This window comes from Anguilla anguilla, chromosome 18 (genome assembly GCF_013347855.1).
Source record: "Anguilla anguilla isolate fAngAng1 chromosome 18, fAngAng1.pri, whole genome shotgun sequence".
NCBI lineage: Eukaryota > Metazoa > Chordata > Actinopteri > Anguilliformes > Anguillidae > Anguilla > Anguilla anguilla.
In genome coordinates this window covers 6,021,194-6,092,907 of record NC_049218.1, presented here as the reverse complement: position 1 = coordinate 6,092,907, position 71,714 = coordinate 6,021,194, and the positions used below count along the sequence as shown (strand labels likewise).

General features: G+C 46.3%; 2 protein-coding genes across 12 annotated transcripts in view; both read left to right on the top strand.

Annotated features, from left to right (window-relative positions):
- Positions 1 to 20,570: 20,570 nt before the first annotated feature.
- Positions 20,571 to 55,817, top strand: opn4a (opsin 4a (melanopsin)). The gene is made up of 12 exons (XM_035399730.1): positions 20,571 to 21,070; positions 34,792 to 34,934; positions 38,319 to 38,452; positions 41,335 to 41,538; positions 44,603 to 44,774; positions 46,436 to 46,597; positions 47,266 to 47,373; positions 49,110 to 49,302; positions 50,533 to 50,697; positions 52,780 to 52,848; positions 54,564 to 54,769; positions 55,038 to 55,817. The coding sequence occupies exons 1-11, from the start codon at positions 20,924 to 20,926 to the stop codon at positions 54,765 to 54,767; spliced, it is 1,701 nt and encodes a 566-aa protein (XP_035255621.1). The 5' UTR covers positions 20,571 to 20,923; the 3' UTR covers positions 54,768 to 54,769; positions 55,038 to 55,817.
- A 9,927-nt stretch (positions 55,818 to 65,744) lies between these two features.
- ldb3a (LIM domain binding 3a) overlaps positions 65,745 to 71,714 on the top strand; it is a 63,040-nt gene continuing 57,070 nt past the window's right edge. For 2 of the 11 annotated variants that reach the window (XM_035399427.1, XM_035399429.1), the window contains exon 1: positions 71,562 to 71,683. The gene's annotated coding sequence lies outside the window, so the exon portion shown is untranslated. Of the gene's footprint in view, positions 65,803 to 71,418; positions 71,684 to 71,714 lie in introns of those variants that run through there. The other 9 variants (XM_035399420.1, XM_035399419.1, XM_035399424.1 and 6 more) reach the window with 9 other exon arrangements.

Sequence of the window (71,714 nt, the reverse complement as noted above, 5' to 3'; positions counted from 1 at the left end):
TGGTGGACCAAGTGCAAAATGCTACATAGCAACATAGCAGGATTTCACATTGGTTGAAGTCGTGATTTAGGCTAACCCAATGAAGCTGCCTTACCTACCTGTACCGGGCGAAGTTGCCATTGTTTCCCAAGGGCACGGGAGGTCATAGGTCGTGCTCATTGGTTGTTTTCCGAGGTAGAGTTTTATATTTGTCTTCACAAGCTCCCAGGGCTCATGTGACCTCCCAGAAAGTTTCCATGTCACGTCAGAAAATATTTTATTCCCAAATACTGTCCTTTTATAAACATTACGACCCAATCTTCTCCCAGGAGCCACTGTGGATTTGCTATACTGAATTTTGTAATTAAATTAAAATTTTTGTGTTGGAGACCCAGATTTAAGGTTAAATACTACCCATATATCTGTTAAATATATTTAAATATTTATTACTATATGGAATCTATGTTAAATGTGCATGTGCACCTCTTGCGGCAGGACTGAAGGAAAGAAGCCAGGTGGTTGGCATGGCATGCAATAATATACTGGAGGCATAAATATGGGATCTATCCCATAATGCAATGGAACTGCGCTTACACAATGAGGCTGCTTCAGCTGTGTAGAAACAATAGCCTCAAGGGGTAATGTTAGTCTTGTAGATCCAGGGCCCCCATGCAAAGCCCCATTGGTTACCCTGCACAAGTTCTAAAGTTCTCTCTTCATCTCCTACAGGTGGGGCTCTGGCCCTGAGCCAATGGCAGGAAGGCTCTGTGTGCTTCTCAGGGGGCTAATGCTGTTCTCATGCAGGATCAGGCTGGGAGGGACACGTCCGCGCAGCCCAAATCTTTCTGCAGCGTCCGCGTGTCTGCTCAGGTACGTAGAGACATAAGGGGCCGTAGGCATTGGAGCAATGGAATATTACAGTCGCATTGAGACAATTTGCCTTGCAGCTGAACAGCGTCACGTTCAAACAAACTGTGAGTTCACACGCAGGGGAGAGACAGATTATTATGGAATGGTGAAATAAATGCACGATCGCTTCCCAGGCACCTGAGATGGTGTCATGCTGAACCGTGCTTGTGGATCATGTGATGTGTGAAATGCCATTGCTTCCGTTATGAATCAGTCCAATATTTTGGGACTCGTAAATTGGTGTCTTTTCAGGAAACCTCTCTGTGCCTACATTCACCAGCCCAGTCAACCCTTGCCTAGTTGATGTGGTGTGTGTGTGTGCGTGCATAAGCTCATGTATGTATACGTGTGTCGGACTAGCTAAATCGTATTCTGTCTTTTCAGTCTGTTGCACACCTGAAAAAAAATCGGACTAAATATTTGAACGTGAAAGCCTTTCTGTCACACAGAAATACACACAGCCGGTAGTTTAAGTGGAATCACGTTGCACCAAATCAAAACAACACAACTCCTCTAAGGGAACACATGGTTTGCTCAAAGATTCAGTTCAGGCAGGAGTAAATCGGGAGAGCTTACAGTCAATTTGGGAGTGAATCATAATTCAAGCCAGACACAGTTTCTTTTACAAGCTTCTTTATTGGCTTTCATACAGAAAGAGTCCTTTCTGTGTTTAAATAAAAGCAATGCACGGCTGTGAGAACAATGCTCATTCTGGCATAAAAAATAGCTTTAATAGGTGTACATCATAATTATCACTGACCTAAGTTGGAAAAAAAGGATTATAAAATATAAAAGCAGCAACACGGATTTGGGTATACAGTATGTATTGAATTAAATTTAAATTTGATGCTTTTTCCTGGAAGGGGGATTATAATGGCAATGAAGACTAATAGAGTATGATAACAAATGGCATTCTAAAGAATGCCTGTCGATATTGTGCCCAAACCTCATTGTTGGCATTTTCCAACAGATGCAAATGACTGTAATGTGCAAGTTCTTGGCATCGGATGATGCGACAGTGCATTTTTTTTTTTTTGCATTTTGCTTGTCATGCTTTCCTCGCACAGGCTGATGTGATGCAAAGGGAAATGATGGGGGGGCGGGGGGCGGGGCGGTGGAACTATGGGAGGATGGGGGAATGAGGGGATGGGGGGGATGGGAGGATGGGGGGTTGAAAAACTGAATAAGCACGCAGCTCATGGAGACACTGCGATGCAATGCGGTTGGTAGTCCTTTGCTCACCGTGCAGAATAAGGCACAGAGGACCTTCGAAGCACAGCGCTCTCAGTTCAAACCTCCTCTGCGTGGAGCACAGACAAAGTGAGCTTTTTATATCTCTTGAAAGGGCTTCTCCACATCATCCGGCACGGTCGTGTTTATGCAGAGTCCCAGAGCCTTGTTCTTCCACACAGCCAGTGTTTAAAGAGTCACAGGTGTGCTCACTGGGTTGAGATTCATTCAGGTTTCTCCATTAGTTCTCTCAGTTTGCCTTATTGAATTTCCATCCGCATTTAATGATTGTCATTTAAAGTTTTACTAGGGGTCTCATTTGAATGATATACGCCGCACAATAACCATGATAAACAGCAAGCTAATTGTGTGTGTGTGCGTGCGTGTGTGTCTGTCTGTGTCTGTAGAAATGGCTGTGTGACTGTGCATGCACAAGTGAACATGTATCTTGTCTGTAAATATGTGCAGTGTGGTGTGCATATTTATGACGATGACACACTCCTCTGCTTTGTGGCTTCAGTGTCTCATTTTTCCCTAATGGCAACACACAAACACTAGTTTTTGCTTAAATGTGTTGCTCAGATGATCTAGTTGAATAAAAACCCCTGCAGCACCGCTGTGTACACAGGGAATCTCATTTCCTGCAGTCTGGTAACGGACAGGCCAAGCCCAAATGAACATTCATCCTCCGGTTAACGTTTGCACTGTGGGACAGGTGAATGCTGTAGGTGACAGGTGAACCACTGGCAATGGCTTGCTGTGTACTGGGTTTCCTAGGAACACCCAGGTATTGATTGGTGGACAGAGAAATCAAAGCCCCCCCCCCCATAACCCCCGGTCCGTGATTGCAATCTGCCTCCCGTCCCACCCGCAGATTTCACCCCTGATTGGACCACCCGCTGGTTCCGCTGCTGGTGCTCACATCTCCAGTGGCTCACCAGCCCCTCTGTGAGGTCATAGAGGTCATCTGTGAGGTCATAGAGGTCTCTGTGAGGTCACTCTGCTGCGGCGTTCCACGTGTTTCACCAGCACACCCTGCCGTGTGAGTATCACGCGCATCTAAAGCACACGCTCATCGCCATTCTTCCCCGCTCAGTAAAGTCTCTCAACGCTGACTTAACACGCATCTCGATTCCTTTTCAGCCAGGGAACAAAAAAAAACAAAAAACAAATTGCACAAACACTGGGAATGGATGTTGTTTGTTTGTATCAGCAGTTTTCTCTCCTCTGTGAGGCAGACACAACGCAGCGCTGTGTATGTAGGTGTACTAAAACCGCGGATTCAAGCATAATCGTATTCTCGGGGTGTCAGACGCTCTCTCCTTACCGTCCCGCGGGAGTCGCGCGCCTAGGAAATTTAAGAGATGCCGTAAATCTGCCGCGTTACTAATGACCTTGGATTACGGACCCCTGTGGTGTGTAAACCTGTCGCACAACGATAACGTACGGCGACAACAAACGTTCGGAATCGCGCGGGGCTGAAAACCTGCGAGACTGCTTGCGTTTTAGAAGGAGAATGAGCTCAGTGGTCTGGAATCGTGTACGTATTCTCTCCCGTTGCCCGGGGGACTGTGTTTTCTGTAGCGCCACGTGCATTGTGGGTACATGTCCTTGAGGGGACAGTTAAAGAGCGAATGTCAGTTGGGATTATGGCAGGGCGGGAAATGGCTGCTCGTACAGGCAAACGCATGGTAAGAATGCATTTATCTGGCGCAGATCGGTCCCTTGGTTAAAGTGAAGGTCCTCTGATTCTCAGTGTATGAATCCCCTCAGATACACCAAACCGTGGAGGTATCTGAGTGGTGAAGGCAGCCAGTGCTACTGGAGAGGGATTCATTAAATGATATTGACTCAGTTATCTAACTCCAGAATAATGTAACAGCTTTACATGGAGACTGCACATGATCTGCCAGTTGTGTGGCTCTATGCCAGTGGTCTCCAGCCCTGGTCCTGGAGAGCTGCAGGGTCTGCTGGTTTTCATGGCGACTCTGCACTTTGTGAATCAATTAGAGGAGTTGATTACCACAGTTAACTCAACTCACCTGGTGTCTTGGGTCTCAATTGGGTGCTGATTTTAAGGTGAAAACAAAAACCAGAAGACTGTGTAGCTCTCCAGGACCAGGGTTGGAGACCACTGCTCCATACGGAGCGCTAGCTATGTTTTTAGATGAGGACGTGCCTCTGGCTCGTGTAGCATAGCATAGCTACAATTGTGTACCTTGCTATGGCACTAGCGTATAGGCGAGTGAATACAAGGTGCAGATATCAAGAGTTTTATGTTAAAACCGCTCAGTGTGCAGCGATAAGCGTGAAAGAGCAATGCCAGGTTAACGTAAATGCAGTTTACTGTTCAGTATATTAATAATGGCAAACGCACAACGGCGCAAAATGTGTTTGTCGTTGAGTTGCTGCATGTGAATGAGGCGCATGAGAGGGTGTTGCCGAGTCTCCTCAAACCATTCCGCTTTTCCACATAATATAGCCAAGGATCAGTGGAAAGCCCCAAATAAAGACCCAGGTCATAATAGAACGGCACATCGACGATCCTGCTTGCACCGTCTCTGTAAGCCTGCCACACCAGGTCACGCTAGGGGCGACACACAGTAGACCAGGAGGTAAGAGCGGTTGTCCGGAAGTTTTTGTTGGTGCAATCTCAAATTGCTCATCGCCCTGTGGAGCTACGGGTAACTGTCAGCACTGGCACAGTCAGTAGGGAGAGGAAAAAAGTACCAGAAATATTCATTCAGAAAAATGTATTATTTGAATAATTTAATATTCATTTCTGTATGCCCTAATATTCACTGAACCGGCCCTGTGACAGTCAGTCGGCCAGTTCATGATGCACGCTTGCGAATGTGTGGAGGGGCGTGCTGCAGCTGGGGGACCGAACCTGGCCGTTTGAATCGCGAGTTTAAATATTCTCCCCTTGCTCCTTTCAGCGTCGCCAGATTTGACGTAAATGCCCAATTGTGTAATCCCTCCGTGTGAAAGCTTGTCCACTCGTCCCCTTTACCCCTCTCTGACAGGACACGGATTATGGACGCCTCACCCCCACCCCTTTTAAAAAAAAAAAAAAAAAAAATTGAAAACACAAACGAACACAGACAGTTTGGTTTTAAGTGCGGTGGTGCATCAGTGCCGGTGTGGTGACGTTGGCTACTGACCGCTCTCTGTCGTAATTGGGAGGGATGGCGAGAGAGAGCGCCTGCTGTGATTTAAGTATTTCGCCCACGGCCTCACGCTGCGACGCTAAAACAAAATGTCCGCCGTAATGTGGGGGAATTGAAATCACTTTCACGCATTTCTTTAATCTACGTTTGCTTCGTGTTGTTGTGACGTGAACTCTGTTCGTCTTTTTTCCCCTTTAATCTTTATTTCTCAGTAGGGCTCGTCGGAATAGGAGACAAGCCGCCGTTAATTTCAGTTCTCGCGCGCTGTGATTTATTTCGGTCGGATTTATTGCGAAGGGTGTGATTGCGCCCCTTCCCCAAACACAAACAGCTGCTGCGTTTATTGCGGTCATTATCTCAGGTTGACTAGCCGTATTCCGGGCGGGTCGGGGGGACGTCATTTTCTGTGCGGGAAATCCTCCGAGCCGAAGATAACCGCGCTGACACCGACGACCCCTCGGGCTCACGCTCTGTTCATGCAGAATGCGGGCGCGTAGTTTGATGACGCCCCCTCAAGTTCTCAATTATTTCTATCATTCGGAAGGTGACACCCTCTTAAGCTGGACAATTGTTGTATGGCCAATTTACCTTTTTCTGTCAGTTTTTGTTAAAACCTTAGATTTAGATTAGATTTCCCAAGTTACCCAGCCAGCACTGAGAAGAAAATGGTTTTTAAAAAAAAATACATGTTGTCGGGTTTGCCCTAATTTCTTACAGATCTGATTTCTTCTACATTCGCGCTGCGTCCGATCCTGTCGCCATAACGATGTGATCTGTACGTCACCCCCACTGTTCATGTCTGACATTTCAGTCAAAGCCTTGCTCTCTCCCTCTCCCTCGCTCCCTCCCTCTTCTTCCCTCTCTCCGTGTCCTTTTCTCCATTCAATTCAATTCAATTCAGTTCAAGTAGCTGACTGACAAAGAAACATTTTTTTTTTTTGTCGTCAAAGCAGAATTACCTTCACAATGTGAATGCTACCTGAATGCTTTACAAGTGCAATTCTCCAGAAGCGAATTCGAAAAAGAAAAAAACGGCAAAAAGGAAACAAACGAATGAAAAGAATGAATGGATTTCATGAATAGATGATGAAGGGTAAAACCGGGGGGGGGGGGGGGGGGAGGAGAGGGGGGGGCGTTAATGCTCAGCAGGTTCATGCCCGTCTCTCCTCTCTCGCTGTCCCGCTGGTTAAAACACACAGAGGACCGGCTGCATGCGAGTGCTGTACAGCCGCCTGTGCTGCAGAACCTTATGGAATTAAACTGAATGCATCGGCCCAAAATGGAGATCGCACTGCCGCGGAATACCAACCAGGAAGTGCTGCCCCGGAGGGTAGGCGTTCACGAAAAATCCGCTGAGAGTAATTACATGAGAAGTACAACCCGTTCCGTGCCCTCCATCTCTGGCCTCTTCACCGTACTGTTGACGTCTTCCTCCTCACACCCCCCCCCCCCCCCCCCCGCAGAGTAAGCACTTGCATTGAAGCTTTAGGATCTGAAAGTATTTACTTAAATATCTGTGTTTGGCGAGTGGTGCAGGCGGTGCGGTGGATAACGCTGTCGCCTCACAGCAAAAAAGAAATCCCGGGTTCGAATCATTTTTCAACGATTTGAGATCTTCGTTGAATTTTTTTTCTTTCAGTCCAGGACTAGACTTAATCCATGTGTGGGGAAACTGGCCGTATGTGGTTTAAGTCTGAGAGGTGGCTGTTTTCAGCAGCACATTTATCAGGAGGCTGCCAGTTCAAGTCCACGATGGGAAATTTTCTGTACCTTCGATCAGGGGTAATTGTTGTGGCCTGAATGAAGGTCCGTGAATGTCTGTGTGGTATTTCGTCGATTTGTTGCTCCAAACAAATAAATAAAGCGACGCCATCCTTTCTTCTTCCCAGAAGAAAGGATGACATCAAACATATGCCAAGGCAATATTGGTTCTCCTCTTGCCAATGTTTGCGTTCGCTGTGCACTAGCAACTTTGTTCATTTCAGCAACATGCAGAACAAACACAGTGGACCGGTACTTCCCTTTCTGACTGTACACATACTAAAAAAATATATAAAATATATAAAATGTGAAGAGGGCAGCATGAGATCTTCATTCCCTGCGACTTTATCAGAAGGAATTTTAACATTTAATATTTATACACAGATGTCCTTCTCATTTATTATGATGACTTTGGAAATCGGTACGACACTGGCAGGTTACACAGACGATCGATAGCAGAGAGCGTCAGCGTCTGATAACATCTTCCCCAGCACCACCTCAGCATCTTCTGCGGAACGGGGCCCAGTGACAGTGAAAAATGTGTCAACATGGAGGACGAGGAATTGGAACTACTCTCGGTGCACCCAATGCACTCTTCAGATCAGTGTCATCGGAATTTAGAGCAAAATAAGCAGGTTTGACCTTCCTAAAATAGACAAAGGGACACAAGGCGTACGTGCCAAGCGTGGGGAGAAGCTTATCACTCATGCGTTTGTGTTTTTTATTTTTAGAAAGATGGAGTTGTATGGATTATAAGCTAGCCTGTTGTCAATTTGATTAATTGATCATTCTTGACAGACGTGGTTGACCCAGTGACTTTTGCATGAGTGGTTCATTCTCTTGATGTATGTCTGGCTACAAATACGAAAAACCTATGCAAAAATGATTAAACTTATGGAGGACGGGTTACGTCAATTTTGTCCGCTTTTCAGATTAAAGTTTATTATAATAGAGTTGATGAAGCAAATAAAGCTTTGTCTGATGATTGATTTTGAGTGATTAGTTTCCACAGCTTTTCCGAGAATAGAACATAGCTGTTTGTTAATGACTAACCTCATATTTATTAATAACTCATCTAAATAGAAGCCATGACTAATGTTGCAACTTCAGCGCATGAAAAAAACAAACACTTGAGCCAGGTATCCATTCACACCACGCTGATGAAGGTCTGGGTCGAAACATGGCCGTCTGAGACAGCTGCTTTTGATCAATTATGCTTAATCAGGACTGCCCTACTAATGCTTGAGAGCAGGGTTTAGTCTCCCTTAGGTTCTTAGACGTACGCATACTCACCCTCGTCTGAGTTACACGCGCTGGTCAATCGAGCAATCTATGAGTGACAGGCATAGAGTTGGCATGGTCAGGGCAGACCACGGGTCACATGACTGCTCTGAAAACACGGCGGCAAATAAGAAAGGCTTGCATTGTTGGTTGACCTGTGTGCTGATTGAGCCCTAGGTATCACTCGTGAGGGAGTTCTTTATGGGAATGGGAAGATTGGGTGGTGGATGTGAATAGACTGCCCTGATTTTTTCATATGGTTCTGAAAAGAAAATGAGACGTTCTCCTGGGGACAACAGCACATGTGCTTCAGCGTTCATCCTCTGTAAAGCAATATGAGAAGAGAAATGTCTGCGGGAAGGGTCCGTCAGGAGTCTGTCAGTCAAAGGACGTACATGATCTCATATTGGTACTGAGTGATCCCATGTCATGTCTTTCTCAGTCAAAAGATCTGAACACAGATCTGATCTTTTAATGGACTTTATTACATTTTTTTTGAAGAGATGCTTGCGACGGTTGTTTCCGCTTATTTGAACTAAGCGTATTGATCTGCTGTCTAGTGGCGGAGCTCTGTGGCATTCCTCCTGCGGAATTCTAGATGCTGGCAGACCCGTGTCACTGCGAATGCACTCCATCCCGGCCGCACGTAGCGGTTGACCCACCCTATCAAGCGACATTGCGTTGACTTTTGCATTTATTTCTGTTCACTTCCTGTAATCAAGCATACATGGCCAATTGTTTAAGGAGTGAATAGTGGTCAAAAATTTCCCCCAGCCACTTGGGTGAGATGTTTGGTAAAATCTTGGAAAGCTCATGCTTGTTATATAGTATAAAGACCATCTCTTTTAGTTTCCAAAGTCCCTTTCCTGTCCCCCAACCTAGGCATTGATTAGGACACCCAGGCGTTTCCTTGCAGAGTCTGTTGTGAAACTGGTTATGACTGTGTGACAGTGTCGCACTTGGGCATGTCGCTGGGCTGTGCACACGGTACTGTGCACATTGTATTAGCACACGTGTGTTGTGCCACAACACCCATCTCCCTGCTGCAGGTAATTATGTAGAGCGGGACTCAATCACAACACAAGAGGAGGAGGCCTGTGGGCCCAGCTGTGCAGCTTTTCACCGAGCAGGTCGGGAGCACAGCACCCTGTGATTTCTCTCTCTCTCTCTCTGTGATTTTCATATTTGGCTTCGGTTTTCTTTTCCCGTTGCAATTTCACGGTATTGTTGCTGAATATCCGGAGTTTTTTTATTAATATCTGATCTGTGACTGATTCACAGGACGGGGTAAATCCAGACTTATACCTTATCGCCCAGCTTGGAGTTCAGCAGAATCTTATTACTTTAAAAAAAAAAAAAAAAAAAAAAAAAAAAAATTTAATAAAGGGTTTAGCATATGCCTGTCTGCCAGGTGTCTTTGGAAATAAATCCCATTGTTGCCAATAATGATTTACTCCCATAAGCCTTTGGCCTCATGCACACTTGCAGGGATCTGGCATTATATAATCGCGCTTTACTTTAGTGCTACACAAACTTCGCGTCCGATATGAACTGTTGCCAGGAGGTATTTTCCATAGCATGATATTTCCAGGAAAAAACTTTGTGTGTCAGCATTTTCAGGTGCATACTATTTAGATTTCTTTACAGAAGAGGGAACCTGTTAAAATATGATGTAAAATAATTTTGCACCCTTTCCCCATGTTAAGCAAAGCTAATTTTAAACAAACTGGCAAGGAATCAAATGGACAGGCTGCCATCAGAAAACATTTGGTAAGTTTGCCATGCAATTAAGCACTGTCCACATTAGCACTTTATAAACCATTAATCAACAATTGCAGTGCTTATTCCTTAAGGACATAAAGTAACAAGCACTGCGATTGTTTATGATTGTTATATAATTAATTATTATATAATTGTTTGCAGTTGTTTGCAGTGCTTAGTGACATAGCTTTGTGAACTTGGCTTTATTTTTAACATGCATAAAAATAAACCATGCCCATGAAAATATTTGGTGCCAGCTGTCAAAAGTAGATACTTATAACATACTTATAACATATTTATAACATCTTTTTTAACATCATAACGGATTACGAAGTCACACACACGCACACACACACAGACACAGACACAAACACACACACGCACAGACACACACGCACACACACAAACACACGCACACACAGACACACACACACACAGAGTAGTGTTAGTCAGTCTATAGCAGTAACAATATTCATTGGCCTTCAGAGTAAAGAGAACAGACACAGAGTGTTGCACATCTTAACTTATTATCTGTTGGACTCTATTTCTCTTGTATTGGCAACAGGATGACATGAGAAGTTTTTTCAGTATGAGGTTTGACCCCTGAGACATTCAACTAGCAGTGGGTTTTTTTTGTTGTTTTTTTTTTTTTTTTTTTTTGCTTGCACTACAAAAAAATATGCTTCAGTAAGAACTTTTTTCAATTGCCATAGACAATCTAAATGAAAAATATCCTGCCTTTTTTGAGATAGTTATTGCTATTGTTGAGTCTCTGGAATCTCCTGATGGGGAAGGCCAAGAGAGAATCCAAGTTCCCCCCAAAAAAATGCTTCAGTAAGAACTTTTTTCAATTGCCATAGACAATCTAAATGAAAAATATCCTGCCTTTTTGGAGATAGTTATTGCTAATGTTGAGTCTCTGGAATCTCCTGATGGGGAAGGCCAAGAGAGAATCGAAGTTCCCGCCCCCCCCCCCAATCCCCCCCCCCGCCCCCATTCCCTGTTCCGCGATCACTAACCACCCTTTTCTCAGTCCGCGACAACAATTCCCCCCCCCCCCCCCCCCACCTACCCCCTCGCCTACCTACCCCTGTCTGTTATTGAATTCCCTCTGCTTTCCTTTCATGACCAAAATGTCTGTCTGTGAGTGCAATCTATACCCCCACTTTGGGAGTGCCCCGTATAAACTTTTAGTATAGGGCCCCCAAAAATGTCAGGGGCAGCCCTGCATGCATTCATCTTGGCCTTTGATAATATTCTGCTCTTATCATAATGTACAGTTCACTCCCTGTGTGTGAAGATTACATATTTTACACTGAACACCACGGCTGGCTAAAACTGATCTGCTCCTCCCAGCATAACTGCATGCTTGCTACACTGCCTTAGCTTCCTGTGCGGTCATAACATAGATGAAGAGAAGCTCTGGTCTGGGCACTGGACCACAGAGTGCGAGGAGTGTGATATCTTACCAGCGAATGCAATGTCTGTGATGCTGGTGGCTGAGATATCATTGCTAATAATGTGCTGTGCTTTTTATATCCATGAATCTACTTGGTGAATCGGAGTTGTGTTCTTCAAGCAACCCCCCCCCCCCCCCCCCATGAAGCGGCATTCTTCATGTGTGGTTTGTAAGGATTTTCTGAACGCCATGGGGTCGTTGCTCGAATCGGACGCCGGTAATGAAAGACACCTGGCGTTCAGAGAAAACCGGGGATTATGAACAGTATCCTCCACTGTTTACGGAGGTCTGTCCTTATCCGTCTTGTGATGTTCTGTTTCTGGAGATTAAACGGGCTTCCACGCAGCCGGTGTCATTCTGTTCCTCCGAATTCTCTGGTACAGTAAATTAAACATAATAAAAAACATCCTTCTGTTGGTTCGTTTTCATAGTGTTGTGTTCTCATGATGCGTTTTTTCGCCCTGGAAGCTGGTATGGTATTATTTGTCGGTTATTTTCCGTAGAAATTATATTCGGTTATTTTCCTGTGGTAATACGCTGTAGTTAAAGAGACAAATGCTGTGAAATTGACCGTTTTTACAACTGCACTATGAAGTTACGTAAAGGGTTACGATTTATTTGTAGTGTAATATGAGGCAGCAGGTGAAGATTTGGGGTTTGACTTTGGGGAAAGGGGGAGTGGACATTAAAGGAAATTGATGCCGAGGGTCACAGTGATAAACTGTAATTAGTAAAACCGCTCATCTCCGTTTAACATGTGTTAGCCATTTAGCAATTTGTTATCATACAGTTGCTAAAGTTTTTTCTAGTACATACTGTGTTTGCACTGGTATGCGGTTGCATAATACAAAGTGTTACGGCTTTAATCCAGTATTTGCTGTGCTTGTCATCCTTTGGACCTTTGGACTATTTTGAGGTTGAAATTATTTTTGTTTCCAATTATGTTCTCATTCAGTCGTGAGTATTTTGGCTAGAACTTTGTTTGAATGACCTCACAAAAGTACCCTTCTCTGGTGTGTGTTCCCCTTCGTCAAATACAAGAAATTTTACTGTTCCCCAGATATATGCTTTCATTAAGGCAATTTTCACCTTTGGCTCGTTTAGCTGGATTTAGGAAACACGATATAGATGGTGAGAGGTTGATGTTGGAGGGGGAAAAAAAGGCATTTATGGACTAATAGCCATCTGGGTTATTACGCATAGACAAGAGTGTGAGCTGCAAAAATATTACCCCTATTGGACCGCCACTTTGCTCCGACTACTGGTATCATCAGTTGTGAACACTGTCAAAATATTAAAATAACGGATTAGTCCTTAGTTGTATGAACAGGAGAAGCCATTAGTATTGCTGGAAGTCAATATGGCAAACAGGCGTGTGAAAGCAGCTTTTACTGTTTTGAACCAAATCGAACTCTATCCCCCATTTTGAAAGTCTTTACCATCCACCTCATATCCTGTTCTATGAAGTCTATGATGTCATATCCTGTTCCCGCTCTACAAGGTACTCGGAAGGATGGAAATACGTGGATGGCGTTAATACACTTTGATCAGCTCAGAAGACAGTTATAATTAAAAAAAAAAAAAAACGTCATTTCCTTTAGGTAACATGTCAACTGCCACCCTCCCCCATTCCAGTAATATAGCAGTGTTACGGATTCTTGTACGGTTAGCCGTGCAGCAACAGATGTTTAGTCTGAGGGTACTGATAGAGATCTCCCAGGTCTAAAGCCACTCAGGTTGAGGCGATAAAATGGCGGTAAGCTCCCTCCAAAACCAGCCACCCCGACCACATCTGGTCCTTATCGGCCTGATTTGAAGGACGCCTGGATAATGCGTGGACAGCCTGTGGGGGTCTGACCCCGGCCGCCTTCCCATCTAAAGTCTCTCCATCTGTAGTACACAGCTTCTCTACTGTATGCCCTTTAATGAAAGCAAAACAGCTGGGCAGTGATCTGTGGATGAACTCCATCTGCGAGTGTAGGCTGTGTTTTCCAGTGCTTTTGCAGACATTAATGGAACCGTAGTGGATCATATTGACTGAAATCTTGCACTTTATTCAAAATGGATGACTATTCACCAATAATTAATTGGAAAAAACTCTGCCCTGAATATTGATATGTTTATGTTTTTTTCTCAGTTTTCTTGATTAGCTGGATGTTCTAACAGCACACAGAGTTAATTGATCTTGCAGGACACATTTATCACTTTCTTGGGTCCATCCAGCATTACAAAATGATAAGTAAGCAAGTAATATCCTTTACACAACACACTCTTACTCTACAGTACCTTTTGGCTTGACCTCTTTAGCAGACTGGTTTGTCTCTTGTCTCATTTTCTCACTGGATAACTTTGTTGGTGGTTCATCCAGGGGTCATCCAGAGGTGTGTGATTCAAGTGTGCTCATGACAGAACAGCAAACAATCACAGCAAAATGGTCAAGACACATAATAATAAATAAAAAACCACATAACACACAACCCCCACCCCATAGAACATTACATACATCCGTGGATGTAAGATTTTAACGGTCCAAGAGGAAAGTCCAGTGCAAAATAAGACGAATGTGGATAGATGAACAAGAAAAATTAGGTCAGAATACGCGCGGTGGAGATGGACCGGCACCATTGGGGGCAGCAAGGCCATCGGGCCCCATGGTGGGAAAGGCCGTCTGAGCCTCGGTCAAGCAGAAGTCCTGAGCTGAAGCACTGGTGGTCTCCCCGGGCTCTTTCTCACAGGTTTCTGGATTCTAGCAGCTATGATCAATTAGGGAAAAGAAAGTTGAGATGTCACCTAGAAAACACAGAGCAGCTCCGCCCATTCACTGAGCACGTTGGTAACAACCAATAGGGTAACGCTGATGGTGGTTGGTGGATAGTGCTTCCTGGATAACATCCACAGGAAGCCAGAAAGTATCCACCAATCGCTGTCGCCGTTGTTATATTAGTTGTTAGCAATGTGCTCCATGATTGGTGGAGCACCTGTGTGTTTTAAACCAGTTTTCCAGTCATTCAGCCCTAAAACTTTACCTTCTCCCCCACCCGAGGTCACCACCTGGCATGCACTGGAAAAGCCAAAAAATAAGTCAATCTTAAAAAGTATTTATCAATTTATCATCCAGATCCAGTGAAAACGATACCATGCCCCCCCCCCCCCGTCTTTCCTACAGTATCACTGCAAGACCATTGTGCTGGGGGGGGGGGGGGGGGTGCCATTGTGCTGGGGGGGGGGGGGGTGGCCACCTACCTACCTACCTCCCTCCCACCCCCCAGTTCAGACAGTTAGACCATTCTCTGTGTTACCCATTGACAGTATATAAATGGACGACAAGATGCTGCTATTTCCAATGGACGAGATGGAAGGCCAATCATATCACTTCCTGATCGGCCTCTGGTGCAATGGATCCTGGGAAAGCACAAGATTTCGCAGGTGCCAAGTCTCCGGCTTTGTGATGCAAAAGATGCACTCCTCGTAGTGTCTGTAGAATTTGTTAGATTACAGCATCAAGGTTAGAACACAAAATTATCACATTTCGCAAATCATCTGAGAACTTTTGACGTATGGAATTATTTCTAAAATTCTCAAAATAACTTGCTATAATATGTAGCATGGATGACAGTTTCCCACTTTCCATAATGCAAACCACGATCAGCATTTTAGGGTTTTGAGGGAGCTTCTTCAAACATTACAGCACTGTCCCTTTTTTGTGGTTGCGGGTCTATGACGTCATTATTTCTGCTGAGAAGCCCAAAAATGGTTACCTTCGCTGGCGTGGGCTTGGAGAGAAATCCTGGCCCTCTGGTGTTGCCATGCTGTCTTAACCCTTCCCTCCGCATGAGCAGTCACAGCCCCCCTAAGCCCCCCCCCCCCCCCCCCCGTCCCAGCTCAGAGACCCCATCTGTTTCCTTCCCCCCCATTCACCTGTCTGCACATCCTGTCTGTGCATCAGACTGTGGATCAGCATACGGAATAAACAGCAGGGCCACCTTTTAAAAAGACGGAAAAAGACCAAAGACCTTTTTCAAGAGGCAATCAATTCATATCGGTCAGTTCCGTAAATCGATTGATCAATACTGCCCAGGGGACAAGTGACTCTTAATTAAATGGTTTTTAAAGGACACGGTTAATGAAATTAAAATTTCAGATATTTGCGGAAATGATTTACCATTCAAACAAGAATGTCTGTTTGACATAGTGTTTCAGTTTTATTATGTAATTAATGCGCCTTTTTGAATTGGTCGTTCGGCTCACGAACATATCTGACCAGAAAAGTCCTAAAAGGTCGGTTTTGCATAAAATCTTTCATGCCTGCTCAGTCTTAAGTGGAATTCCTTTGAGAGGGTGAATACTGTTGACTAGAATAACAAATAACAGAACTATATATGCATATACATATAAATAATGCTCAGTACAGGACCATGATACACTACAGTTCCACTGCAGAATAATGACACAGCATTTCTTTCAATTTGTATGCAAATAGCAGTTCATTGTTGTGCAAAGTGCTACTTGATACAAATTCTTCCTCAGTTTTATTTGTTTTAAGACAAAGAATGTTGATTGTACTTCACCCCTGGAAACCATTTCTCGGCTTATAGACGTAGACTGTCCTGATTGTAATTGCCGACTGAATAGAAAACGAGACCTTGGGTGTTCTTTCATGTCTTCTTTCTTCGTTGACCCTGGGAAATTGTTTTCTGCTTTTTTTCCAGCAGGATACCTGAACAACTGCGCCTCCCGCAAAGGTGAAACCGTGGGTAAGTAGAGCAACAGCCTCACTGACTGCTTTATGCATGTGGCTTGAGTGAGGAGAAACGAGAAGTTTATGCAACTGTATGATGAGCTCTCCCCAGTCAAGAGAGAGAGAGAGAGAGAGCGTGCAGAGGGCTGAGATGGTGCAGAGGAGCGATGAGGAGGAGGAGGAGGAGGTGAGGTAGAATTCAGAGGCTTGAGTGAGGAGAAATGAGAAGTTTATGCAACTGTTTGATGAGCTCTCCCCTGTCGAGAGAGAGAGCGTGCAGAGGGCTGAGACCATGCAGAGGAGTGATGAGGATTAGGAGGAGGTGAGGTAGAATTCAGAGGCTAGAGTGAGGAGAAACGGGAAGGCTATGCGATTGTTTGTTAGGCTCCCCTCAGTCCACAGAGAGAGAGAGAGCATGCGGAGGGCTGAGGCGGTGCAGAGGGGCGAGGAGGAGGAGGAGGAGGAGGAGGAGGAGGTGGTGTGGAATTCAGACGGAGCCTCTGGAGAGCTGAGCGGCGAGAGTCTGTCAGCGAGGTCTGGACATCGCCGCTCGGGGATGACTCATGCCGATGCTTTGCTCTGATTGGGCGTGCAGGTGCCAGGAGTGTGTTCAACCCTCCCCCCTACCCCCACCCCCCATCTCTTCCCACTCCGCAAAAAAGTTAAAACAATCACAAGAAATGAAAAAAAAAATCTGTCGTCTCCCCATTGCAGGTCAGCTGGGAAAAATATAATATAATAGCTGTATACGCAGGGGGCGGGGGATTCTGGTCCTGGAGGGCAGGTGTGAGTGCAGGTTTTTATTTCCACCAATTACCCTGGATGAATGAGCTGATTGGGTTGTTTACGCCAGCGCTGGTTCACTCGTTGATTAGCTCACAGTAAAAAAAAAAAAAGCCTTTCGTATGGGGACGTATGGGGAGAGTCTTCGGCTCTCATTCCTGCACTTATCATAAAAATTTGAGCCGAAATGTCAGGTGGCGTAATTGTGGGATGCTAATTGAGCACTTAAGGCCAGAGGTTGGCGTGAAAACTCAGAAACGGACGCGCGGTCCTCGTCTGGCCCGCCTGCGGCCCATACCGAAACGGAGCCGCGGTGCACTAATGCGCTAACGCGCTAACGCAACCAGCGTGAGAGATGGGGAAGCTTGAAGGGCCGAAACAGCCCGTGAATCTGCCTTCCAGGCTGAATTTGGAAGGCTGTTCCACCATCGGGACGGGAGGAGGCGTGGGCAGAGGGGGCCCCCGGCAGGGATCTACAGTGCCCCCACGGTGAGAAGCCCGGGCCTCGGTGAGAGAGATGGGGCAAGCCGGGTTGGCGAGAGACGGCTTAACGGGCGAGGGAGGCGCAGTGGTGAGGGAGGCGCGGTGGCGAGGGAGGCGCAGTGGCGAGGGAGGCGCGGTGGTGAGGGAGGCGCGGTGGTGAGGGAGGCGCAGTGGCGTGGGTGGCGAGGGAGGCGCGGTGGTGAGGGAGGCGCAGTGGCGTGGGTGGTGAGGGAGGCGCGGTGGCGAGGGAGGCGCAGTGGTGAGGGAGGCGCGGTGGCGAGGGAGGCGCGGTGGTGAGGGAGGCGCGGTGGTGAGGGAGGCGCAGTGGCGTGGGTGGTGAGGGAGGCGCGGTGGCGAGGGAGGCGCGGTGGCGAGGGAGACGCAGTGGTGAGGGAGGCGCGGTGGTGAGGGAGGCGCGGTGGTGAGGGAGGCGCAGTGGCGTGGGTGGCGAGGGAGGCGCGGTGGTGAGGGAGGCGCAGTGGCGTGGGTGGTGAGGGAGGCGCAGTGGTGAGGGAGGCGCAGTGGCGAGGGAGGCGCGGTGGCGAGGGCGATGCAGTGGTGAGGGAGGCGCAGTGGCGAGGGAGGCGCGGTGGCGGGGGAGGCGCGGTGGCGAGGGAGGCGCGGTGGCGAGGGAGGCGCGGTGGCGAAGGAGGCGCGGTGGCGAGGGAGGCGCGGTGGCGAGGGAGGCGCGGTGGCGAGGGAGGCGCGGTGGCGGGGGAGGTGCGGTGGCGCGGTGGCGAGGGAGGCGCGGTGGCGGGGGAGGCGCGGTGGCGGGGGAGGTGCGGTGGCGGTGTAATCCCTTGTCTGAAGATTAATGAGGCGTTTCCAGCTTTGGTGGTACGCCCGGGTCGGCGAATTCAATGCAGCCAATCAGCAGAGCCAGTGAAGCAAAGCACTTACACCTCAGCATTAGAATAACTCGGTCCGTTATCGCTCGATGCTCATTACGAGGAACACCGCAGCCACGGGCTGAGGGAAAATAACATGTTTTGACCTGTTAAAGATCCTTTGGGTCACACCCTGAGGCAAACTCCCACCCACCAAAAATTGGTTTGGGGGCAGGAATAATTTGGTTGTGAATCAATTCCAGTACCTCCTATTTAAACTATGCCATGGATTAGTGGACATCTGTGCCTTTCCCCCCCAAAGGTAGCCAATGACCTGCTTCAGGATTGATCGTTTTGCAAAACAAGCTTCTGCAGGTCATTTTGGATCAGAGACCACAGTCTTTCACTTTAAACACAAAGGCTACTCTGTTTTGTTTTTTTTTTGTTTTGTTTTTTTACAGGCTTGACCAATTTCAGCCTATTCTGGTGCTGAGCTCTTAAATTTACATCAGTTTCTGAGAGTTTTTATCCCCCCATTACTTCACTTACTTCACTTTAAGCTTTGTGCTGTGATTTATATGATCACAAAGACCACGAACTAGTACTACTTGCAGTCTTCTTAATCCGTATAAATGAGGACAATCTGAATAATATTACAGAAAAAGACATAAAATGATCTGCCTATTCCTCAAAGGCTGTGGAGGCCATTGCCATTTTAAAACATCTATTGATTCTCCCCCCCCCCCCCCCCCCCCCAACATGTTTTTCAGAGCATCGACTTGTTCTTCATGTCTCTCACAGCAGAATATTTCCTCTCCGTGCGACTTTCTCATTCTCTCTCACGGGGCTGAGAACCTTCAATGTTTTCATGCTGTATTGAATATAATATTTTGAAAAGAGAAAAACCAGTACTTGGTGATGACTAGCCTCTCATTCTCTAGTGGGGGTTTGAACTCAGAGTTACACACAAATAATGAAAGGTTTGGAGGCTGCCATTTGGATTGTGAACCTTTGTAGCTACTGTAAGTCTGAATGTCGGTGTTTGCAGTGACCTGTAGACCGTAGCATTATCCCACAGAAATGCTAATAAGCTGGTTTGTCTCGGGAGATTGCTCAATACTATGCAACAGAACTGAATTAGTCGATGCCCTGTCGCAGTGTTTGTGTTTATTTTCATCAGAGCAGACGAGAGTACAACACTTACTGTTCCATTTTCAATTTTTAAAATTTTTTAATATGGTACATATTATAGTGAATACATTTTATTTACTGCAGGACTTATAGGAGAATGTGTCCAACTGTTTATGAATGAGAATGCTGGCTTTTTCTTTTTTTATTTCTCATTTTGTTATGCTCTCTTGTATTAGTGTTTTTCCACAGCTACAGTATGGGGAACGCAGGATAAGACTTAGCAACTGAGTCTGTCAGGAATCAACTCAAGACCGTGGGCTGGATCGATGTACTGCGAGCAATGCTTTAGTTTGGCTGGATAAGGGCGACAGTGTTGTTTAATGGTTTAAAAACTGACCTTGTAACGTAAAGGTTGCAGGTTCAATTCCCAGGTAGGACACTGCTGTTGTAGCCTTGAGCAAGGTATATCCAGCTGTTTAAATGGATGCTACGTATGAACTGCAAAAGCTGTGAAAGTCGCTCTGGGTAATAGTGCCTGCTAAGGTCCGTAATGTAAATGTAATTTATGATTCCTGTCCGCTGCAAACAGCATGCTTTAGTTTTCAGTTTTAACATTTCTTTAAGGCCGCAGTGTTGACTGTGTAAATTGTGGTTTCACAGCACAAAACTGATTTGAGGAAACTAACTTGATATGTGTAATGAAAAGTATTGAAATGTGCTTTTTGAATAAGCTCTGCAATTGAGCAGGTGGATTGAGTTTTTTTATTTTTTTGTGTGGCAAAGCCATTAAACAGCAATATGCATTAGAAGTAATGTTAATTTGTGTTTTAATAATATACTGTAAGAATGGTGTTCTTAACAGCTCATCTCATTTTTTGATTGTTTGCCCATGTTTGTGCGTGCTTGTGTTTGTTTGTTTGTTTATGTGTGTGTGTGTGTGTGCGTATTGTGTACATATGAATGCATTCACAAGATGAGATATGATTGGCTTAGAAGAGTTCAGTCAGCTAAGTCATCACAGATTTGCGCGCGCTCTCTCTCTCTCTCTCTCTCTCTCTCTCTCTCTCTCTCTCTCTCTCTCCGCACACACAGACGTGCACATACATATACACACATGCTCCCTTGGAGCAGACAACTTTCTGTCAGCGCGCAGTAGGGAAGCTTTCCCTCCTGTCTCTCTCTTCTCTCTCTTCTCTCTCTCTCCTCTCTCTCCTCTCTCTCTCCCTCACTCTCGCTCCACAGCAGGGGGGGGGGAAGTAACGCCTGGGGTCTCGTGGAACCGCAGACCCAGGACCGGTCTGGCATTTCTCTTTTCTCTTTTTTTTTTTCCCCCTCTTTTTTTTTTCTTCTTTTCCGTCCATCGCCCAGCCGTTTCGCGCGGTAGAGCCGCTCGCTGTGGAGGAGGAGGAGGATGAGCACGGCACAGCCAGTGAGGAAGGGCATCTCCTGTCCCTCCCAGGACCCCAACTGCACCCGCGTCGTGGAGTCCCTCTCCGCCTGGAACGACTCCATCCTGGGCGCCTACCGGCTGGTGGACCTGCCCCCGATCACCACCTCCGTGAGTGTCCCGGGGGGTGGGTGCGTGTTTGGGGTGGGGGAGTGGGGGTCAGGATGGCTGACTCTCCTGCTGCATTCATAATGCCGTTCCTTTATCATGACACGCACACAGCCATGTACTGTACGTGCCTCTGTGTGTGTGTGTGTGTGTGTGTGTGTGTACCTCGTCCAGGTCCCTGAGTCTGAACGCAGGTCTCTGAGTCTGTGCAGTTATAATGGACAACTCTTTCCACCAGCAAGTTTGAGTCTCCTGCTTGTGATTAGTCAGAGGCGGTCTGGTCTGTCCTGTGGTCTGTACTGCACTGTGGATTCACCTCTGGCTTTTTTTTTTTTTTTTTTAGCGGCTGTGTCAGTCATCACCAGAGTCAATGATTCGTTTCATAATTTGCCCAAGTAAAAATCGTGAAATCGTAAAAAAAAAGACTCAAAATGGCGAAATTGTAGTTTTGGGCTCTTCCCAATCTGTTTGCCCCCGTGGCTCGAGAGAGAGATATAGACGTCTTAGTGACACAGGCCTTTTTGTGATTTCTCTTTCAAATTGAGAGTGTTATTTTTTTTTTTCCTGACACATAGAAGATGCCAGCCTTCTTGTAAGATCGTGCTGTTTACTATGAGATTAATTGTTATTTTGAAACGAGGCATCGTTATTGAGTGTTACTTCATTGTACTCATTATTAATTGTTACTGAGTCGGCCTGTAGTTAACATGACATAACATAATGATGAGAGCAGGCCATTCAGCCCAACAATGCTCACCATTTTCCTGACTAAATTGCAGCTAGTGCTCTGATTGCCTGCAGACTAGATAGTCTCTAACATTGTATCAAGCCTGGTCTTGAAAATCCCCAGAGTTTCTGCCTCTACTACGTGACCTGTCAGGCTGTTCCACACATTGACTACTCTCTGCGTGGAAAGAAAAATTCTTCCCGACGTCCGTACAGAATCTGCTAACAGAACTCGACCTGAAGAAGAATCTCTTCAAAGTAGATCACTCTGTTAATCCCCCTTTTTGGATATAAAAGCATCAATCAAATCACATCACATTAAAATGAACTAAAACCAGGCCTGTCTACAGTCATGCCCGGCAAAGAAAGGGCTGTGAACGTCCAAAATGTTCATCATGAACATCCGTTGTGAGCTTCAGCACAGATGCTGCTGAAAGGGGTTTTTACTCAGTTCTGTGCATTTACATGCAAAGTATGGACGGAGGGAAAAAAAAAACAGGTATTACTTTGTGATTGTTGAGTGACAGGTGGTAATTACTTTTTCGAGGTCTGCCACCTCACTTTTATATTTTTTATTTTGCGCTTGAGACGCCGGCGGCTCGCGATAAGGAAGAGTCGTCCTCCTGCGGGGGAGTTTTGGGGGGCGCTGGAACAGTTCCGCCATTCTGTAAATTGTCCTCTGATTGAGTTTGCCTCGCACCCGATCTCGCTGTCAGTCACACTGTCACTGTCACTGGCGGGGACAAAAGTACCAGAGAAATAACCTTACGAGTCTTCAGGGAACGCTGATAATGTGAGAGAGCAGTAGTATGCCGGTGACTTTTGCCAGCGAAAGGTCCTGGTTAAATTGGCATTAGGTCTGTGGTGTCAAAGAATGTGATTGACCCAGGACCTTCTCTGGTAAAATGTATTGGGACGGAGTGTGGCACAGTGGGTAAGGAACTGCGCTCGTAACCGAAAGGTCGCAGGTTCGAATCCCGGGTAAGGACACTGCCGTTGTACCCTTGAGCAAGGTACTTAACCTGCGTTGCTTCAGTATATATCCAGCTGTATAAATGGATACAATGTAAAGTGCTATGTAAAAAGTTGTGTAAGTCGCTCTGGATAAGAGCGTCTGCTAAATGCCTATAATGTAATGTAATGTAATGTATTGTGAAATGAGAGCAGGAATGTTTATTGATGAAAGGGTTTTGAGAAGCATGTTTTTAGTAGTGTTTCTTCTGGAACATATGTGTTTGTACTTTTTTTTTTAAAGCAAATATTTCATATATTTTCACATTTTATCTTCAAAAATGTTTCCTGCAAGGTAAAGGTGAATTTTCGAATGGCAGAACCTGACAAGCAAAGATTGACATGCTGGGTAATTACATAGCACCTGCCAGAGTAAAGATGGAAAATTTGCCCATTGTGTTTGCTGAATACAGAACAGTGTACTCCTGATTGCTTATTGTATTAATGGAGACATTCCAGCAATACCTGAAATCTTAAAGATTAGTTCTACTAACATTGAAATTATTTATTGTATTGAGCGATAAACTAATAAGAGCCAATCAGGGATTGAAAGAAAACAAACAAAAAGTTGAAAGACTTTGCAGCATGGGTTCAACAAGGTGTGGGAAACATCCCTGTGGGATTTTGGTCTATGTGGACTTAATAGCATCACACAGTTCCTGAAGATTTTTTTTGGCCACATGGTCAGCAACAATACTTAGGTATGCTGTGGTATTCAGATTATTCTCAATTGGTATTAAGGGGCCTAATGTGTGCAAGAAAACATACCGTTGACACAAGGCAGGATGGATCCATGGACGCATGTGGTTTATGTGATATTCTGACCCTACTATCTGCATGTCGCAGCAGAAATTGACAGCGTCAGACCTGGCCTGAACATTTTTCCAAATTCAGTCATCCAGTTTTGGTGATCCAGGTGCCCACTGTAGCCTCATCTTCCTGTTCTTAGCTGACAGGAGTGGAACCCGGCCTCATCTTCCACTGCGTGTAGCCCATCCGCTTCAAGTTTAGACGCGTTGTGCATTCAGAGATGCCCTTCTGCAAACCACTGCTTGTTATTTGAGCATTTGTGGCCTTTCTGTTAGCACGAATGAGTCTGCTCATTCTCCTCTGACCTCTTTTTTTTTTTTTACTCTGACCTTTTTTAGTTTATTGCTCCATTCTCTGTGAACCTTAGAGACTGCAGTGCGTGAAAATCCCAGGATGGTTGTCGACCCTGATGCTGGAACCACCATGTTTAGATCATACATCTTGCCCATTCTTATGTTTGAGTCGAACAGTGACTAAACCACTGCACCGTGTCTGCAATGCTTTATGTATTGAGTTTTAGCCTCGATTCTAGTTTGGAGGAGCAGACTATTTGCATTGACAAGCTCCATCATGAGTCTGATTAATCAGAATGTATTTTTCCTCTTACCTTGTCCTTGATGTATTTTCAGTTAACAGAAGCATGATGATGAGACTGTTTCAATTCCATTTAAGTAGTTCCCATTAATGTTAAGGGTACAGCTGCTTCCGCCTGGCTATTTGTGATTGGCTCTGCTCTGTTCTGCTGCGTGTTAATTTTCTTAGAAAAATAATCCAATGTTTACAAATAGGCGGCAGTATTTATAGTGTAGCAACAAAAAAAAAATCCATGCATACAAATAGCCCCAGTACATTGCAATAAATTATGGTTGAGTGAGTGTGCTTCAACTGCTGTACAGAAGATCAATGAAGTGTCATCAGAAACCCATTAATCAGAAATCCTAATTCAAGACCCCTCCCCCATGACCAAAAGTGCAGAAGAGATCATGCACCAAAGTTAGTCATTCATTTTTAATTCATAAAAAAAGATAAACGAAATGTTCGTCCACTGTGAGCTCAGATATGCAATTCATGAAACAGCCTTCGCCAAGATATAAAAAAAGAAGAAAAAATAATCCGCTGTAATTCCTTCATTTAAAACAGAGCCTATTTCAACCAGCGACCGACAACCCAACCGTCTTACGGGCAGCAGAGATTGTGTGAGCTCCGGGGGATTGCAGTGGCACTGCTGGGACAGCAGGGGGCGACCTCTGCTGTTGAAGGTGCGATGTGAGAGAGCTGATCGGCTGTTTCCCTGTAGAATCCAGTCACCTCCTGCTCTCTGCTTCCCATGTCCCCGCACTCTGCTTTTATTAACATAACCAGGTCAAAACCTAGTATATGGCTGGACCGGCCAACCAATGGTGTAACTTCATAACTTGGCCGACCAATGGTGTAACTTCATCACTCAGTCACAGACATTCGCGTTTGTAGGGCTGGCCCCGCTGTTGCGGTCCAGCCAAAAAGGAGGCAGGCAGGTCACTGGCCCCTCTCCACTTTAAATCTGTGGAGTACTGGATTACTTGTATGGTGTTATGTCTTCCTGCTCCATTGCAGACACCTTTCCTGGAGGCAGATATTTTGGCAAAGAAATTAGATTTCTTATACTTATACTTCTTGGTAAATGGTACAATGACAGCGCCCCTTCCTGGCATTCAAACCCAACCTTTGGTAGAAAAGTCCACCCACCTGACCACTGTGCTGCAATGCTGCATCTACAGACCTCTGTTCTTCAGTGCTACAGATCTACAGACCACTGTGCCATAGTGCATACAGATCTACAGACCACTGCGCCCATAGTGCTACAAATCTACAGACATGTGGGAGTGCTTGTCTCTCTGTGTATGTCACGCTGTGATGATGTCATGATGTTTTCTGTCTGTCATGCACTGTTTATTTGATTTTTGCATTGCTGTTGTGTTACATTGTGAGAAACGTGAAGACCGTATGAATTACGTGGAACTAGGTGGACCAACTCACACCTGAGCTGAGCATAGGACGTCTCTACATTCACATTTAGTTCAGGGGCCGCCCGGAGAGCAGGCATCGATTGAACAGCGTCTGTCGAACCTTCCGTTAAAACAGCTGTCATTAATTTTTTCAGCTCGTCAGTGGCTTTGGAAGTGGCTTGCTCCATTTAAAATCTCATATGGAGAAGCTTGCTTGTTGACATGGGCTCAATGGTGTCATAATGGTCACTGGAGTGCTTTGTTCGTATTCCATTGATGTATGACCTCACTGTCTCCGGTGTCCATGGCAACGCAGATCGGTTATTACCTGTGTAAAGACGTCGTTCAGGTAATCTTGCCTGAAAGGAAAGGCCACAGGGTATTTCTCGAGGTTGCGATAATTTGAATTGCGGCTAATTGCGTGGAATTATTTATTAAGAGCACATATTCTCTCCTCTCTGTTCTGACATTCTAACAAGGGTTTGAAAAAAATTGTAATGTGGTTTTTAAAAGCGAGAAATCTGCACAGCACAAATTTCACTCTAAAATGGAATTTGCTTTTTTAAGCTCTGTCCTGAGGCGACAGCGAATGGGTAAAATGCGTTTATATGGAATACTTTTGGTTCAGTTTTATCGCTGTGTGAGTAGGGAACTGTGGGTAACTGGGTGATTGCGTGAGCAAAGTTCTCTTGATTCAATCAATATTTAATTTGACTTGCTCGTAAAATTGAAGTTTTTTTTAATACAAACGTGAGCTTTTGAATTGGTGATCTCTTTATGTGCCACGCGACACACTCTTTCATATTAACCAAAACAGATGTGAGAGAGTTGCAGCTGTGCTAAAATAATTGCAGTCAATAATTAAATAATTGCAGCTTCAGATCCCTCAGCCAAAATCCTCTGCATCTTGTTGACAACATGATACAGAACATATAGTACACCTCTGATATGCCTCCTCTCTACAACGGGCATGCGTTGTGTTTCATAGCATACACTCGTAGAAGAACAGTTTGTCCTTCATGGAGATGGAACTGTAAAACAATTAAAAGATCCAAAATCAAAAAAAAGGAAAAACCCACAATCATGCATGTAAGCAGATACGTGTTTGTTTTGGATTCAAATACTTTTCTGTGCTCTGTTGATCTTGCCTGGTGTAACTGAGCCTGCCAATATGACCAGAAGACGGGTTTTGCACTTTTTGAGAGTATTTCATTGGTTCCAATGCACCAGACAAGATCAGTAAAGACACTCTTTGGCCAACCAAGTCACCCAGCAGGGTTCTTCAATGGCAGTTTAACACTCTGTGGGACCTTCTGAAGGGAAGGGTTAAGAGTCGGTTAAGTTTAGTATGGGTCTCCAGTGGGGCCTGTACTAAACTTCATCTACATGCACATACGTAGTTCTGCTGTTTGTTATTCTAGCCAGCAACATTCACCCTCTTCAAAGAATTCCACTTGAGGCTAAATGTACAGGAAAGATTTAATGCAAACACTGACCTTGTAGGTTATGCCTTTTGCGGTCGATCGCCCGTCCTGAAACCAAATCGAACAGGAGTTTTCGCTTGCCGAAGACGAGACTGAATGCAAAAGAAACAGGAAACAGGAAACAGGAAACAGGGGCTGGAGATGGCTGCAGCGCAGGTTTGGCAGAGCAATCACCATTGATGATACCCAGCATATGGTGATGTCTGTGAGTCCCAGACTTCAGGCAGTCATGATATGCTTATTTCAGATCATATAAATTTTTCCGACACAGACCACTCCTGCACAGACCACTCCCCATGTGGATGTAAATACCCTCAAATTAAAGCTGAGAGTTTGCGCAATACATACATAAATACATACATTCATTCACACACTACATAAATATATGCATAAATGCATACATTCATTCACACACAGTACATAAATATATGCATAAATGCATACATTCATTCACACACAGTACATAAATATATGCATAAATGCATACATTCATTCACACACAGTACATAAATATATGCATAAATGCATACATTCATTCACACACAGTACATAAATATATGCATAAATGCATACATTCATTCACACACAGTGCATAAATATATGCATAAATGCATACATTCATTCACACACAGTGCATAAATATATGCATAAATGCATACATTCATTCACACACAGTACATAAATATATGCATAAATGCATACATTCATTCACACACAGTGCATAAGTACATGCATATATACATACATGCAGCAGATACATACATATAGTTATGTAAATGCATACATAAACCATGTCGGAGGGAAGATGAAGCCCATCTGTGCGAACGGGGAGCAGTTCATCATAAGCAATTCTCTCAAGGCATGTCAGGTAATGGGTGCGTTTCCAAAAAAAAAAAAAAAAAAAACGACCAGGGCAGCCACCCAGAGGAATGTAAACAAGACGGAGCGGCGTGTAAAAATCCAGCGACAAACCCGGGTCATGTGCTCTGAGGAAGGGGGCGGAGCTTGGCTCGGCGCCAGGAAGCCCCCCTACGGACACACAGCCATCTGTTACCTGCGGCAACGGCATATGGAAACACCCCCCCCCCCCCCCTAAGCTGCCAGCGTACCTGCAACCCTCGTTTAAATCATGGCAGGACCAAATGACCCTGCATGTCAAACTTGTAATCCAGAGCCATATTGTAGCAGTCTGTCTTCATCTTAACAGCTGCCCAACTGCTGGCAGGAGCAGGACGGTCAGGGTTTAGGTTGTTTATTTATTTATGTATTCATTTTTTTCTGGGGGAAGGGGGGGGGGGGGGGCTGCCTCCCCATGTGCTAATTTGCTGTGTCCCAGAGTCCTTGTCCCCCCGCCGGGGGGGGAACGGAGGCACCCGAAACGATGCGCGAATTTTCTTCGGGAGCTGAAATAGAAATTAATGAGCAGTGTAGGATGGGCATGTTTGTGTTACCGTGAGCGGAGTGGTAATCACTGTGCACTCTTTGGATTGTCAAGGACAATGCTCTTTCTCGTTTTGGTTTTTCTCTCCAATTACAATTCATCGAGACTCGCAATCCTGAATCTTGCTCGTCTTTGGAAATTGAAACGCGCAAATATTGCACGCCCCAAGAACCAAAAACAAACCAGAATATTTTGCATGCTCCCTTGACCCCTATTTGCTCTGGATATTAACGTAAAAAAAATCTGTGCCGAGGTTTACTTTAATTTCACATCTTTTGCGCCCCCAATCATCTGAGACTGTGAGCGAAATGACTGTTCCATCGGCGAGTCCTTCTGCAGACACGGTAATCAGCTGGGCTCAGGCTGAGGTTGGCCCGGAGATGAACTAAGAGCATGAGTATGGGTTTCTGTTTTTTTTTTGGTTTGAGGGGAGCCTTTGATATCTCGGTCCGCACGCTCTGGATGCCACCGCTGCCCGCCCCCCCCCAGTCTGATAGTGACAGAGCCGGAATTTTCTGAGGGGAGGGGGGCAACGCCACGGCTCTAGTCCAACTAGGCTGACCAGTCCTCCTCCCTTTTCCCGGACATTTCCTCTTTTGGGCGACCGAGAATATCCATCCAGATGGGACTTCTTAATTCCTAAAAAAAAAAATATGTCCGGTTAAGGTTTTGCTCTTCCTATAGACCGTAGAGTAAGCAAAGAAAATAGCCTCGTATTATGTTTATGTACATTAGCTGTAAAGTTGTTGGGAAGGGACATTTTACAGATGGCCCCTTTTGAAGCCTGCTGCAAAAAAATATCAGCGTGATCTGCAATAAAATCATCCCACACCTAGGCGTCCGAGCCTGCCCACTGTGGCAATATAATCACAGTGGCCACAGCTTTCAATTTATGCTAAGGCCAAAGAGAGTATTTGTAGGCTCATTGGCAGTCTGTTACACTCGGGAGATTGGTGGTATAGGATCTTCGAGTGCTCACCCCCACCCCCACCCCCCCACCCCCCACCCCCCCGTGATGAGCTCGCTGTGCGTCCGCAAGCCCGCTTCCCCATCCCGCCATTTCCGCGCGATCCCTCAGAAGCAGCCCCGGGGCCGGCTACGGTCGCGCTGGCCGTTTCGTTACTGAAAGAAAGAATGCAACCGACGCACACCAGGGAGCCAGATGGATTTCGCCAGGACGCCTGCGTGCTGTTAGCCTTTTTAAATCCCCTGAATTCAGAAGGAGTTAGAGCGGCTCGCTCATTCAATACCATCAGGCCATCACCAGCCTGTTCAAAGGAGTTTCTTATTGGTTTAAAAATACCGCACACACACACACTCTCACAGGCAGACACACGCACGCATACACACACATAGACAGTCACAGACACATGCACGCACACACACCCCTACACAGACAGACAAATCACACCGCCTGACGGCCCGGGACCGAAGAGCGCAGCGAGGCCGAACGCGTGCCGTCGCGTTCGAACAGAGAATGCCCTCGTCCGCATTCGAAGGTCCTTTTCCTGGTGTTGCGAACCTGTTCTCTCTCTGAACAAACCTAATTGCATGGGCTCCTGTGCCTCCCGTGGCCTTTTCATTCAAAAGTTTTTTTTTTTTTGGGTGGATTTTTAAACTGGTTTACAGTTAAACTGTCACAGGTGCAATGTTGCCTCTGCCAGTAGCTGTATTGGTTTCTCCCACCGCTCTCTCACTTTCCTGTGTATGCTGTGTGAGCTCGAGATCCTGATCAGCTGTCCTTGAAAGTATACGCCTGAATAAAAGCCCCTCTGTTGTTGCTGTAGGATAGAGCAGGCTTTTGTATAAATAAATAAAAACTTGGTAACACTTTCAATGCACGGTTCTTGATAAGAGCTATACAAATCCTTTATGAGCGGCAGAGCAAGCACTTTATAAACATGAATAAATGCTTTTGTCAGAGTCCATGGTGACATTACTATGGCATAATACGGTAAGCGGCAGACACCACATGCCTACGGCTCTTATGAAAGACTGTCTGTAGAAACTGTTACCAAAAGCCAGTCCCATTGCGAATTATCATTGATCCAAACGTAGCTTAACAGAAAACCCAGGCAATGCCGACCTTGGTCTACAATGAATCCTGTGGCAGATAAGATATTAAGCATGGCTTTGGCGGCTCAACAAAAATAAAAAAAAGCCTAGATGCATCTTTTCCCCTCAAGATGACAGAATATTGTATTAATCATAATGATAATCATAGTTTCTCTCCTATGATTGAAATGCACTTTACAGCGACAGGGAAGCTATCCCCATGGGATATTAATGTGCAGTGGCTTTCTTCCGAATGCCCGCCTGTTATTTCTCACCATCACTTCAGGGTGGAGAGGGAAGGGTATAATTACACAGCCAGACAGAGACAGACAATTCATGACTTCATCTGTGTCTTTTAGTTAGCTCTCCTACTTGTTGTGAACCCAGAACTTTAATTTCAAATTGAAGAGGATGCCAACCTCCCACAGGACAGTGTCCCCATCGTTGAACCCAGGCTCTGGCTTTAATTTGGCTGCCAAAAGCAGCTAACAAAAAGCTAATGCAATGCCACTGTCATTTAAATGTGGGGTAACGAAACAGAAGGAGGCCAAATCCTGGTTTTATAGGAAAGCTTTTTAATTAGCAGAAACAGGCAACTGTTTGAAAAGCTAATCCGACTGATTACATGTGCTGTGCGTTCGCATGGGAAATGAGTTCCGTAACGAGTCTTGCTTTACAGTGCTTTAAAGCACTTCTTTTCTAAACTGGAGAATTTTTGCTGTGCTTTGCAACAGTTCCATTAATATACACTTGCGTTCTGTGTCTGCTCATTGTGGCGCGTTATTTTTCAGTGCGGTGATGTCACGTCAAACAAAATCATGTTAATGCAAACACTTTACAGTTAAAAACACTACTGGCATCAAAAAGCATCCCAGGAGCTGTGCTGGCACAAATGTTGGTATGCAGAACGATAGCAAATACAGGAAACAGGATACCTAAAACGTAGATAAATCCAGGGTTGTAATACACAGGCAATTCCCCATGTTCCCATGTATCAGTACGGACGCACGCACAGCTGCAGCATTTAAATCCAGAGCCTATTAGGCCGCTGAAAGACGTTGCGCTAAGAATTTCAGGTGACACATTTTAGAAGGCAACGGCGCATGAAATGGGGCTTTGCGGAAGCTCCAAGCGTCCATGTTTGCGTGCTAACGTAGGCTATGTGTTTCTGGGGATTCGGCTTCTTTTGGCTACTGATAGATATATAAGCACCATTCCAGCTGCTTACCCTACACGCACGGTGCTTCTGACGAGTGCCAGCTCTCTCCTGTAGCTCTGGGTGTCAACGGCGTCCGCTTGGCGGCGCGCTCTCCCCCCAAAGAGTGAAAGACCGGTTCTCTACTGTGTGTTCCCTCCATAACCGGGGAAGCAACGGCGGGCTGTTTGCCCAATTCAGAAAAGGCCGAGTTCCCACTGAGATTTTCCTGGTGATGGTCTCAAGGCTGTTCCGTTTCCATGGTTACCTTGCGTACTGGGGTGTAGCACAAAATTCTGGGCCCTATACATAAGCATCAAGTCTCTGTGGGCCCACTTCCTCTCTTGATCCATGTCTCTCACGCATCATTCCAGGCTTATTTCAAGGGCCCTGCCTCCCCCCCCATTCGGGCCCTGGGTAGTCAGTCCCACCCTTCCCCCCTCCGCTTGCGTACATGTGAGACCGACCATGCGACAGCGGCCTGGAAGGTAGCCCCTCCACTCAATTTGCTGTGGCTCTCAGTTCCTCCCGAGGCCTTGCGATGGACCTGGAGTCGTACGGCGCGTTGGATAAGGCTTCCGTTCCTCTCTCTCCTCGCATCGCACTGCTCTTCTCTAGCTGGAGCCCGCTTTAATTCGCCTCTTACGCTTCTGTTCCCCCCCCCCCCCCGTACCTGCAGGTCAGAACATGTTCAGGCCGTGAGACACTTTTGGAGTCTCCGCTCCTCTTTAGTCCAAAGTTTTTATAATTCAGGTGTTAATAATTACTAATGAGTATGGCATGAGATCTGGCAAAAAAAAAAAAAAAAAAACAGTAGAACAAAATTGAAAAATCAAAACAGTTATAATCTTTTTTTTTTTTTTTTTTGAACATTTTGTTTCCTGTTTTGTTTATCCCCGTCTTCTCCTGGAACAGAAATGGGTGGCATAGCACCGAGGCGATAAAATAAAGAACCTCTCATTTGGCTAGTTTGAAAGAAAACAGATGGAGGCTGCTTCAAGAAATTTCAGTCTGTTTACTGTCCTGTACTCTTTCAGACTTCACATTAAACCGACAGCAGCTCAGGCGCGAAGCTAATATTGCGCTAGCTATCGTTCTGCCTCATCACTAAACAACAGACGGACGGTCTCAGTCCCCCCCCCCTCCCCCCCAGTATTAATCCTGGAAAAGTTGGCTATAAACATAAAATTCTGAACGTTTCGAGAGAAAGCACTTTTGATTTCATGAGGCAGTTTATTGGGCTGTTATCTTCAGACGAAATGGTTGTCTTTCTGGGAATGTTTTTCCCCACACAGCTCTGTGAGTGACAGAAACTTGTTGAAGGAATCTGTTTTCTGACAACATCACTATTAACTGTCTGCGGGTAGCGGCCATATTGAATTCCTTTCTTTCGGCTTTAACGTCTGACTGTAAACAAGCTTTTGTTCAGTCTTTGAACATCATCCTTGGCACTACCCAATACAAAGACTTATGAATTATGTCTGTAATGACAAAGACCTTTTGAAATGACTGGCTCAGTATCGACTTATCCAAAGATCGACATTCTCTGAGAAAGAAATCTTCAGGTTGTCAAGGCTGGGCACCATTACTGCTGCTACAGTAGAACTCAGTACTTTTTAAACTCCATTCCAGTGTTTGGGTTCAAATTTGACGCAAAGGAATAAAAAATTTTAAAAAAAACATAAAAAGACTGGAGGCTGTTGACTGGCAGGCATGGGGAGTGAGGGTTTTTTTGGTGTATAACCAAGTCGGACTGTGACCTGTGGCTCTTGTGGGGGGGTGTAGGGATCTGCGGTTAAGTATGTCAAACACCCCCCAGCTCTTCCTCATGGCGGATCTCATTCCACTTCCAGTCTGAGCTCTAATGACGTTCAGCTGGGTAAATATGAATAGGAGAGGGGTTTAATTGCTTTCTCTGGTGGAGAGATGGGAGGCCGGGTATCAGTAACTAAAATAAGAAATCAAATCTGCACTTCAGAAAGTGGCAGAGGCCGAGAGAGAAAGAGGGCGCATTCCGATCACGTTTTTTTTTTGTAAATTTTTTTTTTTTTTACCTCCTTGCTTCCTTTCCTTGCATCCTTCCTAGCTCCTAATTCCACCCATCGGAGGACATAAGGAAAGGGAGCAGGGAAAGGATGCGAGAGGACAGAGGAATCAAGGAAACTTGTATTGGGAAAATGGAACGTTCTTGCTCTCTCAAACGTCAGTTGGAAGCCACGTGCAGATGTGGCTTTCGCAGACGAACCGATAAAGTTGCAGATAAAACTACATTAGAAAAGTTGCATTTGTTGAGGCCGTGCAGTCTGGGAAATGTAGGCAGACAGAAGGCAGCTGTGAGTGCGGAATGGATTTGGTCTTGCACACTCATTTCCCCCAGTGAACTAAATGAGGATTAAGATCTTAAGACTCTTGTTAATTGTACCAGGTATGTGTCTGCCTTCAGTACATTCTAACGAATGTGCACATGTGAGGGTTTAGAGAGGACAAGCTGAGGGGATTTGGAGATTGCTGACTCATATTTCACCTCCACACGCATTCAAAGTCCCCGATGACATCAAGGGTTTGCGAGTTCACAGAAAAACCACAGAATTTTGCCACCGATAAAGTCATCAAGGAATAAAAAGGGGGAAAATGGTAATGACGATTTAAACAATTCTTTGAATGAGGTATCAAACAATAGGAATAAGAGGTGAAATGGTGGAAAAGTTTTATAAATGAGAACATTTTAGCGTAAGAACAGGGCTGCTGCTCTAGGTCCTGAGGGTCACAGGGTTATTTTTATTTCCAGTAAAAAGACTCCGGTCGCTCTGAAGTACAAAACACAAATACAACAAAAAAAAAAACTTGTGGCTCAAGGTGTCAATGAAAGAGGCGGCCTGATTCTCTCTGTATTTCTGTTCTACCGCTGCCGTGGATGCACGTCTGTTGCCGTGGACGCTGTTTTTGTAACCTCACGCAGAGGCAGCGTTTTTCCTTCCCCGCCGTCGATCTCACGCGGTTGTCATGGTTCCCCGCAGGCGCCGACGGTGCAGGCGGCACCGCACCCGTACCCCACCGTGGACGTGCCGGACCACGCCCACTACACCATCGGAGCGGTCATCCTGGCCATCGGCATCACGGGCATGGTGGGGAACTTCCTGGTCATCTATGCCTTCAGCAGGTACTGTAACCAATGGTTACACTGGTTCAACACCGGCGGGCAGTGTAGCATTGGGGGTAAAGTTATGTAAATTAGAAGGAACTGGGCTTGTAACCGAAAGGTCATAGGTTCGCTTCCTGGGTTAGGACACTGCTGCTGTACCCTTGAGCAAGGTACTTGACCTGCATTGCTTCAGTATATATCCAGCTGTATAAATTGATGCAGTGTAAATGCTAAGTAAAAAGTTGCGTAGGTTGCTCTGATAAATCATGCCTGTAATGTAATGTAACATCTCACAGCACCTACTGCTCTCTCCGTGGAAGTCTGTCGGTCATGCTCAGGTTTGTTCCCCAACGGCTCAACCAGTAAAGGCGTTCAGCACAAGTGCAGGCTGGGAACTGTAGTTGTTGGTGTACAGCAGCGGTCAATTGGCCTACGCCTGAGAGGGCAAGGATTGGGTAATTGTGGGCAGAGTTCCTCAGTTGTGACCGCTGTGAGTGTTTTCGCGCTGTTCGAGCACCAGATGGCCAACTGGCTAAACGCAGTCATCTGTAGCTACCGCTTGGCCGACAGCCATCGCACCGCGGACCCTTTCATGTGTGAAACTGCTGAGGCTAAGTGAAGCTGAGCTCCCACCTTTACACTGCCAGTTAAAACGGAGGATTTTATGCTTTGCAATTAGAGTGGGTGGCAATAAAGTGAGGATAGGAGAAAAAAAAAAAGCTTTCATGTGTAATGACAGTGCTCATGTTAACAAAATAAACCTTTATTATTCCATAAAAAGTTCAGTGCACTTTTCTCAATAAAACATGAATATAGGCCTGCTGTAAATCTTGCCAGCGTTTTCTTCAGCCAATAAAATGCCTATGTGGCTTAACAGTCTGTTATCGCAAAAGCGCCTATTAACCCTAATTAGCAGCTTAATCTTACACTAATTTTAGCGCGCTAATTGAGCTGACTGTCATAATTGCTCGCATTTTATTCGAAAATCTGTGCCGGAGCATTTCTTTGGCGAACAGTAGAACAACATAAACACGGGCTTTCTCCAAACTGGACTGTTTTTTCGAGAGAATATGGTGAAGAATTTACTGCACATTGACTTCCATTCCAGTGCCATTCACCCCATATTTAAACTGACTTGATTAATGGTCATTTAGCAGAGCCAAGGGGGAGGTCATGCAAGTAATGCTATCGCTTCTTTTACAGGCAAGGGATTAAAACACTAAGTAAACAATGTAATTTGGTGGCTGTTTTTGGTAGGGTTACTGTATGTCCACTGAAATCTGTGCGTAATTAAACCAGCTCCACTACAAGGCCACTATTCTATGCACTGGTTAATGAAAATCATCTCTTAGTGAGGCATTGTATGCTTCTAGATATTCATCGTTACCGAGAACTAGTGTAGCTCAGTGTGGAGAGCCATTTAATCTATTAATCTGTGTCTGCTTAAAATGCACCCTTTACCCTGTTTTTTCTTTGTTTTACACTGTAGTCCTTTTCAGTACTGGGAGAGGCAACATGCATGTGTATACGGCATTTTTATTCTCATGGTGCCTTTGCATTTTTTTTTTTTTTTTTTTTTTTTTTTGCAAATGTGGTAATTTGTTATTTGGACATGGATCGAACTGACCTGAGTACTGCTTTAAAAATGGAAGCTGCTTATGCTAAGTGTTTATTTGGGTTTTTATTTATTTATTTATTTATTTATTTATTTATTTATTTGTTTATTTATTTTTCGACTGTTGCGCCTTCTCTCCAAAGGGAACCACTGTAATCTCTTTTTTGCATGGAGCAGGGGATTAGACCAAGGGCACACTTTATGTTCAATCATCTGTTTGGTCTGAGCTTCAAAGGCATCACTCCATTCTGATTAAATATACCACTTAAATGATAAAAGTACTTTGTATCTTGTTTAACAGCTTCTCAAATTTGCCAGCGGTTCACACCGTAGCACTGTGTTGCTGCAGGCGCATATTGGGCTGGATTCAATCAAACGCAATTTTAAGGGCACGTGGAACTCAGTGAAACCCTCCATATTAATCTGGTTATTTCGGATAGTGACACGAAAGCAGCCCTTAACCCTTTCATGCATGGTGCCCACTACAGTGGACAGGGCTTTTCAAAGTCTGTTTTAATTTAGTTATGAACAGTTCTGATCTCCAAACTCTTTGATGGCGGATTCCTTCAACCTTTGCCTAAATTTTGATGTGCTCCATATTGTTACATTTGATTGGGTTTTCTAGTTTTCACACATTGAAGGACAAAATGGTGGGTGGAGGTGGAAACATTCAAAGTACCTCTGGAATAACTATGCCTAGAGAACAGAGCAGGTTAAACAATATATATTCTTGTTAGGTAAAATGCAAGGTGCACTATAAGTTATTTGAAAATGACTTTGGTTCATATACTGTGTATGAAAAACCTTCTGTCCACTCTTGTGGACATCATGCTTTAAGGGTTGTAATCTGCATGTGTGGCCTGTGCTTTCATGGAGCCTCCAAATTTTCAGACTTCACCTTTTGTGTCTCTTTGTGTTTCCTCAAGACCTCTAAGATTTGATTAAATTGCATATGCCCTTGTACTGGCTAAGTGTGTTTGATTGAATCTGGGGGGGTCTGTCTGTCTGTATAACCTTAGCATCAGATGAAAGCTAGAATGAGACAGTGAAAGAGTTCTTCTGCCCTTGTCGGAGCCACCAGACCGTTTGAAAGTGTTTGTGTGCGTTACAGGGAGCGTGTGAGCTGAGCTGTGTCTGATAGGGTCCTGTGTGGTAAATATCATTTTGATGAAGATCGTCAGCTGTCACTGAGTTAACGGGCCTCAGTACCACACCCTGCATTTTTTCTTTTATAGCTCCAGTTTTTATATTCTCAGTAAACTGGTCCGCACAGTAAACAGTGCTAATTATTTCACACCATCTGTCGTCTCCTGGGATTATTTATCTTGTCTATGAAACCATTTATGTGTATAATGGGGTGGGTTGGGGGGGCATGTTGGACAAGAAGGTGTGGTTGCCTTTATCGAGGGTGGCGGGATGCTATGACAAAAATAACGGTCTCTGAATAATGGCCTGTGCGTGTGTCTGTGCGTGTTTCTCTCACTCTGTGTGTGTTTCTGTGTGTGTGTGTGTGTGCGCGTTTGTGCATGTGTATGTGTTTCTGTGTGTGTGTGTGTGTGTGTTTCTGTGTGTGGGTGTGTACGTGTGTGTGTACGTGTGTGTTTCTCTGTGTGTGTGTGTGTGTGTTTGTACGTGCGTTTGTGCGTGTGTACATGTTTCTGTGTGTGTGTGTTTCTATGTGTGTGTGCGTTTGTGCATGTGTACGTGTTTCTGTGTGTGTGTGTGTTTCTATGTGTGTGTGTGTGTGTTTTTTTTATGTGTGTGTGTGTGTGTGTGTGTGTGTTCAGGAGCCGAAGTCTGCGGACACCCGGCAACATGTTCATCATCAACCTGGCCATCACCGACTTCCTCATGTGTGCCACTCAGGCGCCGATCTTCTTCACCACCAGCATGCACAAGCGCTGGATCTTTGGGGAGAAAGGTAACCAGCGCACCTCGCTCTCACTTCTCTATTTCCCTCTCTTTGTCCTGCTTTCATTCTGTCCGTATGTACACACACAGACACACACACACACACACACACACACACACACAAAGAGTAATTACAGAGAGAGTGGTTGCCTAGAGATACAGCCTTGGCAGGCTTCAGATGCCCTGCCAGTGTCAGTCAGTGTTTTATCAATTTCTGTACGGGGTATAGAACGTCTGTATTCCCCTCCTGGAGTGCTTCAGAAAGCCTGTACTGTAATTAAACCAGCTCCACTACAAGGCCACTATTCTATGCACTGGTTAATGAAAATCATCTCTTAGTGAGGCATTTGTATGCTTCTAGATATTCATCCTTTCCGAGAACTAGTGTAAGCTCAGTGTGGAGAGCCATTTATTCGCTGTCTCTTGTTAGCACTGTTAGTGTCCATTGTGTCAGCTTGAGCGCAGACATTGTGTCATAGCGTGGAGTAGAGCTGTACTTGTGTGTTGCAGGTTCAAATCCAGCCGTGTTGGGCAGGGCACTTCACCCAAATTCTGCTACTGTATGTAAATGTAAATGCCCATGAACAGTATGTTGCTGATATTTAGTAATATTAGGTGGTAAATTCTGGCTATATAGGTCAACCCATTATTGGTGTCTGCAATGTGAATTTTTAAAATAATGCAACATGCAAAAAAAAAAAAAAACAGGCGAGTAAAACAACCTTTTTATGGTGTTAATCCTGACCAGGCCAGGTCGTAGATCCCTTGTTGCTGGAGTACTTCATCCGTGTGACTGACAGATGAAAGCTTATTCGCTTCAAGCAAACCTCACTACCTACATAACCTCGTTACATTTTAACGCTATCCGCCCTGTGCCTCCCCACCCATCCTGAAAGCAGGCCTGAGACAGGTGCCAACGACCCTGACCAGGGGCACCGTAAGGGGGGGGGGGGTGGCTGGGGGGGGGGGGGGCAGTTAGGATGATTCCAAGGGTCCTGACTGACAGGGACCCACAGAAAATATTAGAACACAGGATTTTCTGGGGTGGAGGAGGGGGCCCAATGGTGAGCTCTTTTCATGGGGGCCCAGAATCCCCTGGTGGTGCCCCTGGCGCCCCCCCCCCGGCTGCAGTTCCCGTTCGCTCGCCCCCCTGAGCGCCCGTTCTCCGGCGACTCCTCGCCCACCCTGCCGGATTCATAACGGCTGATTATTAATCTCCGGCCCCACGGCTCGTCACGTAACCGCCGAAGGCGCCGGCCCGGCTGCTCGAGCGAGCAGAAAATCGCCTGACCCAAATTCGCCGAGCCCCGGCCGACCGCAAAAATAAACGTTTTAAGGGATTTCCTCCGTCGTTGTGTTTTTTTTTTTTTTCGCCCCGACAGGAAAAAGCTCGCGTCCGCACACTATGTCGACACGTAAAAAGCGATTGCAGGATTATTAATCAATGGGGAATAAGTAGATTGCAACCTGAAATGTCTTTTTCAGGAAATAATCCAGTCCTTTTTTTCTTTTTTTAATACATCTGGAGCAAGAGATAGAGAGACCGGAAGCTTCCGGCTGAGATTTGATGAGGGGGAAATAGAAGTGAGCGGGCGTATGAGCAAATATGCATATCCGAGAGAGTTAATATGCATTCGACCGTCTCTGTGGGGGGGTAGTCAGTGAGACTTGCTTGACAGGAAGTCAGTCTGTAACGGGCCGCATGGCATAGCAGAAATCATTTGCACACAGACTCTGTGATCTGGGGCGAAGATCGGGCCTTGAATTGTGCCGCTAATTTAGCGTATCGAGTGTAAAATGGGGCGGTCGAGTGGCGCCGTGCTCAACAGAGCAAACGCGTACGTCGTACTCTCTCCTGGTCAACGCTCACCCTGCATGACTGTGTCATCGGAGCGATGCCGCATCTTACTGTACGTGATCGCGTGAGCTCAGCAGTGCAGAAGGCACCTCATATTCCTCACTGTTTTCTGCCTCTCTATGTGCATCGTTTCTCCTCAGTGATGGTAGAAGACGGTGTGGAATTGGGGGGAGTCTTCTCGAAAGCCGATATTTTTAACATCTGTGGTCTTGGAACATAACTGCTGTCGATCGTCTCATTCGTAGCTGTATGGATTATTGACATGATAACGGTGCACCTCATGCAGTGGATTTAAATGTTTCATTTACCTTTTTGGTTCAACTTTTCGGTTGGATCTCTCCAAGATTTGAGATGGCAGCCGTATAAACACAGGGGCTCTTGACCACAGTTTGGAACCCTTTGAGACCGCGGCTTTTGAGAATGCTCCACTTTTTCAGAATTATTTGCAGGAAAAAAGATGCTTCCCCAACAAAGCCGAAAAAAAAAAAACATCCATCTGCTGAGCATTGTAACAGCGATTGTAAGCTCCAAACTCGATTACGCTCAAGTCCATCTATGACCATTCACCTGACCTGACTGTTTGTCCGGCAGATGGTGACCTCTGACCTCTCTGTTGTCTGTATCCATTCACCTGATCTGTCCGTTCGTCCGGCAGAAGGTGGCCTCTGACCTGTCTGTCATCTGTGTCCATTCACCTGACCTGTCCATTCCTCCGGCAGATGGTGGCCTCTGACCTATGACCTGTCTGTCATCTGTATCCATTCACCTGACCTGTCTGTTCGTCATGCAGACAGTGACCTCTGACCTGTCTGTTGTCTGTGTCCATTCGCCTGACCTGTCTGTTCACCCGGCAGATGGTGACCTCTGACCTGTCTGTTGTCCGTATCCATTCACCTGATCTGTCCGTTTCTCCTGCAGTTAGTGACGTCTGACCTGTCTGTCATCTGTGTCCATTCACCTGACCTGTCCATTCATCTGGTAGACGGTGACCTCTGACCTCTGAACTGTCTGTCGTCTGTGTCCTTTTCCCCCAGGCTGTGAGCTCTACGCCTTCTGTGGCGCACTTTTTGGGATCTGCTCCATGATCACGCTCATGGTCATCGCCATCGACCGCTACTTCGTCATCACGCGACCCCTGGCCTCCATCGGGGTGCTGTCCCGGAAGAAGGCCCTGCTTGTCCTCCTGGCCGCCTGGGTCTACTCCCTGGGCTGGAGCCTGCCCCCGTTTTTTGGGTGGAGTAAGTGCCTGAGGATGGAGATGGGGGAGTCGATGCTCACAGGCCAAACTACAATTTCAGTTAATTTAGATTTAAAATTGTTCTGCGTTGATTGAATGCTGACATAGTTCATGTGCATCCTAAAAAGGATGATGCAGTGCACTTTTTCCGCATGTAATGTATTTTATCAAAGCTGAATTTACACTGAGCATTTTGCTGTGCACAGCTGTTTTCCAGTCATTGTCAGCTAATCTGCCTGCTGACACGAACATACACACACATACACCCACACATAGAAGTGCATGTAGAACATGCAAGTACATATAGAACATACAGTATATACACACGCGCAGATACATGCATACACACTCACAGAAACTCTCCCTCTTTCTCAAATAAATACGAAGACTGTAATGGCTGTGCGTTTGCATTGGCAGTTTGAATGTGGAGGCTAGGGGGTGGGGCCAAATGGCGTGGTGCTGATTGGAGGGGCGGGTGGTTGGCGTGGTGCTGATGGGGCGGGGGGGGGGGGGGGTGGCGTGGTGCTGTTGGGGTGGGGGGGGGGGGGGTGTGAGGTTGGCGTGCTGCTGATGGGGTGGGGGGGGGGAGGTTGGCGTGGCGCTGATGGGAACAGACAGTTGCCCGGGGGACAGAGAGCCGTGCGGGGGCCTTGGTGAGAAGCCCGGGGGGGCTGCTGCACATCGCGCTCCAGCAGGGTGCTCTGTGTGCCTGCATCACGCTCCGGCAGGGTGCTCTGTGTGCCTGCATCGCGCTCCAGCAGGGTGCTCTGTGTGCCTGCATCATGCTCCGGCAGGGTGCTCTGTGTGCCTGCATCACGCTCCGGCAGGGTGCTCTGTGTGTCTGCATCCCGCTCCGGCAGGGTGCTCTGTGTGCCTGCATCACGCTCCAGCAGGGTGCTCTGTGTGCCTGCATCGCGCTCCAGCAGGGTGCTCTGTGTGCCTGCATCACGCTCCAGCAGGGTGCTCTGTGTGCCTGCATCACGCTCCGGCAGGGTGCTCTGTGTGTCTGCATCACGCTCCGGCAGGGTGCTCTGTGTGCCTGCATCACGCTCCGGCAGGGTGCTCTGTGTGCCTGCATCACGCTCCAGCAGGGTGCTCTGTGTGCCTGCATCACGCTCCGGCAGGGTGCTCTGTGTGTCTGCATCACGCTCCGGCAGGGTGCTCTGTGTGCCTGCATCACGCTCCAGCAGGGTGCTCTGTGTGTCTGCATCACGCTCCGGCAGGGTGCTCTGTGTGCCTGCATCGCGCTCCGGCAGGGTGCTCTGTGTGCCTGCATCGCGCTCCAGCAGGGTGCTCTGTGTGCCTGCATCACGCTCCGGCAGGGTGCTCTGTGTGTCTGCATCACGCTCCAGCAGGGTGCTCTGTGTGCCTGCATCACGCTCCGGCAGGGTGCTCTGTGTGCCTGCATCGCGCTCCGGCAGGGTGCTCTGTGTGCCTGCATCACGCTCCGGCAGGGTGCTCTGTGTGCCTGCATCACGCTCCAGCAGGGTGCTCTGTGTGCCTGCATCACGCTCCGGCAGGGTGCTCTGTGTGCCTGCAGGCCCGCTGCGCTCAAACGGCGTCTGGCCGGGGAAAACTGACAGATTAATGCGACAGACGCCGACGTGCCGGGGCTATTTTCGGCTCTTTTGGTGACATTGACGGGCGACATTGCTCCCTGTGTCACTCAGCCCTTTCATTTTCGTGATGAATTTTGTTATTTATTTACTTGTCAGAGCGCAGAGCTCCTTTCGAATGCGTGTTGTACGCATGTTTGACTTCGGTGCCCTGCTGTGGGGCGGAAACTAATTAGCGTGTTGTGAAAACGCCGGGGGGGGTGGGGTGGGGGGGTGGGGGGGCGTGGGGGGGGGGGGGGGGGGGGCTGTGCTCTTTGATCTGATTCACGGACACCAGGCCAGCTTTCACACAGCATGCCTTGTCAATTCAATGCTCAGACAGCAGTAAAGATGGGAGTTACTCAGCTCAGACGGATGTGCAGTTTGTGGCCCGGGCAGGTGCAGGTACCTGCCCTACCCTGAAGGCTCCAAAAGCAGAGTGGCAAGTGAGGAAACTGGAGGTGCATGCAGGAGGTTGCAGGTTCAAATCATGAGGCACTGTCACTGTCCTTTGAGCAAAATGTGAGTGTATGGGTACAGTGTGTAGGGGCTAAGAGAGAGAGAGTGTAAGGGTGCAGTGTGTGCAGTCTTAGAGAGAGTGTAAGGGTGCAGTGTGTACAGTCTTAGAGAGAGTGTAAGGGTGCAGTGTGTACAGTCTTAGAGAGAGTGTAAGGGTGCTGTGTGTAGGGTCTAAGAGTGGATGCAAGGGTGCAGTGTATTGCGGCAAAGACTAGTTGTGAGTCTCCTCTGGACCTCACAGAGGGCGTCTGGTGCTCAGTCTCATTAAGCAGATTTGACGCCATGTTTGTTCTGTCTCCACTATCAGCTACAACAGCCCCATCTATTGGGATGACAAAACAAATCCTGCAGTGTTGTCCTCCAAGTGCCTGTGACTTGGAACAAGCCCCCTCATTGTTTACAAATAAATTAAAAATCCAGCCCCATCCTTGATCCACAGAGTGGAATTTTACCTACTGAGACACTTGAAACGTGATTACCTGATTTACCTGGCAGCTAATAAGGCCTATCCGTTGGTCCCTGTCTATCTGGCGCACAGAGGACATTAACATTCAGGCAGCTGTTCGGCTGGGGACCTACATGATCTCTACATGCAACTGCTGTGCGAGACAGTCTGCCCTGGATTACACAGGTTAGGAAGTGACAATACCTCCAGCTAATGTAGGAAGTGGAAACCCCTGGGACCAGAACAGGAAGTGGAAACCCCCTAGTGCCAGAACAGGAACTCGAAACTCTGAATCCTGAGACCCGTTCAGCCCAAACAGGAAGTAGAAATTCTGAGCCCCGAAACCCTGGAAAACCCAGACAGGAAATAGAACCCCCTCACCCCCCCACCACTGTGGCCAGAATCAAAAGTGGAGCCCCCTGTAACCAGGAACAGGGAGTATAAACAGGAAGTGGAGGTCATTTCTCTGACCGTTCCTCTTATTCTCTCGTTCCCTCCCTCCCCAGGTGCCTACGTCCCCGAGGGCCTGCTGACGTCCTGCACCTGGGACTACGTCACCTTCACCCCCTCGGTGCGCGCCTACACAATGCTGCTCTTCACCTTCGTCTTCTTCATCCCCCTCATCATCATCATGTACTGCTACTTTTTCATCTTCCGCGCCATCCGAGACACCAACAAGTGAGTCGGCAGCAGCAGGGAGCCTGCACTGTGTTTGTGTGTGTGTGTGTGCGCGTGTGTGTGTACATGTGTGTGTGTGTGCGTGTGTGTGTGTGTGTGTGTGTGTGTGTGCGTGCGTTTGTGTGTGTGCGTGCGTGTGCGTGTACGTGTGTGCGTGCGTGCGTGTGTGCGTGTGTACATGTGTGCGTGTGCGTGTGTGTGTGTGTGTACATGCGTGTGTGTGCGTGCGTGCGTGCGTGTGTGTGTGTGTACATGTGTGCGTGTGCGTGTGTGTGTGCGTGCGTGTGCGTGTGTGTGTACATGTGTGTGTGTGTGTGTGCGTGCGTTTGTGTGTGTGCGTGTGTGTGTACATGTGTGTGTGTGTGTGCGTGCGTGCATGCGTGTGCGTGTGTGCGTGTGTGCGTGTGTGTGCGTGTGTGCGTGTGTGCGTGTGTGTGTGTGTGTGTGTGCGTGCGTTTGTGTGTGTGCGTGCGTGTGCGTGTGTGTGTACATGTGTGTGTGTGCGTGCGTTTGTGTGTGTGTGTGTGTACATGTGTGTGTGTGTGTGTGTTAATGCCAGCCTACTTGCCTCCTGACCCACCTGTGTGTCTGTGAGACAGAGGGGAGGTCTGCATAGTCATTGTATTATAGCTTGAGACCGCTGTATATTTAGATCCACTCAGATCTCACAGCCTCGCTCACTGGGATTTAACGCACCCCCGGGGGGGGGGGGGGGCTGCGAGGGGCCACAGGTGCTGTGCTAAAACCCGAGCCCGCCCGCCCAGGGGCCCCGCTTTAGCTTCACGAGTGACTCACGGTCACCGGGGATTTCGCGGTGTCCCCCTTAAATCCTGCCGCCGCCCCTCCGGCTAAGCCAGAGTGGCAGAACGACTCAATCGGAGGTGTTGAGTGTGACTGGTCCGACCCGCAGAAATCAATAATGCCACAGAGAGCACAGCCGCTGGTCACAGACCCTAACCCCCCCCCACCCCCACTCCACCCCCCATCCCCTCCTCCCAAACCCCTGCCCCCCCCCCCCCCCCCCCCCCGGCTCGGAGAATACGCCCCCCGGGCCAGGCCAAATCGTTCCAGCCATCGCTCTTCTCGTCGTTGTTTGGAATCCCACCATTCTGGGGATAAGTGCGGTCGCTGTGTGGACAATGCGGTTCGACTGGGGGGAGAACGTGCCGTTAAGGAGGGGGTCGCTGGGGAAATGGGCTAAAGAATGGCGGCTTGTGATTGGTGTGCATTCACCCGCATGAAAGAGGCATTCGGGCTGCTCTCTCTCTCACAGGCTTTGCGTGGGTTGTTTCCTTTTCTTTTCTTTTCTTTCCTTTCCATTCCTTTCCTTTTCTTTTCTTTCTGATCGATGGTTTTGACAGAACACATTTTCTGACAGGTGATAATAATGCCACACATACTGTACAGTACATGCAGTGTTTACACTGTGCTTTGACCACTGTTTGATTGGATTTGAGAACAGCTGTACGTGACCGACCGTGAACGGCAGAAGAATGTCCTTTTGTTTGTTGTGTCAATCTATGTTGCTTTTTTTTTTTGCCTGCTTTCAAAGCAGTTCAAAGCCTTGTGTGTGTTTTTACATGTGCGTGTGCGTGTGTGCGTGCGTGCATGTGTGCGTGTGCGTGTGCGTGTGTGTGTGCGCGTGCGTGTGTGTCCTTCAGGGCAGTGTGTAAGATCAGTGGGAACGGCAGCAGGGACTCCATGAAGAAACTCCAGCGTCTAAAGAACGATTGGAAGATGGCGAAGATAGCGCTCATCGTCATCCTCCTCTACGTCGTCTCCTGGTCCCCTTACTCTGCTGTGGCCCTGACTTCCTTCGCTGGGTGAGAACCGCTGCTCCCAAAGCCTGAATGCCATTGGTCACTCTGTTTCTCCTAATGCCATTGGTCACTCTGTTTCTCCTAATGCCACTGGTCAAACTGTTTCTCCTAATGCCACTGGTCACTCTGTTTCTCCTAATCCCATTGGTCACTCTGTTTCTCCTAATGCCATTGGTCACTCTGTTTCTCCTAATGCCATTGGTCAAACTGTTTCTCCTAATGCCATTGGTCACTCTGTTTCTCTAAATGCGACTGGTCAAACTGCTTCTCCCAATGCCATTGGTCACTCTGTTTCTCCCAATGCCATTGGTCACTCTGTTTCTCCTAATGCCATTGGTCACTCTGTTTCTCCTAATGCCATCTGTCAAACTGTTTCTCCTAATCCCATTGGTCACTCTGTTTCTCCTAATGCCATTGGTCACACTATTTCTACTAACTCCATTATGGTGTTGTCTGTTTAAAAGCTTTTAAGAACAAAAGCCATAGTGGCACTGTCTGTCTCAAAGTCTTTTTTAAAAAGTTAAAAAAAAATTTTTTATTTGTGTGCATGAGTTTGACCTCATAACTAAGGAAGACTATTTTAAGTAAAGGTGCTTTTAAAATTCCAAAAAATCTAAAAATACAAATAATAATTCAAAGTCTTTCTCTTTCTCTCTCTCTCCATCCCTCAGATATGCAGATTTTCTCACCCCTTACATGAACTCTGTTCCGGCTGTGATTGCCAAGGCCTCCGCCATCCACAATCCCATCATCTATGCCATCACGCACCCCAAATACAGGTACTGTGCCACTGCTGTGTGGTCTGAATTCGGTTAAACGTAACATACACATACACAAATGCTTAATGGCGATGAGTGAACGTAGGCATATACTGTATGTTGTGTTATATTAATATGATTAATATGAGGGGTGACATAGCTCAGGAGGTAAGAGCGATTGTCTGGCAGTCGGAGAGTTGCCGGTTCAAACCCCGGCCTGGGCATGTTGAAGTGTCCTTGAGCAAGACAACTAACCCCTAACTGCTCTGGCAAATTAGAGGCATCAATTGTAAAAGCGCTTTGGATAAAAGCGCTATATAAATGCAGTCCATTTACCATGATGGGTTACTCATAAAATGACACTTCTGTGACGCATCACGCATTATCAACGTGGCACACCATCTATTTGTGGTTATTGAAAATAAGCCATTTATAAATGCTTATGCAGCACTTGCTATGGTGCTATGCTGTGCCTCAGAAGGCGTGAAAAAGGATCTTATAAAGGATAATTAATAGAAAGTGTTTCTTTCCTAATTTCTTATGCAGTGTGAAATACTAGCCAATTATAGTATTTAGTCCTTATAAATAGTAAGTCCTCCTGGGTAATATAAAAGTGTCTGGCAAATTCATAGCAAAGGAAATAACATTTAAGCTTCTCCGCGACTTTCTGTTTCATTAGCTGAAATGTTGAACGCCTCACTTGAATTAGTTACTCAAATTTAAACGCGAAGCGTGACAGCGCTAAGACCGAATGCTCCACCCCGGCATTGAAATTTGCTGATGAGCACCAGTTTGTCATGCCAGCAAACATCTCGCTCACAAAATGGCATCAACTGCTGTCCTGGGACTGAACCACTGAAGGTGCCTCGTGAATCTAATAACCTTTAAATCTTTACGTTCTACCGCCCGAAAGCACTCAATTACCTGCGAGACAAATAGATTGATCCTGTCGCCGAATCGTTTCACTGTGGGGTGTGCCTTCCTCCCTATTGATCCTCCCACGAGAGGATTTCGCTCCGGAAGATCGACCTATTTCCGAAGGGAGTGTCATTCCTCACACCCTCCGGTCATTTAGCGTCTCTGTTTCTGTCCAGCGCAACTAACCTCAGGCAAAGGTTGTATGGTAATTTCACTAATGCACTGCCCAACTCGGCAATTAATCACGTAAGGATCAGTAAATACCCAAAGCGGAGGTGTTTAAGTTAATTTATAGCGCAAGGGTCAGTGTCTGCCCCCAAACGATCCACTCTGTGTAATTATCAGCTCCTTTGAAGTTAATTGCTGAAAATGGACGGGTGCGAGGTGTTAATGATGGGGAACGTCCTCTGGAGTTAATTTTATTTTTGCTTTTGTAACCGTTGTTAATCGCACAGCAAACTCATCAGCGTAAAATTAACACTGAGAGAGCACCTTTACCTCATAAAAAGAGCGCGTGTTGTCCCTATTGGACTGTATTAGATTAGATTTAACAGCGTGTAGGGGCCATGTAATTATAACTATTATAATTATCAGTAATTATAACATCATAATAATAATAATAATAATATACTTTTATTTATACTTATAATAATGATGATAATAATAATAATAATATTTGTTGTTGTTGTTGTTGCTGTTGCTGATGCTGCTGCTAGCACTATTGTGTATTTGCATGTGCAGTGCTTCTCAGCACACGTAGAGTGCTGTACAGTAAATGGATGCTCTGTCTCCTCCTCCTCCTCCTCCTCCTCCCCCTCCCGTGGGCGGGGTTCCCCCAGGTTGGCCCTCGCCCGGTACATCCCGTGCCTGGGGGTGCTGCTGTGCGTGCAGCCCAAGGACCTCCAGTCCACCAGCAGCTTCACCTCCACCCGCCGCTCCACCGTCACCAGCCAGACCTCCGACATCAGCGGGCAGTACCAGCGCGGCGGCGTCGGAAAGTGCCGCCTGTCCTCCGCCTCCGACAGCGAGTCCGTACGTGAGCCCCGCCTCCTGCGCCGCACGCCGCCGTCAGTGTCCCGCTCCCCCCTGTCTGGGTCCCCCCCCCCCCCCCCCCCCCCCCCGTGTCCCTCCCCCCGTCTGTGTGCCTCCCCCCTGTCTGTGTCCCCCCCGCGTCTGTGTCCTGCCTCCCTGTCTGTGTCCTACCCCCCTGTCTGTGTCCTGCCTCCCTGTCTGTGTCCCCCCCCCCCGTCAGTGTCCCGCTCCCCCCTGTCTGGGTCCCGCCCCCCCATGAGTGTCCCGCTCCGCCCTGACTCAGTGTCCCTCCTCCCCCCCCCCATCCCCCTGTCTGTGTCCCCCCCGTCTGTGCCCTGCCCCCCTGTCTGTGTCCCTCCCCCCTGTCTGTGTCCCCCCCCCCCCCCACATCTGTCTGTGTCTGTGCCCGTACCGCGTGTCGCCCGCTGTCTCCAGTGCCCGCCTTTGAGGGGTTTTGATTTGGGTGGACCCCCAAAGCACCCACCCCCTATATATAATAAATATATGCCACATATTACAATAATTAGGGGGCCCCCTGGTGGTTTGCGGGGGCCCCAGGCAGCCGCTCATGTGGTTTATTCTGTCACGCTGGCTGTCCCAGTGGCTCATCTGAAGGGCTCGTCGCATTTAGATCTGGTTTCCAGAGGGAAAACCCCACACATGGAAAGACTGAAGCGCAACAAGCTTTAATATTTGCTCACCGCACCACCAGCTATCGGGCAATAAAAGTATCAAAATACTGAATGTGCATTCAACTTCCTGTGCCAGATATCACATCACTGTGATCCCTCTGTCCTGCTTACCCAAAATGCTGCCCTGTCATTATTTTATATCTTTCTTCTTGTATATCGTTCTTTTACTCATCAGGTTTAAAGAAAGTGTAAATAACACCTTAATAAACATGCTACTACAACTTTATAAAGCATTCATAAACAACTGCAGAGTTGCATACAGGTAGACATTGTGTGATATGTAGAAAAAACTGAAATCCCTCACAAGAGTGTGATTTATGACACAAAACCAACTGCCAAAAAGGATAACCTCTGCTTATTACGCTTATTATATCTGCATATTACCGTATAATATTGATAATATGATGATAAGTGTGCTGTGTAGTGTGCTTTATGAAGGTCTTTTGTAATTATGGTTCATATGAGGTACGATCTGCGGAATGTCTTCCTGAATATTGGTGAGAGTGTGTGACCCTGTGTGACCCCGTCCCCTTCTCAGGGGTGGACTGACACCGAAGCCGACCTCTCCAGCCTGGGGTCCCGCCCCGCCAGCCGCCAGGTGTCCTGCGAGATCAGCAAGGACACGGCGGAGATGCTGGACTTCAGGCCGTCCAGCTCCCTGAAGTCCAAGCTGAAGAGTCACGACTCGGGCATCTTTGAGAAGGTGAGCCGTCCCCCGGCCTTGCTTAATGCAGGGTCACCTCGGAAACAAGCGGTGCGTGAGATATGATTGACCTCATAAACCCGATCTTACACTGGAAAAAAAATGCCTCGTTGGATAAACCTGAAATTTTACTTCAATTTGTTACACCTATAACTTTTTTAGGCTTTCTCAACAGAAAATTTTTAGGTTTGTTCAATTGAACCAGAAGGTGCTGGTGGTTGGTCAGGTGTGCTTCAATGAATGCCTAAATTGGTCTCAGGAACAAAAAGGCAATGTGATCATATATGACTACAATATGTATTACATTTATGTACGTACCTGTAAAAATGATTGCATCCGGCAGTGGAAATATTCTGTGTTGGTCTCCGCTGCTGCGATGGACTGGCAAACTGTCCTGGGTACTGTGTATTCCTGCCTCTCGCCCAGTGCCTGCTGGGATAGGCTCCAGCTCCTCCACCAGCGACTGTGACCAGGAATAAGCAGATTAGATAATGGATGGACAGATGGACGGATGGGTAATCTCTGCTGAAAATATATGAGCCCTTCCTTGGGCAGTTACAGAGTTACTGTTCAAGTCTGTCGCTTTTCACAAAAAGCTTAAGCAGCAAAGCCATTTGCAGGGACGGCTTGCCTTTTTTCACAGATTTAAATCTCCACCGATGTTTTGCCCCGTCAAAGCGAGCGTCTCTATCATCCGAGTGATCTCTAACGTGCCGTCACCGTTGGCTGTGTGCTGCCATTCCCCTGAAGTAAACACAACCTGTTTCTCATTCATTTTCCCCCGGCCTAAACAGATTTCAAAACTCACCCTGAGATTTTAAACATAGTAACGAGAGATATATTTCACGGGGTTGTTACCTGAAAGCTGTAGACAGACACGGTATAAAGAAAAGGGGGCTGGATCTCAGGACACCAGCCTCCAGGCGCTTGTATGTTAAGCAGACCGTTAGGTCATCAATCCAGTCGTACCCTTCAGAGCGTGCGACGGCATCCCGTTAATTAGGCTCCTGTCGCGCCACACGCCTTGGACATCGACCAATCAAGAAAGCAGCCCGTATTGACCTCAGTGTCGCGGCCGAGTAAGTCCCGTGATTGGGCGGTGCGCGTTGGGAGCGATCGACGCAGGTCTGCTCCTCTCTCAGTCGGGGCCCAATACGGACGCGATCGGTTCGTCATTTTGAATTGATTTTTTTAAACGGGGAGAATGAGGTGGTGTAAATGGTGGCACTCCGGGATGCACTCTGATGGAGCAGGAGGGAGGGTTTCGGGTCATTATGTGTAGGCCCGGCCAGTAGAGGACTGCACTGTACCGAAGCGTGTCCGTGCCAGTTACAGTATCCCTGGTGTTGTAATTCTTTGTCCTGATCTGATGTCATCTTTGGTGGCAGCATCCTTGCGGAAACACTTGCTGTTGGGTGGTCATTAAGAGCCCTGCTTGATTTTCCTATGCCTTACCCCCCCCCCCAGCCCTTCGTTACTCTCAATGGTTAAATCACCAGAGCTTGGTGGGGGACCGAATGCAATCCAATCCCTGCTGATTTCTCACTTTTTTTTTTTTCTGTGATTACGCCTGGCTGTCACGGCGATGGCCGCAGATGCTGTTCCGTGAGGTGGTCACAGTTTGGGGCACACTTTGATTTGCTTTTTTACATCCAAGACTGAGTCCGTCCAGCCCCAGTATACAGCTTGTGTACGCTAACACAGTACCACCTGCTGCAGACCAAGGTTCTACATGACATATCAAGAGATTATGGTAGAAATATGCTTTTGAATAATCAAGGTTTCCCCTCATTGTTATTTTTAACCTGTGTGTACCGGAAGTGTTAAAATGTACAAAACATTTAGCACAGATGACAAAAAAAGAGTGGCAAGTCTCATCCTTCCTATTCGAAATGGTGTTTAGCTTATTGTTTTTGTAATGGGACTTTACTAAAAAAAAAACGCTCTTGTGATAACAACGTGCGTTTGACAAGAAATGTGTCAAAATAACCACTCTACTTTTAAATTGGTTATGGATCACATAGTTGCGTGTAGTATTACCGAGTGACTGACAATGAACCTGTTGAACCCTGTTCCATTCAGTCATCCGTTGATGCAGACGACATCTCCGTGCCCGAAGTCGGCCAATCGGATCGCGGCTCGCCTCCGGCTGTAAGTACTCGCTTTGACCTCGCCTTGTGTGGAGAAGTCAACCAATCCCCTGCTCCGTACTTGAGTGTCAGTTGGCCTGGCCTCTGGCACGGTAATTGATGACCAATAACAGCGATGTGTTCCGGATTGATCCGGTCTAATCCCCAGAACAGATTGACCTGGCCCTGGGTGTGTAACCGAGAGCAGAGCGATTCGACGTTCAGCATTAGCGTCAGTCTCAGCTTTGCCTTAGATTATTTTCCCGCCTTTTTTATATTTCAGGCATTCTCTCTGTTGTTGGCCTTTACGCATGAACCGAGTGGCTAAATGCATTTATTTTGTGCTATCAGACCCGAAAAATCATAACCGTACGGCGGTTGAAGCAATTTGATTTCATTTTAGCGGCTTGAGCTTACAGTAACTGTCAACTGAGACAAGTGATGGTGACAGGAAATGCGTTAAAAGTATAAAAACTGTACGAGAGCAGTGTCTCCAGACGAGCTGTCACCAGTCAAATATGCGACATGGCGCAACCTGAGCTAAACAATTAGCAAATAACTTTAAATATAGAGCCTGTTGTTAGCGGCCCGGTTAAGGAGTGAAATTGCATCACTGAGTTAAAACGGCTCAAAGAAAGGCTCCTTTCCCAGTCTCTCTCTCCAAGGTTTTCTTTTGTGTCGCAGGAAATTCAAACTTACCGAGGAGGCAGGAAATGATCTCTCTCTCTCTCTCTCTGTCGTTCGAGCCTTTCGCTTGACACTGACGTAGCGTAACGGCAGGAGCCGGGCCTCTATGGACCGGAGAACTGATGGCAGACATTTTGTACTTTCTTGTTGGAGATTGCTGCTCTTTTATCACTTCATCCCGGTCCCTGCGTCTCGTCTGCGGTACCCCGCCTGCGTTCCCCTTCCATTATCACCCCAGGCCAGCTATCTGTCACCATTACGGCTTCCGGATGCTTCCGTTTCCCGCTTTTCATTGTGAAGTGTTTTTGTTGTTATTGCTCATTGAGTGCCCACTTTTTTTTTTTTTTTGGCTCTTTAGCCCATTGCTTGTTTGTCTCGTTTCCTCGCATTAGAGAGATAAAAGCGTACCAGTCTGTTGCGCTCGCATTCACTAAGTGGCCTACAGGCTTCATGAACCCTGAAATGGGCGGGCCTGTCCAATGACTGACACATCTGAATGGATCGTAGTCACCTGCTGTGGACAGTTTCATCTGGGTCCTATAATAATAATAATACTAATAATAATAACAACAACAACAAATATTGTTTTTGTTGTTGTTGTTTTATTTATATTGCAATTTTCCTGAAAACAAAATGTACAAATATGAGCCAGGAATTCACAGCACATGGTAGCTGCTCCTGTTTCTGGGGTTCATGAACATACTGTGGGCTAATCCTCATTATTCCTTTAGCCTGGCGTAATGAACAGATTGAGCACATTTTCCATTTACGGAGTACATTTTATCCTGTGCGGTCTGATATAGTTGAATTAACACTGAAGATTTTGCAGTATGCTTTCATTTTCATACATAATTGTGTGCAGTCTGGTGTACACGCCTCAGTCCACGTATTGAACTGATCTTCTCTTTGAAAACCCTGGCCACTGAACACACACACACACACACACACACACAAAGCGAACACAACCGAGTGTGGAACCCTCTCGTTGCTCCTGTGCGTCTGCATGTGCAGACTGGCGCTCAGTGCAACGTCCTGTCTTCCTCGCCACAGGCCGCCGATGTCACAGAGGGGGCGGGGCTAAGGGCCGCCGGGCGAATCCCGAGCATCGTCATCACCTCGGAGTCCAGCCCCTTTCTGCCCTTCCTCAGGACGGGCGGGCGGACCTCCCGCACCAGGAACAGCAGCGGCGGGGGCGGCGGCGGCGGCCTAGGGGTGGGGTCCGTGACCGTAGAGTACCAGGGGCCCGTCCCATAGAGGTCAGTGCTCCGCCCCCCCGAAAATCACTGCGCCGATATCGGCAATATCTGACCGCTCATTTCTTCCTCTATCCCTCTGACTCTCTCTCTCTCTCTCTCTCTCTCTCTGTGTCTCTGTCTTCCTCTTTGTCTCTCAGTTTAACCAATAAAATATTTTTGCACATAATTAATCACATAGCTATATAATTAATTTATTAACGTGTTTCAGGGCATCGTCTCTAAGGCTCCAGCCACTGGTGTAGAATCAATCTCAGTCTTTTCTGTACAGGTACACAAACTGGGCGTAGTCTAAAAGGTGTATCCTCCTGTGTTGTTCTGGCTCTCCTGGTGGTGGAATGAGCTTCCCGGTGCAGTCAGAACAGCAGAAACCCTGCCCGTGTTTCCAACGCAGACTGAAGACTCACCTCTTCACATTGCACCATGGCTCCCCTGACCCCTCCTCTAGACAACCTTTCTTTTTCTCTTTCTTTCTTCAGATTTCCTTTTGAATAGTGTTAGAGTTATAGCTGTGTTAAGGACAGGTTATCTGTCAAGTGGTACTTTCTTTAGCTGCAATGCAATTTGCTGTCTGTTAGGTTAACGTTACAATACTCATTGTTTATTAATGGGCCTCTGTGCCTTCTTGGTGATACCGCATTTTTTAATTTTATTTATTTTTTATTCCTGATGTTCTCCATTTCCGTACATCGCTCTGGATACGAGCGTCTGCTAAAGGGATTTTAATGCTATGTCATCTCATGCAATGTAATGCAATGGCCGTCCCTTCACAGACGACAAGCTGTAGTCTGTAGAATCTATAGTCTGTGTGGCCTGCCCTGTCTCTAAGGCACTTTAAGAGCAGAGACTCTGTGCCAGCCCAACTTACTCTCTGCAAATAGTGGCTCCTGACCTCAGGGCCTGTTCCCCTTTCTTTTTACGCTGATTTGGGCTGAACTTCGTCAGGGCATTTTTTAAAGCAGGGCTGGAGAGCTGGAGTTGGAAAGGGGCTGTTTCTGCAGAGACGAGAGCAGAGACAGCCCTTCCAATACCACTGGCCACAATCCCACAATCCCCCACCCCCCGTCTCCCTCCCCTGGGTACAATTTGACTGGGGAACAAACGCCACCGGCACCTCAAGATTGGCCTTAACGCAAAACCGAATACTCTTCAAGCCATTTCAGTTCATCTCTCTGCTCCCCACCTCAGGGGTTCAGCAGCCTGTGCTGACCTATGAGATGCTCTTCCTGGCGACAGCTTAAATGGCAGCCTATGGCCTGCCAGACAAAAAGAGGCGATGCCCTTTGACCCAGGATGTAATTTCTCAGGCTCACATTCAGGGGTTGTTAAAACTACATTGTAATCTCCCCATGGTGAATCAGAAACTATGCTATTTTTGTCATTTCATTACAGGAGGGGCTGGTTAGCACTGGTTAGCCCCCCCCCCCCCCCCCCCCCCCCCCACACCATTCAGATGGCATCCTGGGCAAACCGCCTATATCGCCTATGCCTAGAACCAGCCCTGATGGTGTATCTCAGAAAGCATTTTGGGAGATATTTAGAATATTGCTATGTATATGTATAATTACACGTGTCTTTAGTTTAGTTTAGTTTTAATTTTACATGTGAGCCGTTTTTTGGTCAGAAATGTTTTATTTATCTTGTTATAGCTTTAGTTTTTCCTCTGCTTTACATGGAGATCTGTAGAAAATGCCTGGTGTGTGTCTGTGGCAGTATTTCCGTTATTTAAATGTATTGGTACGTTTGCATATGCATAAATCACATAAGTAATAAAGCAGAACTATGTCCAAGCTGATGTAGAAAGATGCAAAAGCATTGGTACTGGGATATGGAGAGTAAAATAGCTCAGGTGCAAGTGGACAGCATCAGTGACCGATTTCTCATCACTGTGTATTTGCTTAAACTCAGGTGTAATTTCATGCCTAAATACAGAAATTGAGTTTCAGAATTATCCATATATATGCATATATTCAAAGGATGTTTCAAAGAGCAGTTTCTACCAACTTTTGTATGTTTTGTGTCTTCTGTATCGTATAATCAAATCATGCTTTCTATGTGATTTTCTGTTCTATACCTGCTTTCTATATCAATCTATTTCTATATAATGATTTCTGCTGGCCTTTTGAAAGTTACTGTTTGGTGACATGTGCTTTTGTAATTGTGCATTGATGTAGAATGTAGAATCCAAAATGTTCCCTGTAACACGTTTGTAATAAAAGTATGTGCTTGTAGATAACCTGTATATGACCACCTTAAGAGGGATCACAGTGGACTGCGTGTTACATGTTCTCTCAATGGGTCTTAATAGATTATGAATACATTTTTTTTTATTAAGGCTTTATAAATAGAATTGTGATTTGTTTTTGAATGTGAGCTCAGTTGTCGTACACGAAAAAAAAAAAAAAAAAACACCAGCCATGACACAAATGAAAACTAGTTTCATTGGGCCCAGCTCTTGGAAACGTTGCCGCAACGTTATATAAACGGCTTCTGTCCTTTCCTTAGTGAAACCTCCCCTTTATTGTCATGACAAGTTGCAGCTGTAAAGAAGGCGCGAGCGACATCAGTCAGGGATTAAATGCTCCGTTGTCGTGGCGATGATCCCTGAGCACTGACGTTGCGGGACGCGGGACGGGGCGTGCGGTGGCATCTTGGTGCCCCCGGAGGGGTTTAGGGTACTTGCTCGTGGCGGGACATGCTCATTGGCGTCCTGCTGAGTCCCATCACGCGGACGGATGGCTGTGAAATCCTTGCTTTTTTTTTTTTTTTTTGCCGCAGCAACGTTCCAAATGTTATCCCTTCTGGTTCTGATCTTCGCAGGGAACCGGCCCCATGGAAGCCATTCACGAGAGACAGGATGCATTAGATGCCATTCTCGCTCTCGCTCTCGCTCTCTCTTTCTGTCTTAGGATGCTTGTGTGTGTGTGTGAGTGTATGCGAGAGGGTGTGTGTGTGTGTGTGTGCTAGATTGAAAAGATTGAAAAAGAAACAGTCACATCTTGCTGCCAAGGTGACTGATTGCCATTCTGTTTTTTTCCTCTGGAGATAAATGGCTACCTTTGATTGACAACGTACTTCTCTAGCTTTCAAAGGATGACACGTTCTGCTTTCAACCAAAAGAATTTTCTGATGATTTAAGTTCAAAGTTTTCAAAACTCAGAGTGTTTATACTGTATTTGCATGTCAGTAGAACCACTGACACCCGCTCTCTCTGGACTTCAGTGTGTCTCACAGCCGTGAGAAAAGCAGACTGACCCTAAAATAAGAGGTCCCGTCCACACGCAGTTTCCCCCCCCCCCACCCTGTCCACGCTTGTCGTTTGGAACTGGGTCAGCATTGCCCCGAAGACCCCCCTTATGTAATGAGGCAGGTCTCATTCACCACTCTGCTGATGAGTGCGGTGGAATTTCACACTCAACAGTTCACAATCAGACATCTTTCTGCTGATCTGGAGGCCATTGCAGGTGGCCCAGTCCTGGGGAACCGGGCTGATAAAGGTCAAAGGTTTTACCATTTTGTTTCTACAGTTTTGTTTCTGTGCTACAATGGGGGGGGGGGGGGGGCAGAACTGTTCCACAGATTTTCTCTTGTCATTGTGTTCTTCTTTTTCAAAAAGGCAATACTGTTTTGCCTGTGTAGTATTATCTGGACATTAACTGATACCGTCAGGACAATCTGGAGTGAATGTATCAAGGAAACGGAAAGAGTTTCTTTTGCTAAGCGTACCAAAATGTCCCCATTTCAGAAGTACGCTTGAAAGCAGAGCTAGCTCTGCTACTTCCATAACAATATGAAATATTATGAAATATGTTTCTGAATTAATTCAGACATCCTGAAGCCCTCTTCATATGCTCAATCAATTGTCTAGCAGTTCTTACCGTTATATTTCTAGTGTTGAAATGGAAATTTAAATGGAATATTAGGAGAATTTGTCTGATGGGCAACTTTGAAGGAATGCCAGCATCTCTTTGGTGGGGGGCAGCTAGCATGTATACGTGAACATAAATAAATGTACTGAACATAGGAATAAGATTTTTATTGTACATTATCGTATTGTACAACGTCTTACCGTGTTGTTTTTATTTATTTTTCTAAATAAAGCCAATGCTATGTTACCCAACACGTGCTTTATGGTGTCCTTCATTGCCTTCTCCATTGAATGTGTGTGGGGAGTGTTGTGATGTGGGGTTTCTGTCCTTCTGAAGTGACTCTGTGAGACGAGTGAGCTAAAGTGAGCTGCAGGGCAGAGGAGACTGTGGTTGCCATGGCTTCCACTATGTCAGTTGCCTTTTGAATGTAACGGACTGGAGTTTAAATTATGCTGTCTGTCTATGCCAGCCTTTTCTGACCCACCCAGGGACCCTTACTCAGGTGTTATACAGTATGTCAAAATAAGTTGGGGGGTGTCCCGAGACCCCCTTTAAAAAAGAGACCCCCTTTTTTTAAAATTCATGCTATATAACACCACTCGAATTGATTCCATTGCCCTCCATCTTTGGCTCCTGAGTAACAGAATGATAGAAAAACTAATAGTAGCACAGACGCAGAACAGGGCTTAATAATACATACCACATCCCAACTGTGAGCTGGCAAATAAAATAAAATTAAATTAAATAAAAAACCCTGTTGATTTTTCCCTAAACTGTGAGTATGGAAAGTAGCCATAGGGATGCTTTGAAAGGCTGAACATCACTGGGTCCCATGGAAAATCAAGACTCTTCTTTTTTTCTGCTTCTCCCTCCACGAAACTCTTCTTTCCCTCTTGTCCTCTTGCTTATGCTGATTGTATGCATTATATAACGCATTGATTTTTCTCCTCGGGCCTGTCGGTTCTACATGCTAGCCAAGGCTTCACTTTAATGGGGAAAGATGGGGGGGAGGCATTAGCAAATGGATTCCTCAGAGCCACACACCAGCATTCCTTTAATGCCATCGGAACAACTGAGCCACGGCCCTGGACTGCACTCAGTCTAAAGATTTCCGATTTTAGCGTTCGTTATGGATATTTACCCACAAACCTCTTTCAGAGTGAACATGATTGGACACAAATAGTTTTTGCTATGTCTCTATATTTTGTGCTATATTTTCATCCATAATGGGCAGGTATACTTTCAAATACCTGCCTATTATGGATGCCCAAAGCGGTGCCCGCAGTGGTCACTGACTGAAGCAAAACTGGTTTTGGTGCCCTCTGCTGGTCATATACCACATTACACACTACCCTCAGTGTGCTCAGTAATATGTTTGTCATATTAGGAATATGACAGACACATTAATATGCTGTCAGTGCGGATTTAGCGTGATTGAATTTCCTTGACTGTGACATCATCGCAAAGTTGTCCTTAGAGGCTATTTGAGACTATATACAAGCTAGTGAAATCTGTTGACAATGTATTGTGTTAATTGATTGCCGTTGGCTTTTTTTCCCCCTGGAAATATTTTTCTAACTTTTCTATTGTAGAGCTGTGGACATTTAATTCTGAAATATCAAGGTTGTCTTTGCATTTTTAGGCACAGAGGCATAGGTATTGAGGGGTGCAAAGGGATTGCAAAAGAACATTGTGTAGCCAAGGGGCACATTTTCCTGTCGGAAATATGGGGGATTAGTGAAACCAACCAACTAAGTTAGGGCAAATCCAAATAACAAAGTAGAGAGAAATATGGTTATTTAGATTGCGACAAATCATATGGCAACACACTGTGAAGTTAATTATGTTGCCTATTGGGCAGTTTCTTTCCTAGTTGTTCAGACATTACCATCGTTAGGATGTCTATTTTTTAAACAGATTTAAGGACAGGAATGCATCCATTAACCTTCTAATGAATGTGTTTAAACAAGATCTGCATCATCCGACCCTGGCCAATCAGTAGTGTTCATGCACTAATAGGAATAACACGAGGTATCGATTTTTTAAACTCAGCTGATCCGATGTTCCGAACAGACAAGAAGCGATTTAGTAATCGCCCGCATTCATTTCAATGTGAGCCGAGTTTTCACGTCCGCAAGGCATGCTGGGACAGCTGACGATGCGAGACAAGTGGGCGGAGCGACCGGAAAGACGGGAAACATGGCGCGACAACCAATCAGATTAAAGATCCGACACGTAAACTGTCTCCGATTTCAAATTCTATTTCCCCATTCCACACATATATATATATGTGTGTGTGTGTGTGCGTGTGTGTGTGTGTGTATAAAAAGGCTGGCGGCCGTTTCTAATGAAATTCCAGCCTGTAAGTGCTTTCACGTGCTGTACATGTTTCTGGGGAATACAGTTCATGATGCGAGCTCCATCTGCCATCTGCTCAGTTATTTCAGATTAATGCACAGAAGAACAATAAAAAAAGACTTAATGCAGTATACGTATATGTGTAAACACAATATTATATGTGCTGTAGGTTTTTATCTTACTGTCTCTGAGAATCCCAATAAAGATCTCCATCAGGTCTCACGTCCGGATATTACACGGGGCGGCCCGTGTTCCCCCGTTCTGGTAAAACTCCTGTCTGCTTTGTTTTTTGTCGACTGTTTCAAAGTGCAACTCGTCCGGGCGCAAAAGCTCAGATTCTTCAGCCTGCACTGCTGTGATCCTCAGCTTTCAGTGCTGGGAACACGGGCCACTGGCATCGTGCCAGCGGTGATTAACAAGTAAACGGACAGTGAGCTCAACCATTTATAAGGGAAATGAGCCACAGGTAAAACGAGGCAAGTGACATTTAAAAAAAAGGCTTTTGAATTCTTAAAAGGGATTAACAGCGTGACCTACAAGGTTGAGTTCTGTTTGTAGAACGAGGGGGGCATGAATGGAAATTAGCAAAAGGTAAATAAATTCTGCACAGATGTAAGGAAGTATTTTTTCCGCACAGAGAGTAGTCACTGGATGGGATTTCTCGCCAGATTATGTAGTAGAAGCAGAAACTCTGGGGGGTTTTTAAGATCAGGCTTGATACGATTTTAGATAACATCTAATTTGTAGGTAAATCAAGGTCCACTTTAGTAGTAGGAAAATGGAGAGCATGTTGGACTGAATGGCCTGCCCTCATTGTTATGTTATGTTTATGTTATGTTATGTTATGTTATGTTATGTTATGTTATGTTATGTTATGTTATGTTATGTTATGTTCTGCTATGTTCTGTTAAATGCTTGTTGGAAAAAAAAAACCGTCTGTTTCATAGGTGATGCGTACTTAACTATAGCACAGTGCACATGCTCACTCTAAAATGTTCCGCATTAATTCAGCTTTATATGGGGCATAATTGTACTACTCTGTGCAAGAGCTTGCTTAAGCTGACTGAACTTAACTGAAATCTGCGATGTTCAGGGGCGAGTCTTGCGGCTGTCCCGAAAGTTCACTTCAAAAGAGCAGACGAAAATCTCCCTTTGGCTTTAATACTCCCAGACTGTGCAGTAGCCTGCCTTTGCAGATGAGACAGGCACTATCTGGAGCTAGTTTTAAATGTCATCTGAAAACCCTTATCTTTTTGTGTATTTTTTATTATTCCCCCCCCCCCCCCCCCTATTTCTGTGTGTTCCTGGTCCTTTTAGCATTTTTAATTTGAATCTTTAATGTAGCCTGCAAATGTATTTACTCTTTTGTGTTTTCTTTGAATTTTTTTACTTTTTCCTTTTTGTATGTTTTTCATGGTATATAATGTTATTGTTATCATTATCATTCTTAACACGATGAGAAGAGAAATTCCAGGATATTCCTGCATATATTGTCAACTGCAGTAACAAGTCTTATTCATGAGGTGGTGTTTTCATGAAATCGCCCTGTTTCCTGTGTACTTATGTCTTATTAATAAATCTGTGCTTGCACAGTGCCTAAGCTCTTGAATTGGCTGCATTCCCAGCCGTGAGATTGAATGAATGAGTGAGTCACTACAATTTCACAGTCGTTTTCCTGGCTGTCGGGTATCGGTACTGACAAGAGATTAGTCTTCAGTCTTCAGTCATTAGGTCATGACCGATCGTCCTTTGTCCGCGTGTACCTCGTTCCACCACTAGGGGGCTGAGGCAGAAATATGAGGGGGTCTCGGTGCAGCTCACTGAACATTTGAGGGCATGGGCTGGGCTCAAGCATAGACCGCAGAAATCAAGCTACCAAGCCTACAGGAAGAGTTAAGGGAGCTGAACCAAGTTAGGAGCGTAAGTGAGGCCCAATTCATTTACTGCCTACTGATTAGTGTCTGATCTGGCAGAGAGTGGCGGACAGAGAACAGTAGGGATGATTCTGAGCAGACTGAGGAATTTTGGAGGGGGGGGGGGGAGGGGAGGGGGCTGATGACAACTTTCAACGTTTGTTGAAAAAAATCAATGAAAACCGACATGGCATTTTTTTAATGATGTGTAGACTAAATTTTACACCCCATATTATCCTTTTATATAGCCAAATTCTTACTGAAACCATATACGTATTGAGCTGTGATCAAAGTTTCAAACGTGTTGCTTTGTTGATGGTAGAACTGCTACCTTAGTCAAAGCAACTGTTCGATCAGCCGTAACTCTTTCTAATGCTTTGGAAAAAGTTTTTTTTAAAAGAGCTATGTATTGGTTGCTCAGTAGGATACTGTTTCTCTAGTTCAGTTCCCCATCTTGCTATCTAGTCTCTGGTCTGAGCCAGAATTGCATACGCTTTGGCTACCAAACAAAGACGTTAATCATCCGAGGCTGATTTTGTATTTCGCTGCATAGTAGATCGCGATATGTGTACTCTGTAGTTGGTGACGGCATTTCTGACATCGCAGAAGGACATTTGAATCTCTTGTTTGTGCCTCAGGCATTCTACCTTCCATAAGCAAGTATAAAAAAATTAAAAAAACAATGCGAAGCAGAGAGACGAGGAAAATATTCTGATTGCTCTGAGAGCTCGTATGACAGCGGGGTTTCTTGCAATTTTCTTCCATATATTCTGTGCGTCTTTTCTGATTGATAAATAAACTCTGTTTATTTTCCTCTTTTTTTTTGATATAATCCCTTCAAAAGCTTCCCGTGGAGCGCGATTGATTTTCCGCCTGACAATGTGGAAGGAAGGGGAAAAACGGCATTGATCGGTCATTTCACTTTAACAGAATTATTTTGGGACTGCAAACACATGCCTTTGTTTGTTTTTGCGGTTCGGTCCAGGGGAACTGAGTCCCGTGCATTCGAAGTAATGGCAGGGCCACCCACTGAACACAACAATATTCATACAATATTCATAACCCATCAGAGTGCCGGAGAAATTGCACGGATAAAATTGAATCAAAATATGAGCATTTGGCTTTTGGGCTCAAGGAGAGAGCCAGACACACAGACAGGATATGTTTGCAGAACTTAACGTAAGGAACGGGCCTTACACAGAAGACAACATTCGGTGTTAAATCAGCTGTGTCAGAGTACATTTGATCCATGCTGGAGCCTTTTAATCGCTGTTACAGGTGAATTAACTCAGTACATTTTTACTGTGTACGGCAGGGAACTTAAACTCTTAGATTCTGGAGGGTCTCGCCGTGTCTGCTGGTTTCTGATGCGTTCCTGCTCTTCTGCGCTTAATTTAAGTCACTGATTGGCTAAAGCAGGGGTCCTCAATTTTGTCCAGAAAGGGCCCGATGTGGGTGCAGGCTCTTGTTCCAACCGACCTGATTCTGTTACTGCAGTTACGTACCTGTTGTGGGATTAATGTTGAACTTTGACGGAGAACTCCATTCTCTGTGTGTGTGCGTGCGTGTGCGTGTGCACGTGTGTGTGCACGTGTGTGTATGGAGAATGGAAGCTTTTCACTTTCACGATAGATTAATGCATGACCTGGGGGGGGGGGGGGGGGGGGGGGGGTGTTACGCCATATTCAGTTGTGCTCAGGTCATTAGAGGTGTGGAGAAAGTCATCTCGTCCATCCGTCCGCCCGCCGAGCTTCATCGCCCTCAGGTGAGTTTCCGTGAAGTTCCCTGCTGTTCGCTAGCGGGCTCCTCGCTTGTTAGGGAATGGGACTTTGGCCGCTGGACAGAAACACGTGCTCTGATTCACACGTCTCTCTTTCCCCTCCGTCCCGCCATTTCCTGACATCCGGCAGACGACGGCCAGCCTTCTCTTCCAGGGATTTGACAAGAGGAGCGCAGACCTGGCTCAAGGTGTTCCCATCATGCACTGCATGCCCGTCTTGCAGACCCCTCAGTCCCCCCCCCCCCCCCCCCCCCCCCCAGCAATCTCACTCTTTGTTATCCCTGATTCTTAGGCATGCCAGCTTGGTGTCAGTGTAGTAAATATGTGTGAGATATCACTCTGGCAGCCCAAACAGCCCTTCTGGCACTTTGTGGCATTGTCGCTCGTTTGTTGTTTTCAAAATTAAAGGTTTTAATTGCGCTGTCTCTTTAATTGTATCAGATATATCCACCAGCTGCAGGAATAAGTATATTATAGGTTGTCTTCTTGGGGATTGTGTTTTATAAAATAAAAATAGTTATTTGCTGCTGCTGACGCCTTTATTGCCAAGAAAAATATAAACATTATTGTAACAAAACATTTTAGCAAAAACTATTGATTGTCAAGTCTTCTGATACTACCAAAAGCAGAAATTTGTTCTTTAACAAACTAATTTTAATGAGCAAGGTATACTTGTTGCTTATCTATGTGAAGAAACAAGAAGTATGTTTGTGTGTGGTGCCAAGCTGATTCTCTGCAAATACTGTATGAAGAAACTAATCTAGACCCAGTGCCCTAATTTCCCCCTGGTGTAGCCTGTTAAATTTAAAATGCAATGGCACTGACTAACTTGTTGAGCAGTATAATTTCAGTACAACCGAAGTTTTATTTTATTTTTTATTTTTTTCTTCTTTCTGTTGCAAACCTGAACAATACGATACCGGGCGCTTTTGTTTTATTTTAATATAAAACACGACTGTCGCTTTAATAATTCCACTTTAATGAAAATCCCCCGCCAACCCCCCTTCTCCCGTGAGCTGACGTAACCCGGGGTCCAAGGGATCGGATAAAGGCCGCCTGGGTGACATCGCGCGACACAGAAGGGACGGAGAGGAGATCTGCAAATAACCAGAGCAGGTAGTACAGCTGTCAGCACGAGTCGGCGCTCGCTCTGAATAATGCACTGAATGAAACTCTTTGGAGCGCCTTTACTCTTTAGTAGTTGTTAGTACTGTGCAACTAGTCTTTGGTATGCCAATGGATGCAACAGACTGCATGGACTTTATGTTTGGCAAAATTAACGAACGGGTTCCCACGACGTGACCATAAACAAGAAAAGAAAAAAAAAAACACCTGTTATAATCCTGCATGTGCCGGTTAATCCGCTCAGACATGTTTTCATTCTTTTTTTATATTTTATAAAGTACCAGCTGGCATTGTGCTTTGGTGAGCAGGTTCGCGTGCAGCTTATTTAGGCAGGGTCAGCTGTTCGCTTGTTGCTTTACAGCGCCGGGATCATCAACTTTCAGCTCAACGAGTCCCGGAAAATCAACGGGACGGTCGCTGCCACACTTAGTGTATTTGGACCGTGCGTGGGAAAGGAACAACACGGACGTTTCTGTCCCATCAGAAATTGTGCAAAATATAACAACTTCTCTTATTGTATCACGATACACAATGCAACACCTCGGAAATAATTACGATTGGCAAATTAAAAAATAATTGATATCGCTATCAATAATATTACTTATCTTAACTACTATTTTATAATAGTATTTTATATACACTGTATTTGTAATGGAAATATAAAAAAGAATAACAATCCAGACAAGACTATCTAAATGTATACATTAAAAATAAAGTATATAAATAAAATATACGTTACTATATTAGGGTTTCATATTGTGAAAAGTTATGTGTGTTTTATAGCTCTGGGCTATCTGTGATATAATTTATTTGAAGTAAATCAAAACCTCTCTGGTTAGCAGAAGGTCACTGTTGTTCAACGGCAGAAAACGTGCATGTGCATTTCCCCATTAATATCCCCGCTCATTTTCCATAATTTCTTGCATGATCTGCATGCGTTAAATGTTGGCTTACCAGTCTATCTATCTATCTATATATTCTTTTAGTTTCTTGCCAAAAATTTAGTATTGGCTGCCAATCAGGATAGTTGCTCTTAAAGTTCATGTCAGCAGTGATACCGTTGATGTGAAGCTGTGTGCCAATGTGTATTTAGTTCATTTAGCTGCTGTTGGGTTTGACATGTTGGTAGGCTCCTTGCAACAGGTAAACAGAGTAGACCGTTCACACAATGTCAAGTGGGTGAGCATTTGATTAACTCCGAAGTGACTCTAAACACGTTGGCACTTAATGATATGATCCTGGAACTGACAGCAGGGGTACAATTATTTCAGTAAAGAAAGGGTTTTTTTTTTTGTAACATTTTTTTATTCTTGTTTCCACTGTGAAGCTGTTTATTATTTTATCTAAGTATTACCAACAAGAATTAGAATAATAATACAGGGGGGAAAAATATGAGAATGAGAAATGAACGAATGAACAAATAAGCAAAAGAAAACTTGGAAACGTGGGCTTGTGTTCTGTGTCAAGGGGGAAATGAACAGAGACGTCAAGGGAAGCCGTGTAGCAGGGACCCCGCTGTCCGAGCAGGATGCTAATTACACGACTCACGTGGCGAACCCCCGTTTGAGACGCCCTGATTGCACTCACCTCTGTGTTTGGCCCTTTGACTGACGGAGCGGTCGGTGCACTTACGCCGTACACTGGAAGCCACAGACAGACACAGAAGCTGTCTGATTAGTGCTGGCCAGGCGTTACTGGCGTTCACGTGATTGGCTAAGCCCTTGTGAGCTGTGATTGATTGTCTCCGGTCTTTTCTTTTGGTGGAAATCATGGACATTACTGAGCTCTGTCATGCCGTGTTCATCGTGTACACAGACCTGTCGTAGCAGTGAGCTCTGAGAAACAGGGCGGTATGGTATTCAGGCAACTTTTCCAATACTCAGATGGTTGCGGGTTTGAATCCCAAGTACGGTGCTTGTGTAAGAAAGGGTATGCCAGATTACATTACATTACATTACGTTACATTACGTTTATTTGGCGGACACTTCTATCCAAAGCTTTGGTGCATGGGCATTGCCGGTATCTACTGCCAATGGAAGGCCCTTCGCTTTGAGTGGGTCAGGCTCGTAGACTCGTTTGCGGTTGAGGTATGCAAAGTCACCAGCACTCAGATGGTGGTTTGGCCCTACTGGAGTTGAGCTGCGCCCTCATTTAGCACTGGTCTCCCCCTAATGCTAGTCTTATAGCCTTGTGGTTTGGGAGGACCAGATTACCTACTGTTCCCCTGGCCCATTGTTCTCCCATGGAAAGTCCACCCTGGAAAAAAGGTGACCTCAGTGGACATCGCGCCACTTATTTCTGTCCCGGTGACACCCGAACTTGGCTGTACTGGGAGAGTCCGTGCTTATTTCTCTGTTTGTTCAGGCGCCTATTTGAGCCGCCTGAAAAACTCTCATGGTTTGTGGCCTTGGTGCGAGGGATTAGGCAAACGTGCCTGTGCGCTTTCTTTTGTGACTTTCAAATGCAGTTCTGGCGTGTTATAATGACGCTCGGGCTAATCAAAACCTCACACGCGCATACCTGTCAACAGCTTAAGGCAGCTGTCTGTATTTTAAAGCTTTCAAACCTGTAAAAGTACATGAAAAGCTGCACGGACTGCAGAGCTAGCACTCTAACTAACTATATAGTCAACATAGGTGGGAAGATAGCTTCTGGCTAGCATGCTAGTCTAGGTCACTGATCACAAGTGCTCTAGCTAGCTAGCAGACTTTGTCAGCATGTACAACGAATCATTTATTTAAAGTAAATTTGTCAAGTGAAGAATCCGCATCCTTTTTTATGTCACTGTTGAGGCTTGTTCTGCCAATCGTCTTTTGAACAGAACCAAACACAGAAAAAGTTTCCAGTCAACATGTAGAAAATAAAGATATGGTACTTCTAGGAAATTAATTCTTTTTTCATCTCAGCAATGCTTGCGACATTAAATGTATTGCCCTGAGGGATACCTGTAGGCAGCTTGCCTTGATAGATGAATACAAATATACAGTTAAGCTGAGAGAAACATCTCTTTTGTGGCCCAATCAAACGGTCACTGTGCACACAGAGGGGCTCAGCAGGGTCAAAATCACAGGACAGCAGGTTGTGAATGCGAACCCTGGGCCATTTTCGGATGGCACAAAAGAAGGACTCGTCTGTACAGTACTCGCAGGAGAGGAGGCCTTTGAAATGCGCCGCGGCGTTTGCTGTCAGCGCTGTCAGCGCTGTGCACGGATGGATTGATGATGTCACAGTAGAGCTGTGGAGAAAAGGGAAATCACCGCAGAGGGCACTCTCGGGGTCTTGGATGGATTGATGATGTCACAATAAAGCTGTGGAGAACAGGGAAATCACCGCAGAGGGCACTCTCAGGGTCTTGGATTGATTGATGATGTCACAATAAAGCTGTGGAGAAAAGGGAAATCACCACAGAGGGCACTCTCAGGGTCTTTCTCTCTGATTGGTGAGCGGTCGCAGGTTTGAGCTGAACCTCGCGCGTTCGTTCTCGGCGTATGTGCGAAATGGCGGGTGGGGGCGTCGACGGGTGGGGTGGAAGGGGGCACCCGTCCCTAACGTGGGCATGGCGGGGGGAGGGAGGGGGGGGAGGCAGTGTTCCGTGTGGGCGGATGGGGTGGCAGGTGGCGCCCGTCCCCAACTTGGGCAAGAGATGTGGGGTGGGGGGTGGGGGGGGTATGGGTGTGCCCTGTCCTCTGTGACTGAAATGACCCGTTTGAGCTGTGAAGGGGGGGGGGGGGCGAGGGAGTGTGGCCCTAGCAGTGGTTCATTCAGGGTGTACGGTTACTGGGTTACGTGCGGAAACCCCCTCCCCCCCACACTTCCTTACATGCGTCTTTCATCAGTCTTAAGTGACTGCCATTTTGGAGTATGATTGTCAGGCCCATTAAACTTAAGGCTTGACTCCACTGTTGAGGACAAGCTGCACCCGAGTGCCCATTGCTCAGTCCGTTCTTACACTGGTAAGTGTGCCAAACGTGGGGATTTTGTGGAATTACTGTAGAGTTTCTGTTGGGATTTTAAAAGGAAAAGAAAAATCTCATTGGAGTTAGCGCTCCTTTGTTTTCCTGAGCCTGAAAATGTTCTGCGACGTGGGGAGAATTTAAAACAGAGAGAACCGCTACCTTCTGTGTTTGCGCTGTTCTGTCACACTCAATGTGTCAGTAAGTACTGAGCTCAAAAAAAGTAATGTTCAGATATTACGCCGTCTGAGTCATTCATAACCAGGCGGTGTGTTCTCAATGGCAGTTTCCCACTGTGTTTAAAGTGAGGAAACCACCCCTACTTGCCATTTCTCAAAGCTTTTCCATTGATCTCACTCTTTCTGTTTAATGTTTAAGTTTCCATCCTTACAGCTTCTGTAGGCTACTGCACCCTTCCTGTGCACACTGAGGTTGTCGTCGTGCTCGTCCCCTGACCGAAAGGGCTATTCTTAGAGCGCACGCTACCCCTGGGCCAGCGTCTCCCAGTTTTAGAACCCGTCCACTTGTTCCAGGAGGATTGTCTCCTGGCCTCTGTCACAGGCTCCTGATAGCGCTGCCTCGACCGTGGGGCCTGCTTTATCTCACCGGGGGCTTGTCAAGTCAGGCGGGTGGCGTGGCGATCACGACCGACTATTTCTAGAACGTTCTGGCAAAGGCGGTCTCTGCTTAACTTACAAAACCCCGGTTCACACATGAGACATGAACTTCTAAACATGAAATGTGAACTTCTAAAGCGTTTTTTGTTGTTACTGCGGTATAAAGGGGTGCACGTTCTCCATCGTTGTATCTCATGGGGAAAAATACAAAAATAAATACAATACGTTTTTGGTCTCAGAAACACTGTGTGCTAACTCGTGTGGTCTGGGCCTGCTCATCTTTGAACCGTGAGGGGTATTAACCTCGGAAAAAGAACCGCGTTATTTCAGTTTCTGTCTGACGGAAACATCTTGCGTCGTTGGGCGCTTCGAGCGAATCGCACGCCCTGTGGTTTTCAAGAGGCCCACGGGCGTGACGGCGTGGGATCATGTGACCCCTTTTTTTTTTTTTTTTTGGCCGGGGGAGTGATGCGTCGCGTCAGGTGCCCGGTTAATTTGCGTTTTATGACGCTGTTCGAAGAAGCGCCCCGTGTGAATATCGATGTCCGCGTCGGGGAAGGCGTGAAAAGCCAGAGCTCTGGTGGCCTTTCTCTCCTCCTGTGTCACTGGATAAGCTTCCACCCCAGAGATATTCTCTCTCGTTAGCGAGCTTTTTCAACAGGCAACGGAATGGCGTGTGTGTGTGTGTGTGTGTGTGTGTGTATCCACATACGTGCGGGGATGTGTGTGTCTGTGACGTTCAACGGCCTTGATATTTGATATTTCCTTCGTTGTCACGTGTGGTGTGTATTTTCACACGAGCCTCTCTTTGAATTGACTTGTCATCGCTATCACAGTCGGGCCGTATATAACGCGTCCTGATTGGCTGTTCAATTTTGCCCTGACCGGCTGGCTGCGGTGCTGGCATCAGTATTGGCTAAGACCATCTTGGTAAGAAAAAATGGCATCTTTTCGTTAGCGATGGTGTCGGGCAGATGTTTCTTTGACCCCCTGCCCCCCCCCCCAAAGCAGTGTTGGGGGGTACAGCGATGGGGCTAGAATGAGCCTAGGGGGAACCTAGAAAAATCTGTTGGTGTAAGAAGCGGCTATATCAGCTGTGTGAATCATGGAGGCTGGGCATTCTGGGTGTCCCCTTACAGGCCTTATAAGGACCCCCCAGCGCTGGGGTGCTATCGCTTTCCGTAGTCCGCCGCTATTCTTAGGCTGTCACTCCAGCCCATCTGAGCAGGCAAGATCTCGCTTCTTCTTCTTCGGCTTTTCGGCGTTTCTGTGTCTCTCGCACTCTGCCTGTTTGAGAAAGCGGTGGGGGCCAACTTCCGTGTAGTTTGGTTTT

Excerpts from the sequence above, each read along its gene's own strand:
- opn4a (XM_035399730.1), top strand. The coding sequence starts at position 20,924 with ATGAGCACGGCACAGCCAGTGAGGAAGGGCATCTCCTGTCCCTCCCAG. Across the intron at positions 34,935-38,318 it reads GTCATCTATGCCTTCAGCAG|GAGCCGAAGTCTGCGGACAC; the intron begins GTACTGTAACCA and ends GTGTGTGTTCAG. Across the intron at positions 50,698-52,779 it reads ACTCGGGCATCTTTGAGAAG|TCATCCGTTGATGCAGACGA; the intron begins GTGAGCCGTCCC and ends TGTTCCATTCAG.